General features: G+C 37.5%; 1 protein-coding gene across 2 annotated transcripts; it reads right to left on the reverse strand.

Moving 5' to 3' along the window:
- Window positions 1-9401: 9401 nt before the first annotated feature.
- LOC129232361 (alpha-(1,3)-fucosyltransferase C-like) lies at window positions 9402-55237 on the reverse strand. 2 transcript variants are annotated; one of them, XM_054866512.1, is made up of 5 exons: window positions 55146-55237; window positions 28462-28907; window positions 22932-23157; window positions 16556-16755; window positions 9402-12889 (listed from the first exon to the last, which is right to left on the reverse strand). In XM_054866512.1, exons 2-5 carry the CDS (start codon window positions 28860-28862, stop codon window positions 12475-12477), a joined length of 1242 nt encoding a protein of 413 aa, XP_054722487.1. In that variant the 5' UTR covers window positions 28863-28907; window positions 55146-55237; the 3' UTR covers window positions 9402-12474. The 2 variants fall into 2 exon arrangements, with proteins under 2 accessions (XP_054722487.1, XP_054722488.1); XM_054866513.1 differs by lacking the exon at window positions 55146-55237 and adding an exon at window positions 46697-46766.
- Between the last annotated feature and the right edge of the window lie 16852 nt (window positions 55238-72089).

Below are 72089 nucleotides of genomic sequence, written 5' to 3' on the forward strand. Positions count from 1 at the left end.
TTCTTATTACAAAAATAGACCTCCAAATTTTTTATTAAAATGTGTTGCTGCTGTAAATATGGTACATACTGTACAGAAATGAGCAAATTAGTATTCATGAATATTAAGACAGAAAGTGAATCTAATTATTTAAAGAATTATTCAATTTAAAATATTCATGATAAAAAGAATCAGTTTTATCAACAGAAAGGTCTCAATCAAAATACAGTGAAATCCCGTTACAACGAACTTCAAGGGACCGCAAACTTTGTTCGTTGTAACGGAAATTTCGTTGTAATGAATTAAAATAATGTAGTGGCAGTTATATAGGGACTGAAAGTGTAGTTCGTTGAAATGGAAATTTCGTTGTAATGAATTAAAATAATGTAGTGGCAGTTATATAGGGACTGAAACTGTAGTTCGTTGTAACGGGAATTTCGTTGTAATGAATTAAAATAATGTAGTGGCAGTTATATAGGGACTGAAAGTGTAGTTCGTTGTAACGGGAATTTCGTTGTAATGAATTAAAATAATGTAGTGGCAGTTATATAGGGACTGAAAGTGTAGTTCGTTGTAACGGGAATTTCGTTGTAATGAATTAAAATAATGTAGTGGCAGTTATATAGGGACTGAAACTGTAGTTCGTTGTAACGGGAATTTCGTTGTAATGAATTAAAATAATGTAGTGGCAGTTATATAGGGACTGAAAGTGTAGTTCGTTGTAACGGGAATTTCGTTGTAATGAATTAAAATAATGTAGTGGCAGTTATATAGGGACTGAAAGTGTAGTTCGTTGAAATGGAAATTTCGTTGTAATGAATTAAAATAATGTAGTGGCAGTTATATAGGGACTGAAAGTGTAGTTCGTTGAAACGGAAATTTCGTTGTATTGGTATTCGTTGTAACGGAGTTTCACTGTAGTACCTAAAAAAATTTATTGCGTTGAAAATAATCAAGCTTATGAAAACAAAACTCGTTGTACAAACACATTCAATTTGTTCTATTCTAAAGCAACATTTCCTGTAGTTAAAGATATTCTGTCTGACTATGCTTTGTTTTTTCTTCTTTTTTTTATTCATCAGCAACTTGAAATAAAATGTTAGTTTATGTTTTCGGTATTTAGAAATAGAATGCGTATTGCTTGTTTATTCTATCCCAGCAAAACAAAATGGCGAGCTGCTACCAGCTGTTGATTGCCATCACCTGGTGCTTGAAGGTTTGCTGCGTTTAATATTCCCGCGCAGATGTAACAAAGAAAATAGACTGGCAAAAATCAACTCATTGAATTGAAAACGGATGGGGAAAGAAAAATAATATTAAATGGAAGCGTTGTCTTAAGGAGTTAAAAATATCTCCCGGTGTTTTTTGTACTAAGAAAAATATTCGTCCTGTAACGAATTGTTTGAACACAGATTTTTTTTTTTGAGCAATCACGATTGCTTATTGTTCTCACTTGACTGTTTTGATGTCCTTTGATTTTATTTTCCCACCCTCTGCAGCATCACCGTCGACCGGGTCCTCACGATGCTGCTTCTATAGCGAAAGCCCTCTCCAGGTTGCATCCATGTCCTACACACACGCGCATACATACACAACTACACACACACGCACACGCACGCCCACACAAACACATACACACAAATACACCTACACACACACGCACGCACACACATATACACACATACACCTACACACACACACGCACGCACACACATATACACACATACACCTACACACACACGCATGCACACACATATACACACATACACCTACACACATACACACAAACACCTACACACACACGCACGCACGCACACACATATACACACAAACACATACACATACACCTACACACATACACAAACACATACACACATACACCTACACACACACGCACGCACGCACACACATATACACACAAACACATACACATACACCTACACACATACACAAACACATAGACACACAAATACATACAGACACCTACAAATGCACACACACACAAACACATACACACACACATACAAACAACTACTCACACATTCATGCCTGCACACAGACACAAACACATATGCCTACACACTCATACACAGACCCCCCCCCCACACACACATTCATACACACAACTACTCACACAATCATGCCTGCACACAGACACAAACACGCATGTCTATACACACATACACACACATAAACACGTACACACACATACAAGCAACTACCCACACATTCATGCCTGCGCACAGACACAAACACATATGCCTACACACTCATAGCCCCCCCCCACACACACATTCATACACACAACTACTCACACACTCATGCCTGCACATAGACACAAACACACATGCCTACCCACACATACACATACCCCCTACACATATCCCCCACACACAAACAAACGCGCCTACATACACACACTCGTAATTGCGAAAAACATATAATTTGAATTCAAGATGTCAAAGTTCAAATTAATTTTTTTTTAGTCTTATTTCGAGTTTTAGATTCGGCTTTTTAATCTTTAATGTCTCTTTGACGAAAAAAACCAGCCTTGCTCTTGCATCAATCGGCATACTATAAGTGGAATTAAATTGTATTAAATTATGAGTAGAGTATGTTTTGTGTCATTTTTAAATAGGATCGAATTTATGTCGAATCAAGGGGCAAAAAAATTCTCAACCTGACCTTTTCATATTTTCATGAAACTTTCAAAAAATTTCTCTTCCGCTTCTTAAATTTGTAAATAATTTTGAAAAAATAAAAAATCAATCATTCATAACTTATGATTTTGAAATTCGTTAAAAAGCATTTGTTTTGCTGGTCGGCAGCGCTTTCAAATGTTCAACTGCACTTCTATGAGAACTTCAGTCTTGTAAAATAGTAACTCCTTTTGAAATACAATTACGTGCTCTTTAATTCGATGTGTAATTTGAAAACCTTTTGAAGATATGTTTCTCACGAAATTTCAAAAATATTTGAGATAGTGTCTTTCATCTCAAAAAATGAGTGCTAATTAGGGGTGTTTGTGATCCCAAATTTCCGAAAATTTTGGGCTGACTCAACTAAAACTAAAAAAGTATTTTAAAAAAACTTTTAAAGTGGTACTTTTCAAATGTAAAGGGGGCAACTTCCATAAATTCCACTGTCTATGGCAAAAATTACTTGAGTTCACCATCATCCCTGATGCTATACCTTAATGGTTCCACTCTGATAGTATTTTTTTTTTTTTCAAAAAGACAATATCTCAAAAAATTGAGAAATTTTTTTTATAAATATTGAATTATGTGGAAAAAAAAATCGAAGAGTATTTAAGTTACTGATCAAAGTGCATGTAATTTTCAGCTATTACACAATGGGGGTTTGATTTATGGGGTTCGACCCGTCCCCCTTCTAAGTAAGGGTATGTAGTGATTTTTCCAACCTCCCCTCTCCCTCGGGACCCTTACGTAATTAATGAATGGCCCCTTGGGCCAAACTTGTCAGGCACGCGTGCCGCTACTAGTCTCGTCCCGATTAGTTGAGGCAACTTTTTGGCTGCTTCGACTCATCGGGACATAGCGAGCGTTCGCTGCACTTGATTCAACTCGATTCAGTTTTGGGGTTACAGTACCTCAAAAAAGGTCAAGCGATCAAAAAAAAAAAAAAAAAATAATTTGAATTTTGACATCTTGAATTCAAAATATGTTTTTCGCAATCACGAGTGTGTGTATGTAGGCGTGTGTGTTTGTGTGTGGGGGCATGTGTATGTGTATGTAGGCATATGCGTTTGTGTCTGTGTGCAAGCATGAATGTGTGGGTAGCTGTGTGTATGTTTTTGTGTGTGTGTATGTGTACGTGTCTGTATGTATTCGTGTGTGTATGTGTTTGTGTGTGTATGTGTTTGTGTGTGTGAATGTGTGGGTAGCTGTGTGTATGTTTTTGTGTGTGTGTATGTGTACGTGTCTGTATGTATTCGTGTGTGTATGTGTTTGTGTGTGTGTATGTATTTGTGTGTGTGTATGTGTTTGTGTATGTGTGTAGGTGTATGTATATATGTGTATGTGTGTAGGTGTATGTGTGTATAGGTGTATGTATGTGTGTGTGCAGGTGTGTGTATGTATGTGTGTTTGCAGGTGTGTGTATGCAAGCGCGTGTGTGTAGGACATGGACGCAACCTGGAGACGGCTTTCGCTAGAGGAGCAGCATCGTGAGGAGCCGGTCGACGGGGATGCTGCGGGGGGTGGCGGTGGGAAAATGAAATCAAAGGACATCAAAACAGTCAAATGAGAACAATAAGCAATCGTGATTGCTCAAAAAAAAAATTTCAAAACTAAAATTTATTACAAACGCAGGGGAAAAGTTTCATTGCCTTAGTTCTAAAAAAAGTTATGAGTGGTTTTAGGTCATGCTCGCTTTGTGTTTTCATGCAAAATAAAAACTTAAAATAGCTTTTTCTCGCTGATCGTTTATTTTTTTTGCGTTTTCGCTTCATTAGAATCCCTAAGGATTTTTTACTTCCTTTTACAAAAAAGGAAGTATTGTATTCGCGAAAAAATTTTCACCCAAAAATCGGCCTTCATTTCCATTTTGCTCACCCCCGAATGAATGTCGAGTTTTTCTTTCGACTCGACCGCACGTGGATAAGTGCCTAAGAACGTATAGACACGCGAAATATCCATTTTGACGATTCCCGAGTTAATTACAACGAGTTTTCTCGTGACGTCTGTATGTAGGTATGTATGTATGACGCATAACTAAAGAATGGTATGTCCTAGAAAGTGGAAATTTTGGTACGTAGACTCCTAGTAGGGTCTAGTTGTGCATCTCCCCTTTTGGTTGCATTCGGATGTTTTTAAGGGGGTCTTTTGCCCCTTTTTGGGGGAAAATCATCGTTAATTTCGATGTAAACTCAAGTGGTGTTATAATTTGGCGGACACTTGGCGATATATCGCCAGTCTTTTGGTCGCCAAGTTTTGTCGCCAACTTGGCGACAAATGTGGCAATTTTTTTAAAAAATCTGGTTTCAACTGGCCACTGTTGGTGATATTTAGAGAGTAAACAATTGAATCACATTAAAATTGCCAATAATGGGGAAATGACATTAAATTGGAGTCAAAGGAAGTCATGTGACGCACACATCAGCTCGTTTCTATTAAAGATGCAGCTTCAAAGAAACACTTTTTGCAGTCATTATAATATATTTAACAAAAATGTGCATTGGATAAGCATTTTATACATGACTCAAATTTTTAGAGCATATTATACCTTTAAAAACAAAGTAAAAAAAAATTACGATTTTTTTTATTTAATTACAGAAAATTTTCTAATCAATAAGTAAACAAATGAAAGCACAGATTTTTAGAGATGATCATTGTAACCGTTTAACAAAAAAGTTTTTTTTTAAATAAGTGGAAAAAAAAATACTATAAAATAAATTTTTTGAATTAAAAAAAAAAGAAACTGGCAATATTTTGTAAATAAATTATTGATTACGAAATAAATATGCATGTTATGGTTTCAAAGAAAAACAAAAAAAAATTAATTTGAATTTTGACATCTTGACTTCAAATTATGTTTTTCGCAATCACGTGTTTTTTTGCGTGTGTGGGTGGGTGGGTGGGGGGTGTATGCGGACGTGTGTGTTTGTGTCTGTGTGCAAGCATGTGTGTGTGGGTATGTGTGTATGTAGACGTGTTTGTGTCTGTGTGCAGGCATGTGTGTGTATGTGGGTATGTGTGTATATACGTGTCTGTGCGTAGGCATTAGTGTGTGGGTATGTGTATACATGAGTGTATGTGTGTGTGAGTGTAGGATATGGATGCAACCTGGAGAAGGTTTCGCTGTAAAAGCAGCATCGTGAGGAGCCGGTCGACGGTGATGGTGCGGAGGGTGGCGGTGGGAAAATAAATTGATAGGACGCCAAAAACAGTCAAATGAAAGCAATAAGCAATCGTAACTGCTCAAAAAAAAGAAAAAAAAATTAACTTATATTTAAAAAAAAATGTTTTGAAGGTATTGTGGCCCCTTAACTGCGCCAGTGGAGCAGGTGCTCTAATAAACTCGGCTTATTAACAGAAAAGTGGATTCAATATTAAGTTGCCTCGGATGAAGACAACGAAAAACGCTAGTCAACGGGTTGACGGGCAACTTTTTTTCGAAGGGTTGATTCAACCAACCGCCCCGTGTCTAATAGAAGGCCTTAGAGGCTTCAAGAGAAGGGCCGTGGTAGCCCGATCGGTAGAGCGTCGGATTCGGGGCCGGAGGGTCCTGAGTTCGAACCTTGATTGTCGAAGATCCACCGTCTTTAAAGGGGACTGGGCGATGTTAAATAGGCTCGTGGTCTCAATGTCCTCCAAGTGATACGATACCTCTGGGGTGCTAGCACCAGATAGCTATCAGCTCCTGAACTAGTTCTAAATTCTCATTAACAGTTCGATCCCGTGATGGTGCTGCCATCTATCGGTATACAAAACAATAGAGGCAAGGCACTTAGTATGCAGTCCTCGACATAAATACCTTTGTAGTCAGTTGTGACTCTGAATAGGAATAGGCTTCAAGAGAAAGAAATACACGATTGTAACAAAAAATAATTTAATAACAAGACATTGTGAATTTCATGACATACATCAGTAGACGGGCTTTTAGCCCACCCCAGTCCATTCGCCAAACAGGTACATTTTTCGATTGAAAATGTTTTCCACATAAAACTTCTTCGAAGGCTCGGATTATAATTTCGAAACAATGCCGTAGTTGCTCTAGGACATGCTTGAAGGAAAGGTTTCCGTTTTGATCCAACCACTAAAACACTAGGATGAAAAGAACAACAGATGTAGAATTTTTGTAAATTACTGCTCGGGCCAGGGGTGATTGTGAGTTCATCAAAAAATACCTGAAAGTTTCAAAGCGAGAGCAGGGGGGGGGGTAAACTTTGGCCCCTATTACTTAAGTGCACCTATGTCATAGTATTAAATAGTTCAATAGTCAGAGTCAAAATCGCGTGTGTACATTTGATTTAAAACTTTAATGGGTTACAAAGTTACTTTTGAGCTGGTGTTATACAAAATTATCTTGCCATTTGTCCATCTTAAGGGAAAGGTGTCCATCATAAGGCTCTTGCAGGTATATTTGATGAGTATTATATAATTTTTAAAAAAATGCGGAGGTAGGGAGATAAAAGCACAAAAATATATAATATATATATATATATATGATTCCGGTATTTTCGGACATAAAAATACCATAAATACGTCCGAAAATACCGGAAATTCGGTAAAATACCGGAACACAATCACCCCTGCGTGCTCGGGATTGTTGGCGCTCGAACGAGTTCTAATCAAAACCGCCTGAAAACCAGACAAGCATGGGTTATTATATTCAGTAAATTACCTCTTACTAGCCAGGGCTCAAGCAGAAATACATGAAATACACCGCCAGCTCAGTCATTTCCAGCCGAGGACTGCAGTTTCGTGCTTATTAGCACTCATCAGCCCGGAATAGGAAAGTGACTGAGCTGGAGATGGAAAACCTCTAAAGGAAGCCAAGAGTGCCAAACAAACTGGTAGCTAATATAGAACTAGCACTGACCAGACGAGTAACCGAAACTATGGTTCGGTTCAACTCGAAAATTGAAGGCAAGGCATGGTATATTCAGTAAGTTACCGCCCTATAGCCAGGGTTAAGGCAAAAATACATGAAATACTAATGTGATGAGTGCTAATAAGCACGAAACTGCAGTCCTCGGCTGGAAATGACTGAGCTGGCGGTGTATTTCATGGGTTATTATGATCAAGCGTCGGCGAAACGAGTTTTTTCTTTTTCCTTTTTGTTGAACCGGAGTGGTTTGTTCACACCAAAAAATAAATTTCAACCGAACACTGGCGCCTAGCTCCTCAATAAAAGGCACATAGCAGAAGCTTTGATCTACTAATCCCGTTGACAGCCCTCTGCATTTCTGCCGAACACTATGTTTTTGACTCTTTCCCCGAATGCCAACAACGCTAAGCTACACTTTACATGTTGTAAAACGCCACGTAGTAACAAGGACAAAATTTATACAAACCGAAGAAGGTGTTTGGAATCTTTGCCTTTAGGATGACACGTGTTCTGAAACGTCACATTCCTTTTATTACTTTCAGCTTTAGTGGGCATCGAGCATGACTGTGCAATGGGAGGCACTGGTTTGAGGTTCTTTTTGTGATAAGCCACGATCAAAAATAAATTTCAGAGACAAATATTCACAACAATAAACTAAATGGTACATGAGTTACATGGTTGTACATTAGGGTAGTTCAAATATACATGCAAAATAAAAGTATCTCTTAGATAACGGGACACCTCTCAATATCTTTAGACTTGTGGCTCAATATCTTTAGTTTCGTATTTCAACTGAAAGAGGGTGCTCCAACCCCTCCCCCAAACTTCATAAATATGGGAATGGGTTACTGTTTGACCGCGGATTGTATGTAATTTGGCAATCTGCCAAGTAAAGACTATTCCATCTGAATGAATCTAGCAGGGGAGAAGGGAAAATAACGATGGGAGTTTTATGCACGCGTTTTATAATGTCACTAGTGCCTTATTCATTTATCGCATTCTCAAAAACAAAATAAGGGAGAAGAAAAATAGTTACCATGGAAACAACAAAAAGAAAAGAAAATATTCTCATTTCGTTCAGGAACGTAAAAGCAAAATGGTAAGCTCAAAACTATGTTGTGAATAAATAAATCAATTCATTTTTGTAGTAAGAATACAGATCGAATAGACTTTAGATTAAAAAAATGTTGCTGAGGGAGGAATGTTACACAGGTTTTTACATTATACAGATCATTTCACAAATTTTGAAACTAATATTCACAATATATCTATATATTAGCACTTCAGAATGAGTTTTTTCTACAATGAGTATTAAAATCCTAACAGTAAAATTAGTTATTCACAAATAAATGTTTTTCACAATCAAAAGAAAGTGAATTATCCTGCACTTCTGCTAGCTTCATGGTTTGCATAACAGCTGTCTTTTCAAGAGCCATCTGGTATTTTCTGTTTTCTGTGAACACTACTTTTCATTTAAAAGCTTTGAATTAAAATGGAAAGATGAAAAACTGTTTCAAAATTTAATTTGCCTCACAATTTTTATGTTTGCAAGACAAACCAGAGGGAGTTTAACTTCAAAACCTATGGTTTACTTCTGGAAAGTTGTGCGCTTTATAGAGAATTGGGTTATATAGGTTGGCGTTATAACGGTCTTCTACTGTATTAGTAAGTCTAAAAAAAGGTAGAGGGTGTTCTGGACTCTTGCTGAAGAAAAGTTTGTTTGAACCACGCTACTGTGCAATGTGCATCTACACTACAGGATTTACATTCCTTAAACTTTCCCTCTTAACTCCCCCCCCCCCTTCTTAAACTTTATCCATTTACAAGGATTCTTTAAATGAAGCCTCAAATATTATTGCCCCGTGTACGATTTAAAAAAAGGGACAGCTGCAAACACACCTAAATGTTACTCTTTATGTGGACGGACGTAACTTTTATGAACAACAAGGGCGGATCCAGAAATTGTTGAAGGAGAGGGCGATTGTTTTTTTACTCTTTGGAACTTCAATTTCTTAAAACGTGTTCAAGGAGAATTGTTCAAGGAGAGGGGGATTGTTTTTTTTACTCTTTACTCTTTGGAGCTTCAATTTCTTTAAACTTTCGAAGGAGTGAACTGAACCCCATCGCTTACCCTTATGTAAGGAAAGATGCCTTACGGTTGTGTTTCTTTCGATAATTATCCAGGGTTAACCTTTGGGCCTATCCCTAATATCATCTAAGGTCGTCGACAATTGAGACTTTCAAACTTCCTTTTCGTAAAAAATAATTCCTATCCCCAGAGCAATAAGAGATGGTTTAAGTTTGCATTTTCAAGACTTCAATTCCGGAAGAACTCTGGAAAAAAACTTGCTTTCTTCTAACACCATAATTGCGTTTTTGGAACTTTAATATCAAAAATAAACTTGAAAAAAGGTCCTAGAATGGCGATCCCCCCCCATCACCTCTCCATTGTATCCGTCCTTGATAGAAAAATTATTTTATGGGCGTATAATAGATGATGGATGTCACTTGAAATAAACTACATCTCAAATAATGGTTTATGTTGGATTAGAAAAATGTGATAGTAGCAAATAGGCACTATGTCTAGCTCTCTATGTGAACGTAACTTTAATGGACAAACTGTTCTATGGACGTAAAATTGATGGATGTCAACTGGACTTCCGTGGCTCGAAATATACTTCACCTCAAATATTGCTTTATGTAGGATTAGAAAAAGGCGATAGCAGCAAATAAACACAAATCTAGCTCTTTATGTGGACGTAACTTTAATGGACAAACTCTTCTATGGACGTAAAATTGATGGATGTCAACTAGACTGCCGTGGCTCGAAATTAACAACTCCTCAAATATTGCTTTATGTAGGATTAGAAGAAGGTGATAGTAGCAAATAAACATATATCTAGCTCTCTATGTGGACGTAACTTTAACGGACAAACTCTTCTATGGACGTAAAATTGATGGATGTCAACTGGACTTCCGTGGCTCGAAATATACTTCACCTCAAATATTGCTCTATGTAGGATTAGAAAAATATGATAGTATAAAATAGACACAAATCTAGTTCTCTATGTGGACGTAACTTTAATGGACAAACTGTTCTATGGACGTAAAATTGATGGATGTCAACTAGACATCCGTGGCTCGAAATATACTTCACCTCAAATATTGCTCTATGTAGGATTAGAAAAAGGTGATAGCAACAAATAAACACACAACAAACCACTAGCTCTCTATGTGGACGTAACTTTAACGGTCAAACTCTTCTATGGACGTAAAATTGATAGGTGTCAATTGGACTTCCATGTCTTGCAATCAACTTCACAACAAATATTGTCCTATTTGGACGTAAAAAGAAGGCACCAAGTGGCCTTTCATGTCTTGAAATAAACGAATATTCTGGCTTGTGCGGACGTGAAGTAGATGATTGTGTCAACCGAACGTCTATGAAGGGAAATGAACGAAATATCAAATGTTTTCCGACGTGGACGTGAAAAGATGATGGATCCAACTTTCAAGTCTTGAAATATACGACAAAGCTGTCTTATGCGTACATAAAGTAGGTGGTAGTCTAACACATTCGTGGATGTAAAATAAATGATGGTATGATCTGTACTTCAATGTCAAAACAAATTATATCTTAAATACTGGACGTAAAAACTTTCATGTCTGGTAATAAACGACAATAGCGTCTTATGTGGACGTAAGTAATGACCGCATTATGTGGACTTGGGACCTTGCAACAAAACTACACCTCAAATATCACTGATGTGAAATTTCGAAATTGTTGTTTCTTTGCTGTTGCTCGTCTTGACCGCATATAGCTGCCTTCACTTGAAATAGCTCTTGAAGTACTATACTGAAATCAGCCAAAAATGAGTTCTGAACAGGTCTACAAACAACTGCTGTTACCGACGATGTGTATTTCGCACTTATTACTGTTACTCGTCTTGACCGCGTGTAGCAGCCTGCACTTGAGGTAGCTGCAGTAGAGCTTGACTTTCTCGCTAAAGTGTACAAGATCAGGCGACGACAACAGTTGTGGATGATTTCACAAACAACTGTTAAGAGTTGTAGTGTTGTACTCTTGGGCTGTTGCTCATCTTGGCCGCGTATCGCTCGCTGCCTGCACTTGAGGTAGCTGGTGCAGATCTTGACTTTCTCGCTAAAGTGTACAAGATCAGGCGACGACAACAGTTGTGGATGATTTCACAAACAACTGTTGAGAGTTGTAGCATTGTACTCTTGGGCTGTTGCTCATCTTGGTCGCGTATCGCTCGCTGCCTGAACTTGAAGTAGCTGCAGTAGAGCGTGACGTTTTTCATTAAAATGTCAAAACCTGTCGAAAACAACAGTTCTATATAGAGTTTTCGGTAAAGATAGACTTGATGTTAACAAAGAAATACGCCATTTGGCCGTATCAGCCACGTATTTGGTGTGTATAATAACAAATCAGAGCCAAGCGGGCGGCGAATATCCGTTCACATTCCTCACGCAGAGAAAATCGCAGAAATGACAAACCTTCTGGAAATCCATTTGTCTGGCTTGTCTTTTCGTTCAACCGAGTATAGGAGCTTCTACCAATAACTGCTACAGAGGATGTGACATTGCGTGCTGTTTGCTGTTTCCCATCTTGGACGCACATCATCGCCTGCTCTTCGAGTAGCTCTTGCAGTTCCTGACGTTCTCACTAAAATGTAAAAGGTCAGGCGACGACAACAGTTATGGACGATTCTAGAAACTACTGCTAAGAGTTGTAGTATTGTACTCTCGGGCTGTTGCTTATCTTGACCGCGTATCGCTTGCTGCCTGCACTTGAAGTAGCTGCTATAGAGCTTGACGTTTATATTGAAATGTCCAAACCTCTCGACTGATCTGGCCGATTTTGCTGAAAACTGTTGTAGGCGATGCTAAATTACCACGAAGTCATCGTTTGGGCTTCCACGTCTTACAGTGCGCCTCGTCCACCCACCACTTCCTGAGGTCTCCGTAGGACGAGGGGCGTTCGGAGCCCCGGTGCAGCCTGGCGCACAGGGCGCACTGTTTGCTGTTGCTCGCGCTGACCGCGTAGCTGCGCCTCCACTCGAAGTAGCTGCTGTAGAGCTTGAAATCCTTGGCGAGCCCGCGCAGGAAGAAGGCCAGGTGCTTGGGGCTCTTGAACGCCAGCGCGTCCACGAAGGAGCCAGGGGGCGCCACCCTCCGGTAGTCGGCCCCTCCGAACACGACCGGGACGATGTCGTACTGCAGGGTACGGTAGAACTTCTCCGTGACGTAGTCCCGGCAGATGGCGTTCTCAAACGACAAGAAGAAGTGGTACTTGGCGGCGAAGTCCAGCAGGCACCTAGCGGAGAGATGGAACCGTTTGAGAGACCATTTCACTCTATTTTGCAGAACAGTTATGAGGGGGAAAAGGACAAAATAGGGCAAGGCCGTAACCAGACTTTTGTTTCGGATGGGGTTTTACCAAACACATTTTTAAAAACATTTACTCCGTTTTTAAAGCATTTTGAATCTGTATAAATAAAGCAAAGAATATATGCTTGCGTTCAACGAACCTCACCGGTCGACCGGTAAGTAACCGGTTACAAACCGCAGCGTTGTACCATCTATCGGTTACCTCACCGGTTACCATTTTAAGCTGTTGATTAGAGCACGTGATCATTAGCTGTCACGTGATTCACTAACCGGTCGCTAGGGGTCGAGCTCGTCGAACGTAAGCCATATGTTATATGTTCCCTATACAAATTCAGTTTACTTCGGATCTCGATCCAATTCGGCAGGGAGGTACTCGGCAACTTGGATAAAACACTAGATGACTCACTCGCATTAGAGTGCAGTACATTAAACTGCTCAGGTAAGTGGTAAAATTAGCGTAGTTTTTCAAAATCTTTTACTACTAAAACTGCAATTCAATCAGCGTTCACTCCCTTCTTTAATAAATCAAATGCACTGATGCAATGACCAATGCTAATGAAGCAAACAAGGCAAGTTAAATTGGATACAGAAACATACAAATCAAACGGACATCGTTTTTCTCCGACATTTGAAGATGAGCAAAAACCCTGAACATGACCCCCGAAAGAAAAGAAAAACCTATTTCAGAAGGTGGTACAGTTTATGGGGATCTTCTGCTACATTAAAACCAACTGCAGTAGAGCCACATAAACCGTTTTTATCAAACCCATTATTTTTGGGCAAAAATCACTTCCCATCCCATAGAGCGATGCTTTCTTAACACGCATTGTGAACTTTTTTTAAAGCACTATTTTACATACCAAACGATACTTTTAGTACTCTACAATTGGTGTAGGGAATTCGAGATATCTTATTTCTGTAACAAAAGCAGTTCTTCCTGATAAAAGCGCAACCTTTTCTATTTGACATAAAATTTTAACTTTTAGGAGAATAAAGTCAACCCCGTGGGATATCGGGATCCCGCGAGAATGACTCTTTACAATCCCGAATTCTGGCGCGGGATTAAAAACCTTGACGAATATAGAAAAATAACATTTAAGTTGTTTGAGATCCTTTTTATGAATAACATAAAATGGTTTTAATGCTTAATGATGGCACAATATATTTATTTAATTGATTAAGTAGCATTTTAACGTGCTCTTAATATTTTATTTATCAAACGGATTATTGTAATAAAACTTTTCACGTTATTTAATGACTTTATTTTCTCATTTGGCATATTCATTTTAATGGCCCTATTTAAATATATTTAGCGGAATTGAATTTCAAAATTTCGTCGCAAATTTTAGTCATGTCTCAAAGCACATGTTTTGTTACAAAAAAAATCATTTAAAAGAAAAATTAGCCTATAGTATGGCCAAACAAGTACGTTCTTTGAAACTTTGACCAATCATGACGCGGTAAGGATTAAAATCTGCACCTAAGGATCGGACTAACACAAGTAGAAAAACGGTGGTTTTCAGAATATTACTGCACTGAATAATAGACTCTCATTCCGTATTGAGCCATAACCCCCAACGTAATTCTATGTAACAAAAAAAAATCTTCATAATTATTTAAGTGTCCGAGTCCGAATCTTTGTATGCGCCATACAAACGTTCTCCTTCAGAGTAGTGATAGTGTGACTTATACGTGAGTCTGGCTTTGGGGAGCAAAAAATGACACCAAGATCAGAAATGCGAATTGTGCAATAACGGGAAAATTTTTTTAATAAGCTGCAATTGAAAATAAAAGCATCAATTACATAGGGGAACAGTGATTTTGGTGCAAGAGTTTTTGGAACGGATTTTGAATGAATTTGCATACCTGCCAACCTCCGAGAAAAAAAAATCCGGAAGATTTTTTTATTTTTATCCACAAGATTTTAACGCAAAATAAAATCAAACAGGACACCTACCCTCTTTACATTTAACAATATATTAGTTATGAATTTCATATCAATTGAAATTACTTTCGTTTAGTAAATATTACTTTTATTGCTTTCTTTAAAAGTTTGGAAATAACATTTGTTACTCATCTTAAAAAAAGAACGAAGCAAAAACAGCTCGAATTGAGAGAAAGAGAAGATAATTGGCGCCGTAATTGTGCCCCTAGTTGCCCGCCGCGACGCTTGCTTTGATTAGATCCCGATGAAGTCATGCGCTGTATCACTCAGTGACGTCATAATCTTGCCCCGCTTCTTCTCGTGCCATTCTCTTACGGCAACCTTTCCTTGGCTACTTGGCCTAAAACGCGGTGCCGCGTTCCACAAAAGTATCGTTAGCGCCAAAATTGGCGAGATAATTATTTTTCCTACAAAACGTGAAAAATCCGGAAGATTTTGCTCATAACCGGAAAAACGGAAAAGGACATAAAAATCCGTAAAACTTCCGGGAAATCCGGAAGGGTTGGCAGGTATGAATTTGGTACCCTCAGTTCAAATATGACATCAGTTTTTGCCCAGTAGTTCAAATTTCTAAGATGTAACATTTAAATATACATAAAACGGGTTTAAGTTACACCTATAGATCAAATTAAACACAAAACGTGGATTTTTTATTCATACTGTTTTGTATAAATAATCAGAGCCTGATTACCAAACATGTCAATCAGGCTCCAGGATATCTAATTTTTTAGGGCCTCAAAATGATTAAAATTGTAGTAGTCTTACTTAATAAAACTCAGCTGAAGGAAATAAAGGTATTCTCCTTCATTTATTTACCTTTTTTTAGGTGTGCTTAAGTGTACATCCCAACAAATATTTTGAACGAGTAGATGAACCCTAAAATTGCCGCTCTTGGTTGTGCGTTAATGTTTATGTTCATAAGGTTTGACTTCAGAGGACCCCACAAAAAATGCCAATTTTGGGTCACCCACTTTTTTTTATCTGAAAATTTTTGACCTTAACTTGTTGGAGCGTTATTACTAAACTTGTCAAATGTTGACTAATCTGGGGAATTTTCCTTTAAGATACTAAACTGCAGGCTGCCTATACTTGCTTTAAATACGAAAAATGGAGATAAAACTGCACATCTTGGTTAAAACTGCAGCACTTATCTGAAAAAGTAAAGCAGCTATAGACAAAAACTAATTTTATATTTCGATTCAAAGCCGTTTACAAACTCTGGGCAGCAAAGAAAAAACAACATTTTTTTCGTTCCCCCGTGTTATTTGACCTCGTGTACCGATTATCAAAATAAGTCTGCCGAAATTTTAAGAAAAATCGTCAAATTTAGCAAGTACACGTGAGTCAAGGAATTCGTACATGATACGGTGTTGCAGATGGATATCCTGCCAGCATCCGACGGTAAAATCGCGTTATACCTATCACTTATCGCCAAGTGTTTAAATTTGCGTTTTTCTTATTAGGCACTCTTTTAAACCTTCTATTTCGATAATGGGGGCACGAAGGCAAATAATTCAAAAACAATGTCTCAATATGCCAATATGCTTTTCCGATTGCCGACTATTTGAATGTTTTTCCTTATTACACTAACTATTCGTTTCATCTATTCTTAGTATCGGGAGGGTAGGGAGTCGGGGAGAAACTCACTTGTGCGTCTGTCCCTGCGGACACTGAAGCCAGCCGCACTTCCCGTAGACGTCGACGTCGATGTGCCGCCTCAGTTCCCTGACGTAGGCGTCTCTGCCTCCGTCGGTGCGGCAGTTGCTGGTCAGCCAGGCCGCGGAGCGCGTCTTGTTGGACCACGCCCACTTCAGGGACTCCCTGTCCAGGGGGCGGGGCGGACGGACCTGAAAAGGGACCGTATACAAAGTCACGTCTGCTGCAGATCGGAAAAGGTTAACAAGAGAGAGGAATAGAACAACACACACTCACGAGCGCATGCCAGGGTTGCCAGCTTGGGGGGTTTTCCCCCTAAATTTAGGGGGAAAATTTCAGAATGGGATTTTTTTAGGGGGATAAAATTTTTAGGGGCAAATTTAGGGGTTTTAATATTAGGGCTTTATCAGGTAAAAATGCTTTTCTTTTACCTTTGGAAACGTAATTTTTCGATTGTTTCATTCATTTTTTTACTTACATAGTCTTTTTTTTTGAGCATTTATAGTCCATGCTCTTGATCAGAAATGTCATTACTCACTTAGCAGCGAAACATAGCAATGGTCACGTGACCTTTTAACTCCATGTGTGACGGCACATTCAAAGGATCACGTGACTTTCTGACGTCATTTAGGGATTTTTAGGGGTATTATGAGTTGAGTTTAGGGGGAAACATTTTTAGGAGTTGGCAACCCTGGCGCATGCTCATATAAAGAGCCCGATCATCCTGACATTGGACATGGGGCACGTTTCTACTTTTAGCCCCCCCCCCCCCCAAGGGTCCGACTAAGATTTTTGAAGACACCGGGTACGAAATTCATTTTGTGGTCCCTTCCCCATTCCCGCTGTTTTCATATGTTGAAGCAATAAAATATTTCGATACTTGCGTTTTTACACAACCATACTAAATTTGGTTGTACCTCATATCACAATATCAGTGGCGCACACAAGGGAGGGGTCCAGGGGGTACCCGATTGATTACGATTCTGTGTATTTTGTACGTAAAATAAATTCAAACAAAGGTAATATTAATTTCAGTTCTAATAAGTGAAAAAAAGAATCCTCATGATGAAAGATTTTTTAAAAATATTGTGCACTTTTCCTATAACAAATTGCCTAAAACAAGCAGAATGGTGATTATAAATGAATACACTAAAAAACCATGTTTTAGTTTTGTAATTACAGATTACACCAAATGAGATTCTATGAACTTCTATAATCATATGGTGCTTCTGCAACGATGAATTTGATTTGTTGAATCCATTTTTTAATTATGAGAAAAGTTAATGCGTATATTATTTTGCTTTCTGGTAATTTGTTTAAGTATGTTTCATTACGAAATGCTAATTATTTATTCAATAGTTTATTTTTTACTGTTTTTCGTTCTCGCGAATCGACAAAATCAAGTCAATATGTTTGACGGCGTATTGGGGATATGATATGAGACTGAGGCTTTCGATCTTAGACCCTCCCCTTGCAAAATTCCTGTGTGCGCCAGTGCACAATATAATATATACATTTAAAAAGTAGAAGAGATATAGTAGTACACGATAAATATATAAAATGTGGTTAAACTTTGCCCGTTGCAGTAAACCGTAAATACTAGAGACGTACCGAGTACTCGGTAACTACTCGGTACTCGGCCTACTCGGCCAATTTGCCGAGTACTCGGTACTCGGCCAAATTCTGATCAGATACTCGGCCAATACCGAGTAGTTGCAAAAAATTGAATATTGTCCAAGACAGATACTAAAATTTATAAAAAAAAGAGCAAGCATTATATTCTGCAATCATTTACAATTAAAATTTATAAGTCAAATTTAAATTTTGAGAATAATGAAGTTTGTAATGCTTCAATGGAATAAATCTTTATTTTAATGTCCCCAAAGTTAATAAAACTTATTTATTAAAAATTATGCCAAAAAGGTATGTATAGAAAATATGGAATTTTTATATTAAAAATTGATTTTTGCTACAAACAAAAATTAGTTATAAGGATTATAAAAATACCTTTGCTTAAAAAATAAAAGGAAATAAAACAACGTTAAAAGCACACTGCAGGAACACTGCAGACACGTGTTTTGGCATTACAAGGAATTTCTTTTTCAATGCACAAAATGGGAGCTCGTGGTTTTAAAGGATTCCGACAAAAGTCGGATTTTTTTGTCGTATGTCTTTACATTCTTTAGCTCACATGTTATGCACTGAAAAAGACGTTCCTTGTGGCGTCCTATTAATTTATGGGGGTCAGAAACACGTGTCTGCAGTGTTCCTGCACATTTGTTTTATCTGCTTTTAAAAATTATTTATGTTTGGCGGACTAGAACTATAATTGATTGGTATACAGTGAAGCCCCTCCTAACGGGCACCCCTCAAAGGCGGACACACCTCTTATGCCGACAATTTTTAATTCCCCAGTTCCAATGCGAATAACATTATTAAACCCCTGTCCTGCGGACACCTCTCTATTGCAGACAAAAAAAAATTGTCCTGTTAGTGTCTGCATTAGAGGGATTTCACTGTAATTTGTTTTAATTCCTACTTGATTAATCATACCTTTTATTTATTTATTTTGAATTTTAAAAATAATTTTTTTGTAAAATTTTTGACACAAACAAAATTGTTTATATAATGCGTAATTAAATTTCAGCAGGAATTTAGTTTTAAAAACTATTATATGGACAAGGAGGTCTATACTACTATTCCATTAAGTTCAAAATTCATCACATACGTGTAGATGGTTCTTCTTAAAACATAATTGGTACTTGGTAACTCGGCCGAGTAGTGAAAGGCCGAGTACTCGGTAACTCGGTACTTGGCCGAGTAGTGAAAGGCCGAGTACTCGGTACTCGGCTACTCGGCCAAAGTGCTACTCGGTACGTCTCTAGTAAATACCAAAATTGTCTATGATATAACTTCTAATACAGATTAAATTTGGAGTGGTTTTCTGATTTGCAAAGAGATCACATTTTGAAGGGGAATTTTTATCAACAAATAGATTCTTTCCTTGTTTTGGCATTTGCAAAACTATCAATGATATCATTGTACTCTAGATTCTGAGTGAAATCATTATTTAATTTTTAATTAGCATGATAAATTAAGGGAATTTTGGGCCCCCCTGAAATTTAAGAGGAGGAGTCTGTGCCCCACATGCCCCTGCGGTAATCAGGCTCCATAGGGTGGTTCAAAAACTCATGTAAAAAAAAGTTTCTCCCGGATAAAAGGACACCCCTCAATATTTTTAGACCTGTGGATGGTAATAAACTGGAAGAATTTTAGCTTCCTATTTCAAATGAAAGAGGGTGCTCTTCCCCTCCTACAAACTTCATCAGTATGGGGGGGGGGGAGGTTAAAAAAATTCATTGAACTGAAAAAGCAATGCTACCTATTTCAATATACACAAGTAATATACTTATGATAAGTTGTAATAAAATAATTTACAAAAAAGAAAGAAAAATTAATTTGAATTTTGACATCTTGAATTCAAATTATGTTTTTCGCAATCACCAGTGTATGTATGTAGGCGCGTGTGTTTGTGTGTGGGGGGTATGTGTTTGTGTGTAGGCATATGTGTTTGTGTCTGTGTGCAGGCATGAATGTGTGGGTAGTTGTGTGTGTATGTATGTTTTTGTGTGTGTGTGTATGTGTAGGTGTCTGTATGTATGCGTGTGTATATGTGTATGTGTGTGTGTGCGCGTAGTTGTGTATGTATGTGCGTGTGTGTAGGACATGGATGCAACCTGGAGACGGCTTTCGCTAGAGGAGCAGCATCGTGAGGAGCCGGTCGACGGTGGTGGTGCGGAGGGTGGCGGTGGGAAAATAAAATGATAGAACGCCAAAAACAGTCAAATGAAAGCAATAAGCAATCGTGATTGCTCAAAAAAAAAAAAAAAAAAAAAAAACAGCTGGGGAAATGAAATGTTTCTAAATGTGTGGCATTTTCCATGCTACGGACAATGTTAAATGGAGGGGTCATTAAGCACCCTCTTAAAATTTGAGTCAGAAGCTAAAACTTTTACAGCAGAATACTATTAATAAGTCTAAAAAAAATAAGGGGTGTCCTGGTGTAAGCAGTGGCGTCACTACGGGGGACTGGGGGGTGGAGCGGTCCGCCCGGGTGTCACCCTTCTGGAGAAGAGGGGGTGATACTCAAAATGGAATCGCATGTTTTTGAGATATATGAAGCTGAAATTCATTTTTAGGACTACAAATTTGAAATTTTTCCGGGGGGGGCGGGCACCATTTTTATTTGTTTTTTTGTACATTAGCCCGCTTACAGTTTTGTTCTAACACAAATGTAGTTGTTTCCTGAAAATTTCATGCTTTCAAATATATATATATATTTTCTTTTGCTTTGTAAGGGGGGGGGATGACACCAAAAAATACCACCACGGGTGTCACCCATGCTAGGTATACCACTGTTTAAAGCTATGTGTAAAATATCTTCTGTCCAGGGCCTGATTGAATGGACAGCCAATTAGGCAGCGGCCTAGCTCCCCCGGTATTTAGGGTCAAAGGATGAAATTGGAAATTCGAGAACAGGGTAGGGGGGCGAAAATTGTTTTGGTGTAGCTCCCCTCCCTCCTCTCTTTTGAAAATGCAGTCTTGTTTAAAAAGAAAAAAAAATTAAAGCCTATTGAAAAGAAAATGAAAGAGATTATTATATTAGCTCAATAACCCAATTTTTTTTATGTATGGGTATATTAAACTGTATGATGTTTCGAAAACATTTTTTTAGCAATGAGTTGAAGTTATTGTAAAAAATTATTGTAAAATTAGCAATGAGTTGAAGGTTTTTTTTTTGTCGTTCGGTCTTCATTGTGTGGAGTTTTCGTTCTTCTTTTATGCACTGATGAAGGGGATTGCATATGACAGCCCCGAAACAGCTGTTTGCTGAGTTTTAAACTCTATTTTATTACTTTATTTGTACTTTATGCACGTTGTCATTTTTACCCAGTTGAAGTTATTGTTTGTTAGAATACAGAAGAGTGAGTATATTATGAGTTCGTGAAGCCCTTGCTTCTTTTTTGACATCATGACAATTTTGAGCTTTTATCTGTTGTGCCTCGTTCTAGTAAAATAATGTCTGACCAATAAATTGAGGAGGATTTTTTTTTTTTTTTTTGTAAGAGTACATAACAGAATGTAAGTCCAACAAACTTCGATCATGGGGTGGCACAGGGCATATTTTAAGGAAATTTGACTGTGTGGGCAACTCCAACTTCCTCGGAAGGGGGGGGGAGGGACTGTAAATGTGCAGTTTATGTTAGTTGAATAATCGTCAAAAAAGAGTTGGAGTCTGAAAATTGGAATTGGGGAAATTATTGCTAATGTTCGTTCTGTTGGTTAGGAAAAGAGTGTAAAGAACATAAACGCTGTGACTCAGCGTTTAAAATAGTTCAAACAGTTACTGAGTTTTTGAATTTTTTTAAATTCATTATTCATTATAATACAATCATTAGAACCATTTGAATCTAGTTTCTTTTTCTTAGGTTCAACAAAAAATGCATCTTTGATAGAAATTTGCTGCTGTGACTTACTTTCAGCACTCATACTCGCATACTCGATCGAATGCAACTGCAACACAGAATATAACAGAGAGCGTAAAAACAATTTTTTTATTTAAAAAACTTTTGCTTGTGGGAACGATTAGGGGTCACGCTTCCATTTTTTTTACAGAAAATAAAAAATATATAGAAACACATAACCGATGGAAAAATTTAGGAAAATGTAGGTTGGCAATTTTATTTGACTGTGGGGACATTTTTATTTGACTGTGTGGGCAATTGCCCAAAAAAAAACCCCATTAAAATATGCCCTGGGGTGGCATGTAACTGTAAATTTATCATTTTTTGCAATTTTGTCATCTATTGTACATTACCAGGGTTGAGTCAAAAGCTTTTCGTATTTTACCCGTCCTAGCCGGCCTGAATGTAACATATCCAAATTACAGTTCCTGCGGAACAAATGGTAGAGCAGAGTTTGACCTTGGTAATCCTCATCAGTTGCTGCAATTTCTCGAAGACGTTGCAACCTCATGAAATGGCGGATGATAAGCTAGAAATTCCTTTTACAATAAAGACACCTCCGAATAAGGGACACCTCTATGTAAGGGACATTTTTTCTGGTCTCAGACCCTTTGAATAGGGACTTCCATGTATTTCCCTTTAATTAAGGGACACCCTGTATAAGGGACAATCACAAAACCAAAAAATTATGTATAAGAGCATAAGAAATAGAGAATTTACTGGAATAATGAATTTAACGCAAATTACCTGCGGGGTCGAAACTGTCCCTATAAACGCGGCTAATGCCCCCTCGACAACAAACGGGAGCGGGAAGAGTTGTCGGTGCGGAAAGTGGAACTCACCTTGCTTACCGTCCCGTATGGCGCGGCGATGTCGGAGTCTGCGCGGTAGGTCATGGTGTCGTTGAACAGGTGTCGGGCGTGGCCGAGGGCGGGGAAGTCGGAGTAGGCGGGAGACTCGAGGCAGTAGAACACCCAGCGCTGGCGGGGGAGGCGGGAGGGGGGCAGGTCGGCCAGGCTCATGTCCCGGCAGTGGAAGACGACGGCGTCGCTCTCGAGCAGGCGATTCCTGGCGGGAAAAGGGATGACGGTGATTAAAAGTAAACAAAAAGAAAGGAGCAGATGTGTGCATCACATGACTTCTTTTTACTCCAATTTAATGTCATTTTTCCATTATTGGAAATTTTAATGTGAATCCATTGTTTACTCTCTAAATATCACCAACAGTAGACAAATTGAAACCAAATTTAAAAAAAAAAGAAAAAAATCGCCAAATTTGTCGCCAAGTTGGCGACCAAAAGACTGCGATACATCGCCTAGTATCAAACAAAATGTAACAACTTGAGTTTACATCGAAATTAACAATGATTTGCCCCCAAAAATAGGAAAAAGACCCCCATAGAAACATCCGAATGCAACCAAAAGGGAAGGTGCACAACTAGACCCCACTAGGAATCTACGTGCCAAATTTCAACTTTCTGGGACATACCGTTTCTGAGTTATGCGAGATACACACACACATAAGCACATACATACGTACGTCACGAGAAAATTCATGGTAATTAACTCGGGGGTCGTCAAAATGGATATTTCGGGTGTCTGTACGTTCCTAGGCATATATCCACGTGTGGTCGGGTCGAAAAAAAAACTCAACATTCATTCGGGGGTGAGCAAAATGGAAATGAAGGCTGATTTTTGAGTGAAATTTTTTTCGCGAATACAATACTTCCTTTTTTGTAAAAGGAAGTAAAAATAGGCGCTAAGACTTTTTGATTTGCCCTCGTACACTGTAAAAAAAATTCGGAAACGTTTCTGAGTTTATCGTGCAGCTGCGGTTCATGAAATTTTCAAAAACGTTTCTGAGTATTTCGGAATTCTCGTTCTGTAATGTCCGGAAACGTGTCTGAGTATTTCGGAATCCTCTTTCTGTAATGTCCAGAAACGTGTCTGAGTATTTCGGAATCTTCTTTCTATAATTTCCAGAAATGTTTCTGAGTATTTTGGAATCCTCTTTCTGTAATTTTCAGAAACGTTTCTGATTATTTCGGAATCCTCTTTCCGTAATTTCCAGAAATGTTTCTGAGTATTCTGTGCAGCTGTGGTTCATGAAAGTTTCGAAAACGTTTCCGAGTATTTCGGAATTCTCCAAACAATTTTCAAAAACGTTTCTGAGAATTTCGGAATCCTTTTTCTGTGATTTTTTCTAAAAAATAATTCTTTACTATAGTATTGCATACCATATCAGTTTCAATTCTTTCATATCTAAGAGCAATGAAACAAGCAATTTTAGAATCATTCGTGGATTTTTTTTTTTTTTTTTCTGAATTTCTAATGACAAATAGCATGGTTAACAGCATAACATATGCACAGTTATAAATTTTTGAAAATTTATGAAATAATATAGTAGTTTCATTCATAATCACAAAATCGTCGGGGGAGGGAAGGGGAGTACTTTCTCGAAAGTGGGATTGTTTGTTAAACAATATTAAACTTCAGTTTTTCTCTCCATATTTTCAAGACAAAATTATCAACATATTGTATTTTTAATGCAGAACTTAAAACATATCTTGTATCAAACTTGATAGCTTTTATTTTCGGATAAAATTTGACAGAACTTACCTACACTTTGCGTTCCGAAATTTGTTCACGTCAAGTCAATTTCTTTGACGAACAAAGTGTACCGAAAAGTACCAACAGAGAAATTGATGAATTTAAATATAACACCAAAGTCCCCCTGCTGGAACCATTCGGGTTTATTCTTCTGTTCTTGCCCTTTTCCAGTTTATCACAAATATAGATACTTAATCAAAATAGGTTACTGATTTTATTTTTAGAGTGTGCGCAAAATGCATTATATATTTTATTTATTAAAACATTGAACTCTATTACATGATTATTCCATTTCATATATACGAGTCTCCCCCCCCCCCACACCATAAGAGTGATGGTGCACCCATAAAATGATATAAAGCGCCCCCCACCTTAAAAAAAGCAACCCCTTGAAAATGTCAATGGCACAGTCTCTCACCATATGTGCATTGCATATTAATAACATAGTATTTAAAAACTGATCACTTTTAAAACGATGACATGAAATAATATTACTTTTTATTTCAGCATGTAAATGCAGCTGTTCCATTTTTGCCACTGACTCATTCCTCCTGACTGTCCTACATTAAACTAGTATATCCACGAAGGAAATGTTATTTTGGGAACTAATGTCATGGAATTTTTTTATTGTTAACCACATTTAACAAAATGAATAAGCAGATGAATTAATTTCATAACTATGTTCTTACTAATAGATAACATGGTCATTTTCTAATGGTATAAATATTTTTAAATGAATGAATAAATTATAATAAAAAAAGATAAATTATACCGGCACATTTTTTGTGAAGCATATTACAATACTAGAAAATATTTGCATTACCATATTTCTAATGAATTAAACAATTGATTTTTTTTTCTTTTTGAACCAAAATGTATGTACATCCAAGTATTTTGAAATAACTTTTCTGTGATTGCTTCTCAAATATAAATCTTACTTCTTTTGCGTAATTAATCAGTTTCAGTTAGTTACAACAAATAGTACACCGCGCACATAGGTATATGTAGGCTAACTTTAAATTAATTCGATAAACCCAAAAACAGTTACAATTGGAGCCTCATCAAATGCAAATCAACAAAAATATAAATGTATATAACAACATGTTTTAAAATATTCATTAATACTTACAAGTGAACATGAGCGGAAGAAAATCTAAGTACCTCCATTACAACTGAATAAGTAATCCAAAGGGTTTCGTTTCATTAAGTATAAACACGGGTGTTGAAACTATTCACGCTTGAACACACAATATATATCTAATTATGGTCGCATTGGAAATTGTAAAGAAGCAAATGGTTATTAACTAATTTAATAGCTGCGTACATCGTCTAAAAAATCAAGGGCAGTCCAAAATGCAAAGGCGTAAAATTAGTTTCGACACATTTTACTACTCTCTAGACATGAAATAACAAGCAATCCAATGCTAAACAGTTACTGACTGCAGCAACCATAGATAAGAAAAAAAGAAGTTCTCGTTATTTCCGACTCATTGGCGCCTGATTGGAAGGATGAAATAGGTTTCGAAGCGTTGCGTCATCACTTCCGCTTCTAGATATCTTGAAATAACAAAAAGCTTTCTGAATATTGAGGAGTTCGCTATTGGATGAAGGATTCCTACTATTTCGGAAACGTTTCCGATATATCCAGAAACGTTTCCGAAATTTGTTACAGTGTATGAATAAAATGTCCTCCAAGTTTGAACATATTCGGATTATTCCTTCCTTGTGGTGGTGACAATGAAAACCGTTTGGCTTGGCAGAGAGCTTTTTGCCTAGCTAACTTTCCGCACCCTTAAGTGCATCGTGTTGCCATTTGGCTACATACCCAATTTAGTTTTATAAAATACGGGGAGAATTAATTGGAACTCTGCACAATGATGAAAATACTCATTTGAAGATGCTATTAAAACCATTAAGGTCTTCTTACAAGTTTTATCAAAATTTTGGGAATTTCAGATGGCAAATTATTTGTTGCTTTTTCCGGCTTGTCTTTATCAAAAGAGTTGTTTCTTATTTTGGTTTATATTTTAAAAGCATATATTTTTCGCGACTCCAAAAATGTTTGACTTTCGTTTTTACGGCAATAAAAAAGGAAGTTAGAGCTAATTAAGTACCTCAAAAATGTTGTCCTAAGAACCAGAAGATGATCTTAAAAACTCAGACCCCAAAACCCGGAAAAAGGAAAAGCTTTATAAAAAGTGCACTTATTGACAAGTATAGTTAAAGTATGTATAAGCTACTTGCAAGAAAATAAAAATAGAGCTAAAAAAATAAAAAAGGGTTTCGAAAAATATTGTGGAGGGAGGGGTATTTGCGCCATTTAACTTCGGGGGGGGGGGCACCCTGTCTGGATTTGCTCTATGTGTAGGGGAAGCTGCTTTACCCACGGACAAAATTTACTTTTCAATTTTTGCTGGTCTCTGGGAATGGATAATCGATCGGAAAAAATTTCTGGCAGAATATACAACTTATCATCTAATTTGGCAATTTTTGTCAGGTGAAAATCTCAAAGCTTTCAACCTCAAAAATTTTTTCTTAAAAACCATCTTTTTTTTGTCCGTGGGTACAACAACCCGTTCACCCCGCGGACAGGTGCCTTTGTACCCATGGATATATAAAACAATAAGATATAAATAGGTCTGAGGAACTAATTTATACTCAATGCATTTTCATAAGCAAATTTATATTGAAATACTTCAAACATCCACTGAAAATAACATTAAATAACATATTCAACAGAAATTAAAGTTTGAAAATTAATCAAAGGTTTTTTTTTATTTTTCAATTTTTTTTAAATTTTCCTTAATTTTTAACGTTAGTGAACCCTTTAAAAAAGTTGCAAGTCTTAAGAGAGTTAATGATGTTATGAATAATAAATATGTTTTTAAACAAAAAAATAATTAGATTCATGATAGTATGGCTCTCTGTGTACCTACACATAATAACCTCAATTTATATGCAAATTGAAAACTTTAACCAAAATTAACCCATTACAAAAAAAAAAAAAAAACCTCAGTTTAGATTAAACCAACAAAAATCTGGAAAAGTTGACTTCAAATAAAAATAGGTGGGATTGACGGTCTGTAGATCCTACAACAGGTGTGGGAGTTACACTTCAACACTATATTTTCAAGTCGTACTTCAAATTCATCATCATTGTTAAAAGTAAATTTTGGACGTTGATGACAAGGCACCATTTTGAGGTACTTCACATTGTAAGAAGACTCAGGTGTGAGCCAAGGACACTAAAAATTGCTGTCCGTGGGTACACATGGTTGTGTGTCCTTGGGTACAAAGGTATGCCATTTTGGTTTTGCAAGGCAGTTACATCGAGAAGATCACAGTTTTACAACATTAAAAATCAGAAATAAAACCTTTAAAATATAGGGAATCATGATACCTACAATAAAAATGAATAATACAATCTACGACGAAGATAAAAAAGAAATTGCTCATGTTTTTTTTAAACTTAGACCTTACTAAAACCGAAAAAATGTGATAGAATCTTAAATGTACGTTTGATGGCGTTGAAACTTTCTGGGGTATTGGAGAGGGTTATGACACACACGTTGAACCCCAATTAGGATCCCTCTCGACGATACCTGGAATTTCCCGACCTATTCATATTTTGTGCCAGTCTTTCAATAAATGGAGAAGCCGACTACTTCCTGGTTAGAACCGGGTGGCTAACAGTAACATATTAGAGTTTCTTCAACGTTAACTGTGACAAATCAATACGAGTATGAAATAAACGATACAACACCTGTCCCTGGTGATCCGGCAGTTCCGGCAATTCCGGCAGCGCTCGAAGTTGCCCAAGTACTCCCAAGACCCGAAGAAGGGAGTCCACAGCAGGACGAGCTTGGGGGGACCCGTCCGGCAGCCGTCCGAAGGGGGCGGACCGGGAGTGGTCGGGCCAGAGGCGGTGGCGTTCTCGGAAGACGACTTGGTGACGGCGGACTTTGCTTCGGCAGCCGTCGTAGAGGGCGGTTGGACGGAAGACGGGCTGTTGATCGGATTGGGAATGTTGTCTTCCAGCAAGTGGACGGAAGTGTAGGATTCGCTCACGTAGAACACGTAGAAGGCACAGGCGAGGAACATGGCGCAGAAGAGGTAGAGAAGGGTCTTCCTGGGGGGACACTTCAGGGCGGGAATTCTTTCCATGTCGAAGGGCGGGCTCGATCACTCATCGCTGGTTCCGGTCCAACCCTGATGGGAGATAACAGGATATATATTTAGTTTTCAAGTATAAATTCCCAAACATTCATGTCCTCCGACATTGGTCATCCGCAGTAGTGATGTTCCGGATATCCGAGGGAAAATAAAGATCTGTATCTGTATCCATTATTGTTTGACGGATCTTAAACGGATCTTTTCTATTCTAAAAATTCTTAAATATTTGAATAAAAGACTCTTAAATTCCGTTTCAATTAGGTTTTATTCCCTATTTAAATTATAAGGTATCATTTCCGAGGCCGATTTATACCCCCCGTCGCAAAAAGGAAAGGATAATAAGTTTTAAAATGTGTATATGTGTGTCTATTTGTGGCATTGTAGCTCCTAAACAGATAAACCGATTTTGATAGTTATTTTTTTCGTTCAAAAGCTGACTTGATCGAAAGTGCTTTGATTAGCCTCGTTTTTGTAGAACTTTAATTACCGGAGAGTTGGAGACATTAATTAAAAGCCGGCTCAACGTTTTTCACAATTATGGTAGTAAAAACTTACCCGCAACGATAAAAATATTGGAGCTAATTGAAAGAACGAAGTTTTCTACGTTTTATATTTAACTGGAACTTCCAAATTATATACAGTAGGAGCTACAATCCTGTTAAGTATATTCTAAATGCAATTCTAAGCCTTTATACGCGTGATTAGTAGCGATTTTACAGTCGGAAAACAAGACGAAAAAGCTCAATGATTTAAAATTTCTATCTGCTGTCAGTTCATATGTCATGTTAACAATGTGTGTTTTGATACGCGAAATTCATCTTCATATGAGATCGGCCCTCGGCGATTTTTTTTTTAAATTTTAAATTTATAATTTAATATTGGTTTTTGTTATGTATTTGGGGTTTGTGTTATTCTTCATTTTGGTTTTTCTCGGCATCCTTAAAAAAAAGTGACACTAACATCTTTATTTACTGATTGTAAAGGTGTTCCCGGCTCTGTTATTTCGTCGGTCGAGGTAAGTTGGTTGGAAGGGGTCAGCGCTGCATTTATGCTAAAATAATATGCGAAAAATTATTTCTAGCATGTCCAGAAGCAGTTTTACGCTCTTGCTCCTGTATCCTACATCTAACGAGCAAGCTAAAAATAATTTTTCATATTCTATCTAAGCATTAATGCAAAGCTGACCCATTCCTTCCAACTCTCCTTCAGTTTTAACGGAGATTTCTTTAAAGAGTAAATCAGAGTCTTTATTATATTTTCGACGTAGATGACATTTTGTGAAGAAACTGCCATTACCCTGACGGGAATACCTCCCCTAGCAAATTTTACGCTTGGGAACACATTTCGAAAGTTCGATGTGGTTCTTTTTCTATTCCAATTTTAAGAACAAAATTACCATAAGATGGACGAGTAAATTACGAAATTATCATAACGTGGAACCGTAACATGGACATAAGCCAATTGGCGAGAAAATTCACCATAAATTATTTGTAAATAAACAGGCGAACCAAAAGATCTTTTCATTTTCTATTACGGGCAAAGCCGTGCGGGTACCACTAGTAAATAAATAAAACAAAAACAACTGCGTTTCAATTTGCAAAATTTCGACGAAAATACAGCCATTGGTGTGTGCTTTTCACTGCGAAAATACATTCTCCTGATTGTTGATTCATTCGATTGTTGATAATCCGAAATTTACTGTACAGATCATTTTCGATCGTGACAAAAGCAAGTGACAATTCGATCAACATTCCTTTGTGTTGACGCCTATCTATACGCATAAATGGCTACTTCTGTACGTAAGTATGCGCGGGGTATACTTCAAAACTACTGGACCGATTTTAACCATTTTTTCACCACAGATAGCTACATTATCAGGTAGCAACATAGGCTATGATTTATTTCTAAAAAACTTAGTTTAAAAAAGTTATGATGGAAAACGGTTAATTTCATGTCATTTCCCCATTAAATGATTATATACAAAACCCATTGTTACGAAAATTCGTTGCCTTACAACAGCAATATTAAAAGTAATCATTATATAATTTTTGAATCAAGGCTTCTCCGGAATAAACATGAATTTAAAATCATTTGAATATTTAGAAACACTACTTTTTACACACTTTAGGGAAACATAGTAGACAGTTTTTTTGTGTGTGTGTGTGTATTATTTAATTAAATAAAGCACGCGGTTTTTTTTTTAGTGTTCTTTGTTTTTGTTAGTTCCTACTTTGGAAATTCTTCAAATTTTGATGTGCTTAAAATGTCGTGCTTTCGTTTCTAACTAAATACTAGTTTGTTCTTTATACTTATTGCTCTTTTTTTTATTGGTAAGGAAGAAGCTCGATTTTTAATCACGTCAAAGCGGTGTGTTTTGCAGTGTTGCCAGGATGGGGGGGGGGGGGGGTCACACACACACACACACACAAATCCAGATTTCCCCACTTCCCTTCCAATTTTCCCCCCAAAAAGCGATGTTTTCTATCAAAATCCCCCAAATTCAAAAATTATTTTTCCAGGAATATTTTCATTTAATGAATCGACTTCCTATGATATTTTTTTCTCTTGATCCCCCCCCCCCCAAATAACCAAATTTTCTTCTAAAATTACCCCCCTTTTTTTCATTTTCGATTTTTTTTAAACCTCTTTTTTGAGCAATCACGATTGCTTATTGTTCTCACTTGACCGTCCTTGATGTTACAGTTCCTTTTTCAGCTTGAACCAGGGGCCTCTGCAGCACCACCGCCCGCCGTCCTCTGCAGGCGCAGCTGCTCCGGTCCTGAGCTATGCGCTTCTCCTGGTCGGAGGCGTCCATGTCCTAAACACACGCACGCTCACACACACACAATCACACGACTTCACACACTCCTGCACACACAAACACACATGCCTACATACACACACACACACGAACGCCTACAAGCACACGAGCGTACACAATACTCACTCACACACATGCATACATACACTTACACACACACGCACCCACACACATGCGCCTACACAAACACACACGCGCATACACACGCTCGTGATTGCGAAAAACATAATTTGAATTCAAGATGCAAAAATTCAAATTAATATATATATATATATATATATATATATATATATATATATATATATATATATATATATATATATATATATATATATATATATATATATATATATATATATATATATATTGTCTTCATAGAGATCTTCGAATGTGGGGATCAGATCTGGGATTTTGTGGTCCTTTTACCTTGTTGTCCAATGAGGAGAGAGATAATTATTTGACTAATTTAAATAAGTTAAAAAACTTGAAATTAATCAAAATGTGATTTAATCGCTAGAGACTAGCCTTTGAAGAGAAAAAAACATGCCTCAATTTTAAAATTCTTAAAAAATTAAAACAGTGCTGAATTTAAGATCAAGAAACCACTTTTACTCATATTGGATTTGATTGGATGGCCCTGGCCGACCGAGAGATAAGAAAAAAAAAAGCCTCCTCTGGGTCCAACCATCGTAACACAAGCTTCAGGGCCATCAATTAGAATTTGTCCGGGACGGGGGGGGGGGAGGGAATATACTCAATGCAAATTTGATCAGAAAACGACAAAAATCACGCCAGTTTCTATGTAAAAGCATTCATTTTTCAAATCCAGAGGGAGTACAATAGCCCCCCCTCCTAAAGGTCAAAATTTACGGCCGCCACTCGCCACGTGGCGACTTAGTTTTCAAAATTGACGACCCCAAAAAATTTCTACAGTCGCCAACTTTTTTGGGGAGTTATTTTTATTTTAGATCCCAAGAAAAGAATTCCACACCACTCCACAGATGCATCAGTACAATAAGGATTCACCGATAGAGACCGTACTCCGACTGAATGTTGTTTATTTTACAAAGCTTGCATGTTCTTTCTCACTGCCTGCCTGTATGTTGGTTATTTTACGTTGCTTGAATGATCCTCTTACGCGATTCAGGATATGTAAAGTAAGCAAGAATACAGTGAATTAGGAAACCATTTGCACAAGATCAGAGCGTTTGCTCCTTTGTCTTGACTCTTTGTTTTTCAAGTAATTAGCGTACTATAATCATGATTTCAAGAAGAAATCATTATATTTTAGATTATATTTCAGATTAATTTTGATTATGCCTTCAAAGTAATTACCTTTCACGTTTTTAGTTTAGTTGCTCAAATGTATATTAAATTCAAACTTTGTTTTTTTATTTTTTTTTGCATTGTATTTTACAAAGGTTTTTCCTTCTTCAAGCCCATTTTAGAACCTGCGGATTATAGGCCGCCCGCGGATAATACGCAGGAAAATATGGTTATTAAATATACTGGGTTCGTACGCTCCGGGGAAGCCTGGAATTGTCAGGGAAAATGACATAGTTAAAAATGTCAGGGAAATTTCAAATTTTGCCCCCCCCCCCCCCCCCCAAATTTTTTTTCCCCAATTTTTTCCCAATGAATTTTGTACTTTGAGTTCTAATCTTCGTTTTTATCGATGTTTCCTGAAAAAAAAAAGTGTAAAAGTTTTGAGGCAAAATGACGCTGGCAATAAAATAAAAAAGCCGACCCCCAAAAAAAAAAAAAACTTCCGCGGACGCCATTTTTGCCCCTTAACAGTTCCAAAGAAAAAAAATCCTAGGGTGAACAGGAATTATGCACAAATTTAACAGGAGAAGAACATTTTCCTGCTTCTAAAGCACAAGCCTGCGGATGGTAGTTTCAATTGGGAAAATCGTTTTTTAATCGAAAAGTCTTTTCAGCTACGAATGAATCGTAGTGGCCATTTTTGGTCATTCATAAGATGAAAGTAGACACGATGCTTCAATGCCTAAGTTTCCAAAAACAAACAGAATTGGATGTTTTCTTTAACTGCAAACTATTGAAAACAACGCAAAATGTGCTGCAACTTGTTTTTTTTTTTTTTTAAATATGTACGCAAATGTGCTAAAAACTTTTCAACTGAATTGTTGTTTCATGAAGATTTATTATTTTTAAATTGTTTTCATGCTACAAATTCAAAAAATTATTCCTTAATTTTCGTCGTAGCCGCCATATTTGGTCATTCCCAGGATGGCAGTACAAGACTTTTTAAGTGCCTAAGTTTCCGAAAATAGCATTGGATATTTATTGCAATGCAAAGTATTGATAACAACACAAAATGTGCCCTTTTTTCCCGTGTAATTCGTAATTATTTTCTGGAAAAATGCGAAATTTTATCTCCAGAACATTTTTTTTTATTCTAATTGATTTAGACTTATGAGCTAAAAAATGACTATTTTGTCTTAATTGTAGTTTTTTAAGGATAAATTATTATTTATGACTACTTTTATGCTACAAATTTAAAAATCTACTCATTATCTTAAATTTTTTACTTAGTCGCCATATTTGGTCGTTTGTGAGATGGAAGAAGACAAAAATTTACAAGAATATAATTAGATGTTTATCTCAATGCCTATTGAAAGTCTTTTGAAAGCAATGTCTATTGAAAGTAAATGTACAAAAAGGAAAATTTTTAATTTTAATGCAAGCATCCTTTATATGCAAAAGGGAAACAAACTGATTATTGGCATTGGCCTAATGATCGACGGATGTTGACTTTTGTTAAAATGCATTATATGGTACGCCCATCGGTGCAACAAGTTAATCATATTTATACTGAAAAATAGCTTTGTACTTTGCTCAATGTGTTTTGTGTTACATACTAATAAAAAAATTAAAAAAAAGAATCTTAAACCAAAAGTGGAGAAAGATTGCTGCCGATTACAGCAAAACGCTAATATGCATGACATGTGGCATCAAAGAAGAGTTAAAATAAGTTGAAAGTACTTTGTTTTTAACAAATAGTAAACAAATAAAAACAATTTTAAACAAAATAAAAAAAAAACTTGTGATAGAAATTTATTTTTAAAAATCCAGGGTTTTTTTTATTGTTATTTTACAAGTGGAAAAGTTTTAGTTCTTACGCATTGCTACTTTGAACAATTTTGACTATTTTGAAAATATTGTTACTTAAACTTAATTTTGAATGAAGCGAGTAACCTGGAATTATCTAAAAAATAATCTGGAAAACCCGGAAAAGTCAGGGAATTTTTTTTTACCAAAATGTATGAACCCTGTACTTTTTTCAAATTTTTTTTCTAAAACAGTTTTATGTTTTGCTTTAAATCTTGTTCTGAAAGTATGACAATATTATGCAACTTTTGGCTCTTTAAAAAAATACACCATAATGTATGTTTTTTTACATAAACCCTCGAAGGTCGTTCTGATCCTATTTGATTCCCAATTAACTCAAACAACCCTTATTCTGAAAATTGTCAAAATAGGAAAACAAATTAATTTAAAACTTGAAAAGGCAACTTGTTTTTAACCCCGCACAAAGCCCCTCCCCCCATTTTACCATTCCTTTGTCATAATCATTGTTCCATGTTGTCTCATAAATCCCGTATTTCATTAAAAATCCATTACATCATTAAAAATAGAAAGAAAAAAAACATATTTCTATAAACTATATCTTATAAGCATCACTTTCATAATATTTGTTTCAAAAAATACAAATTGAAATCCCCCCCCCCCCCCCCATTCTCATACTAGAGCGCTGTTTTCGAAACCCGGTAAAACTGGTGGCCACCAAGTTTTTTGAGTCTAGTGGCCATTGGCCACTTGAAAATTTTCTGAATCTTGAGGTCTACCCCCTCCCCGTCCCCCCAAAAGACGGGTTGCTTGGAAATGCCCCGAGTTAGAAGTAGTGACATCGAAAATTGAAAGTACAGCGTAACCTCGATTTTACGATTGTCAAGGGACTAGAAAAAGTTATCGTTAAATTGAGGATATCGCTAAATTAAGGAGCATATTTTCATTTAATGCAGTTGAATCCGGACCAGTGAAACGTATCCTTAAATGGAGGAAATCGTTAAATTTAGGATATCGCTGAATTAAGGAGCCTATTTTCATTTAATGCAGTTGAATCCGGGGCAGAGAAACGTATCCTTAAATTGAGGAAATCGTTAGATTTAGGATATCGCTGAATTAAGGAGCCTATTTTCATTTAATGCAGTTGAATCCGGGGCAGAGAAACGTATCCTTAAATTGAGGAAATCGTTAGATTTAGGATATCGCTAAATTAAGGAGCCTATTTTCATTTAATGCAGTTGAATCCGGAGCAGTGAAACGTATCCTCAAATTGAGGAAATCGTTAAATCCGGTATCGTTAAATCTAAGTTACGCTGCATGAGGAGGGGAAAACAAGTTAAAGTCGACACCAAAAGCTTCGAAAGGGGATAGAACGCGATTTCGAATCCGATTCGCCCGGCGTTCATGGAATTCTCCCGCCATCAAAGTTTGCACACGTCTTTAATCAAAACATTAAAATCCAAAAAGCGGTCATAAATTCGTAATTTGAAAGATTTACGACACTCACCTTCATATTTGGCCCTCGTAAAAGGCTCCACAAATAGGCGCGTGCTCACTCACAGTTTCCTCGCTTATCAGCGCCATTGCCGCCAGATTAGTGCAAATGTTATCTGCCCGGTCTGACTGATTAGCAGCACAATAGGGGTGCTTTCGGAAACAAGGATCGGTCGCCGCACAATGACTTCCCATCGGGGTGCCCATGTCATCACTTGAAGATACTACCTCGCGCTCGTTTTAAAAATACAGTAGGCGCCGCTTAGTGTGATCACGGTTAATGTTATCATTCGCTTAATGTTATCAGAATCACGAAGTCCCGGAACACTTGTAGGTTAACACACGTTAAAAACGTCGGATATTGTAGTCAGCGCACTGTTAAAAATTTTCCGGAAAATTTACGGTAATTGTTACTGGCATCCATGTTGCCAGTAAGTATTACCGTAAAAATCAAATGTTACTGTAAAATTTTACGGTTTCCTCGGTAGGCCACAGCAACCAATTGGCGCTGGGATCGCTTATTTCTCCGGTATAAATTACCGTAAAAATCAACGATGCGTTAGCGATGCTATTTTACAGTAAAAATTACCAGAAAATCTTCCTGAATTTTTCGTCTTCGTTTATTGTTATCATTTTTTCATAAACTTTCAATTTTTTCCCCCGTTATTGTTCCCCAATTAACAGAAATACGTAGGCAAACCCTGACGAGACTCACTTTCTGTGTAGCATTTTGTGGTTTTCAATAGCAGTTCAAAATTTTTCTAGGAATGAAGCTACAAAAAGTTCGCCCCCCAGTGACCATATTCCCCACAAGAAAACTTTCTTTTGCACCTAAAAACAATCAGTCGCTGGACTTGTTGCAGGCATTGATGTAGGACCTCCATTGTTGCCATTACTTTGTAAACTATTAAAGAATTGTGTCGAAATTGAAAACAAAGCGAAGTCAAATTAAAATTTAAACAACAAGCAAAACCATGCTGGAAAAGATAGAAAAGCTGAATGTGCTTTGAAACTGGTTTACGAATGTCAGGGAAAACGGTCCTATTTTACTTCACCTATTACTGTGTGATTAAAAATTGCATAATTTAGCTTTAACTTTTTATAATTCAGATATTTCCATTCTGTTAATTTAATAATTTAAAACTGCGTTCAGTTGAGTCAATGTGATTTTAATTTGAGGTTTCCAAAATAAATGCACCTTAATTGGAAAAAAATCATTATTTTGTATCTCCTGGATTCTTTCCGGTTATTGTTATCAGTCGGTTATTGTTATCAAATTGTATTTGTCCCAAAGTGATCACATTAAGCGGCGCCTACTGTAATTTCGTCAATTGAATCCAAATCAGATTGAAATTTCAATGCACCGCACAAAAAAAAATCGCATCAAATTAGACCGCATAAAATCAGCTTTTGGTGTACAGCAAACTCTCCTTGCAGCGAATACCAAAACAACGAACTATCCATTGTCAGCGAAATAACTGTTCAGCCCCGTGTTAACTGCCGTTTCATTGCTTGAATGGTCAGAGGACTTAAGTCAGACTTAAGGGGAGTCAGTTCCCTAAATACTTTCAAAAATTTGATTTCTTGATTTTTATATGTTTTGAAACTCCATTTCAATACCTTTTTAATGATACAAATTTCTTGGATGGTGCTCATATTGGAAGTAAGTTAAAATAAGCTTTAAAAAAATTTAAACGCATGTTGATAAGGTATGATTTTCCCCCTTAAATTGCAATATCTCGAAATGGTATTTTTGAAACTAAATGTTCCTTTCTCTCAGAAACTAAATTGTCTTAGGCTCTGAAATTTTTACCACCTATTCCATACATATAATTGCATATACTGAAGTAAAATCTTTCTCAAATTCCAAAAATATTTTTTTACAGAGCTGATTTCGTGTTACAAAATGGCATTTTTTGAAAAAAAAACAGTGACTTACGCATTAGAATTTTTTTAAAAAAAACTAAGCTTCCTTTCTGTAAAATGTTACTTCAGTATAGAGAAAACAGTTTACTTAAGGTACAGAAAAAATGTCATAAATGTATCTTAAACAGATTTTCAGAAAAAGGTACATGAACCTGTGCAAATTAACATTGACGGTATAGAGGGTACTGACTCCCCTTAAGATGGGGAGGTCCCGGGTTCGAATCCCGGCTCGGGCATGGATGTACTTTCTCTCTCCTGTCCTTTCTTTGCGTGAATGTGTCTGTGAATGGTTGCCTACCCTATAAATGAGTCTTTGTGCCATGGGTCCACTGTGGAAGTACGACTTCACACCAAATTGTGGTAAAGTTTAAAAAGTGAAGCAGCACACCACAAATTGTCGGCCTAGAGCTGGCACTAGGCAACAACATTGCTTGAATAGGGAAGTTGCAACCTATTAAATGTTCATATTTTGACTATTGGATATTGTTCATTGACCCTCAAAACTAAAAAATTCACCATCGCCGAATTTTAAAACACCGTGGTTGATTTTTCATGAATTTTTAAAAATCCACGCGCAAAAGTGCGCTCTTCTGAAACGTCACGAGCCTACGTCACGGGGCCTTCCGCCGAAGATCCCTTGTTTTCGCTACGGACATTTCGAGCGCGCTGATATTTTTATTTTTTAGAAATTCAATAATCCTTTTGAACACACTATGGAGGTCGGATTCGTTAAAGCACAATCTAAATAATCTTCCTCATGTAACATCAATGATGATATTCGAATACTTCCGAGAGGAATGAAAGGTTTAATGTTCCAGAAACGCGAGGAGTTAAATGCGAGGAGGTAAGCCTTTTACGTTTCGTCTTCGAAGTCAACTGCACGTCCTTCGGCTTCTCCCGTATCGGAAGAGCGCATGACGTCACTTCCTATGCCATTTGACGTCACAAGCGCTTGAACTTTAAAAATTAATTAAAAAAAAAACTACTTATCGTATCGCAAAACTTTTTTCACCTATGATGTTCATACATGTTACTCTATCATATAAAAATAAAATTGAAAACTTCCCTACTCCATTGCAATGAAATTCTCTCACAGCGAACAACATTGGCAATCCCTTGATATTTGTTGCAACGGAATTTGACTGTGTATCTTGAATCAAGGGCACTGGGGAAGATTTTGACTCGCAAAATCTCCCTCGATGGGACAATGGATGTTTAAAACGTAGTGTTTGTCTCTGTGTGTGCACTCGTTTCGGTCATCTTTAGCAAATCAGGCGGTCATTCCAAGCTCACCAGCTTGCGAGATCGAGATTTTCGCTCACGTCATCGGTTGTGACGTAGAAATGTAGCAAAGTAGCATTTTAATCTACTCGAACCTAGCCGCAAGCTAAGTTCGAGTACATTAGAATACTACTTTGCGACATTTCTACGTCACAGCCGATCACGTGAGCGAAAATCTCGATCTTTCAAGCTGACGAGCTTGGAATGACCGCCCAGGCTGTTCGGAAATGGGAGATTTTGGTTACAGATAGCGTGGATGTGGTCCTAAATGCAATTTGCAGCGGTTTTTCAAAACTTCAATATTTTGATCGTTTTAAATTCTAGTTTTAAACAGAATATTTTGTAATGAGAAATAGGTTTTCTTTTTCAGACCTTACAGCATTGTAAAAAAACACTCACTAGGGGAGTCCTCCGATTCACAAGAATTTACTTTCGAAGTCGACAAGGGCTCGTTTTCGAAGTCGCGGTTTTTGTATACGGTTCGTTTTCGCAATGAGGTTTCACTATTGGTTGCTTTTAGTCGGAATTCATTACGATAAGGCTTTTCTGTTCTTTTCTTTTGGATTATAACACTTTTACTTTCGAAGTCGGCACTATAACATTACTTTAATTTACTTTCGAAGTCGACAAGGGCTCGTTTTCGAAAGTCGCGGTTTTTGTATACGGTTCGTTTTCGCAATGAGGTTTCACTATTGGTTGCTTTTAGTCGGAATTCATTACGATAAGGCTTTTCTGTTCTTTTCTTTTGGATTATAACACTTTTACTTTCGAAGTCGACACTATAACATTACTTTAATTTACTTTCGAAGTCGACAAGGGCTCGTTTTCGAAAGTCGCGGTTTTTGTATACGGTTCGTTTTCGCAATGAGGTTTCACTATTGGTTGCTTTTAGTCGGAATTCATTACGATAAGGCTTTTCTGTTCTTTTCTTTTGGATTATAACACTTTTACTTTCCAAGTCGACACTATAACATTACTTTAATTTACTTTCGAAGTCGACAAGGGCTCGTTTTCGAAAGTCGCGGTTTTTGTATACGGTTCGTTTTCGCAATGAGAAGTTTCACTATTGGTTGCTTTTAGTCGGAATTCATTACGATAAGGCTTTTTTGTTCTTTTATTTTGGATTATAACATTCATTTGATAAAAGTGAGCACGATTATATTAACTCAAATATCTGTGTGGAAAGCTCACGAATCTGATATTCGGTGGTCCCCACGTTTTTCAGAGTTAATTGAACCTTCAGATGGGATGAAATTCCATCAGAGTATTTAGTAATGCCCTTTTTTAGCATCTGGTCAACAGCTTTTGAAAATATATACCTCTGGAAAGGGGGGGGGGGTAGGCCCGACGAGAGGCCACGTCAGCCGCCTAGTCGGAAACTAGGGGACTGGGCCTCGGAGGGGGGGGGGGCGGCGACAGACAAAAAAAAAAAAGAAAGGAGAAAAAGGGTAAAAACTCAACTCCGAAAAAGCAGAAAAGTAAAGATGAAGTAAAATTTACCCTTTCGGTATTTACTGTTATGGAACTTTCAATGGAGTTAATTAATTTCTAATAAACAGTTTTCTTTTCTTTTTTTTTCTTTTTTGGAGAGCGGGGAAGGGGAGGGGGGCGGTGACAAATCTGACAAGGGGCCCGCCTTGGTTTTCTGCGGCCCTGGGGCTCAGACAACTGAGCCCCTCTATTTAGAGCCTATTGTATGCTCTGAAGCAGGAGTAAAGGCGACAACTTTAATGACCCTGGGGAAAAGATCAAATAATTTCGCCACAGGTGTACCAGGTGACTGAGAACTTTGGGATTCCGGCGTTTTCTTCCTCTGTCGCTATTTTACGAGAACGCAACTGGTAGAACCATTTTTAAATCGGCATAACTCAACAACTCACTGTAGAAATTGAAGAAAAAAAAAAACACTTATTTATGAACCCGTAAACTATGCGCTTGCGGGTGACAGAAAAAAAAATAAAAAAAAAATTGAATTTTGACATCTTGAATTCAAATTATGTTTTTCGCAATCACGAGTGTGTGTATGTAGGCGTGTGTGTTTGTGTGTGGGAGGTATGTGCGTATCTGTGTAGGGGGTATGTGTATGTGTGTTTGTGTCTGTGGGCTGGCATAAGTGTGTGGGTAGTTGTGTGTATGAATGTGTGAGGGGGGGGAATGTGTATGTGTGTGTAGGCATATGTGTTTGTGTCTGTGTGCAGGCATGAATGCGTGGGTAGTTGTGTGTATGTGTGTGTATGTTTTTGTGTGTGTATGTGTAGGTGTCTGTATGTATGCGTGTGTGTATGTGTTTGTGTATTTGGATGTGTTTGTGTATGTGTGTGTAGGTGTATGCGTTTGTGTGTGTGTATGTGTACGTGTAGTTGTGTATGTATGCGCGTGTGTGTAGGACATGGATGCAACCTGGAGACGGCTTTCGCTAGAGGAGCAGCATTGTGAGGAGTCGGTCGACGGTGATGGTGCGGAGGGTGGCGGTGGGAAAATAAAATGATAGCAGGCCAAAAACAGTCAAAGGAAAGCAATAAGCAATCGTGATTACTCAAAAAAAATGTGCCAAAACTTTTCAGGCGGAATCTCCCCCCCCCCCCCGCGTCTCTTGCGTCAACAACCACACCCACTTGCCGTATCTATGTGTTTAATGATCTAAGCCCTGGGGGGGGGGATTGTTTGATTAGGGATCATTCCCCTCGTAGTCTGGATCAAAAAACAATCAAGTCTTTGGCGCACCAACGAACCGGTTAAACTGCGTGTGGTGCGTGTAGTGTAGTTCAAGGATTTCCTCAACTCGGTTCATTTATCTTTACTAATCATAAAGCTGAATGTCCCTCTGTCTGTCAGGATGTCTGTGACGCGCATAGCGCCTAGACCGTTCGGCCGATTTTCATGGAATTTGGCACAAAGTTAGTTTGTACCATGGGGGTGTGCACCTCGAAGCGATTTTTCGAAAATTCGATGTGGTTCTTTTTCTAGTCCAATTTTAAGAACAAAAATATCATAAGATGGACGAGTAAATTACGAAATTATCATAACGTGGAACTGTAGCATGGGCACAAGCCAATTGGCGAGAAAATTCACCATTCATTATTTGTAAATATACAGGCGAACCAAAAGACCTTTTCATTTTCTATTACGGGCAAAGCCCTGCAGGTACCACTAGTTACTAATGATAAAGCTGAATGTCCGGATGTCTGTGATGCGCATAGCGCCTAAACCGTTCTGCCGATTTTCACGAAATTTGGCACAGAATTAGTTGGTAGTATGGGGGTTTGTACCTTGAAGCGATGTTTCGAAAATTCAGTTTTGTTCTTTTTCTATTACATTTAAGAGCATTTTACCGAGCAAGTTATCATAATGTGGAGGAGCAAATTACCGTAACATGGGCAAGCAAATGGGCGAGAAATTCATCATCCATTATTTGTTAGTATACAGGCGAACCGAATGACCTTTTAATTTTTCTACTACGGGCAAAGCCGTACGGGTACCGCTAGTACAGGATAAAAAAAAATGACGCAGGTTATAAGTAAAGAAATAACTATTTCGAAATCATTTCGCAAAATAGCTTCTGTCTTTTCGTTTCCCGCCGTCCCTCGACTCTCATACGCAGTGCATAAATTAGCATGTAGCATGCAGCCGGTGTTAGCACATAAATAACACATTTCGTTAGCAAGAAGATAAACCACATGCATTAAACAAACAAGCCTCAACGAGGAGACTCGAAACTCGACATCATTTCTCGGAGTCCGCAACCGAATGACTTTTATCGATTTATTAGGGAGTTTTTCCATCGACGCCCGCATAAAACTGAGAAGGGAACAGGTGCGCTCGCACCACCTGCCCCCCGGGATCACCTGCCCGCTCGGAAAGCAGACGATCATCGAGGTCGGAGTCATTACTTTCCGTCCGACACTGCGCAAACACATACCACCCCACTCTCAAGGACTTATGTAGAATAGATGCACAAGACACGCACAAGGGCACTGTGGTGCGGCTGAATAAAATTTATAACTATAAACTGGGGGTCCACCCCCCCCCTTCCCAAGCTCAATGGCGCGATTCCCCCCCCCCCTCCGTTTTTCTTAACCCTCTTTTCCTCTTTTATTTTTTTGCTCTTTTTTTCTACTTATTTATTTTTAAAATATTTTTTATTCATTTATTTTTTCTTAATATATTTTTATTTATTTTTTTAAACTATTTTTTTTTTATTTTTTATTTATTTTTAAATTTTTTATTTATTGATTTATTTTTAATTATTATTTTTTTTTCTTTCTGAAAAGCTTTTGTGCTACGCCAGTTACATACACACATACTACACACACACACAAACTGAATAAATGAAATAAAATATAAACAAATTAAAATGAAATAAAACAAATAACTTAAATTAAAAATAAATCGATAAATAAATTGAAATAAATATAAAAAAAATTATCCCTTCCCCCATTTTGATGGAGCAACTCCCTCCCCCCCCCCTGTAGGCACCCCTGACTATAAAGCACCGAACAGCAACTTTCTTTCTGAAAAAATTCTATATCTGTATGTCTCTACCTTTATACACTCTTTAAACCTGTGCGCATCTATCCGTGTGTGTGTGTGTATCTTCAAGAAAACTATTAATTCAAGCAACAAGTCCTTCCTAAAAGAAGCACAGCCTATTCTATTTGACATTAAAATTAAATTTTTCGAAAAATTAATGTCAATCCCGCGGGATTGACTCCTTGAAATCCCGCGATACTGGATTCAGCACTGGATTGGAAACCCTAGGTACTATGCGTGCAACAGACATAAAGATCCACGCAGGGCCTGATTACTTTCTTTTCTTTCTTTCTTTAGGTGCTTAATTGCACAGGTTTTGTTTTTACTTTCTTCTATATCTAATATATAGAAGAAAGTATTGGATTCGTTCAAATTTTCGAATTTCGAATTTTGACGGATTCGAACGTTTTGAGGTGTGCTGAGTCCATTTCGACTATTTTTGGAAAATGTCTGTCTGTGTGTATGTGTGTGTGTCACGTCTGTGTGTGTGTGGTATGTGTGTGTGTGTGTGTGTGTGTGTGTGTGTGTGTGTGTGTGTCACGTCTGTGTGTGACCAGTTTTTTGGCTGCTCTACAGCAAAAACTACCGCATGAAATCGAACGAAATTTGGTACACATATGTGCCCTATGTGAACTTGTGCCCATTGGTTTTTGGCGCGAATTCCTCCAAGGGGGGTGGAGCAATGGGACGTTTTTTGAGTTACGCGTGCTTGCTATTCCTCAGAAGTAACTGGCGGAATCAAACAAAATTTGGTCCATATGTTGCCCCTAACAGGAGCAGGTGTTGATTCAATTTTGGTGTCAATAGCTCAAACGGGGGTTGAGTTATAGAACGTTTTTTGTCGTCAATTGTGACTGCTGTATCTCAAGAAATAATGAACGGAATGAAAGAAAAATTTATCGGCAAGTAGCCCTTAGTGGGTATAAGAGCTGATTTTATTTTGGTGTCAACAGCTAAAAAGGGGGTAGCGCAATCGCCCGTTCTTTTTTTCCATTGTGAGTGCCCTATCTCAAGAAGTAATGCTACGTTCTGGTTGAAATTTGGAATATATGTGAATCCATACGTAAACAGGCTTTGGTTCAATTTTGACGCCAATCGCTCCAAGAGGTGTTGATTTTTTTTTTTTTTTGCGAATAAAAATAGCTTTATTAATGCAACAATAAGAAAGATAAATCGTAATAGATTGTCGTCTGCGTATTTCTCGTGATTTTAATTGTATGGAAATGATCGGAAATATTATCTCAATGATTTAAAAATTTTAACTGTTACCATCTTATGTTTGTTAACAAATAAAATATTTGTAATTAATTCAAGCAAGGCTTTTAAAATAACTTTCAATTTTCGCTCTTTGCTTTGCTTTTGCGATAATTCAGACAATGGGCTAGTGGTCAAGTTTTTGCATGTGTAATTTCGTTTTTGTTGGGAATATTGCTTCCTCGTCAAGCATGGGGAGGGATCAGAAAAAGGAAAAACATAGAAGAAAGTTTCGTGATGGCCACAACATACTAGTTTTGATGAGGACTACAATCTGAGTGCTTTGCCTCCCTTAGGCATGATATATTTTTTATTAGACATATAAACAACACATGAAGGAGTTTACATCACAAAGAAGGGAAAGTACAACCGGAGCGAGGGTGGGAGTCGAACCCACCGCCTCAAGTGTGCCAATGTCAAGCAGTCACTTAGACCGCTCGGCCACTGAGGCCCCGCCTGATTACTTAATAGGCTAACTAGGTCGTGGCCTAGGGCCCCCAAATGGCTGAAAGTATTTTAGTCTATGCCTAAACCTGTTTCAGTCAATGGCTATAGGTATAAGTTTGAATACAAGGGGCCCCAAAAAAGTGTTAGGGCCCCTCGATATCTTAATCGGGCCCTGATATCCAGATATCCAAAGATCCAGACATACAGACTTTCAGCTTTATTATTAGTAAAGAAACTACACTACTAAATAGGGTTTGACTACAGGGGGTCAGAAAAAATGTTTTTTGGCCTAGGGAGCCCGAATATCTTCATCGAGCCTCGGTCATCGTTCCCCATCGTTCGGGACAATTTTTACTTCCTTTTTCCAAAAAAAGGAAGTATTGTATTCGCGAAAAAATTTTCACTCAAAAATCGGCCTTCATTTCCATTTTGCTCACCCACGGATGAATGTTGAGTTTTTTTTCGACCCAACCGCACGTGGATACATGCCTAGAAACGTACAGACACACGAAATATCCATTTTGACGACCTCCGTGTTAATGACAACGAATTTTCTCGTGACGTCCGTATGTACGTGTGTATGTATCTCGCATAACTCAAAAACGGTACGTCCTAGAAAGGTGAAATTTGGTACGTAGATTCCTAGTGGAGCCTAGTTGTGCACCTTCCCTTCTGGTTGCATTCGGATGTTCCTCAGGGGGTCTTTTGCCCCTTTTTTGGGGGGAAATCATTGTTAATTTCGATGTAAGTGGTGTTATAATTTGTCGGACACTTGGCGATATATCGCCAGTCTTTTGCCGTTTTGTCGCCAACTTGGCGACAAATTTGGCGATTTTTTTCCCTTTTTTTTAAATTTGGTTTCACTTTGGCCACTGTTGGTGATATTTAGAGAGTAAACAATTGAATCACATTAAAATTGCCAATAATGTGGAAGTGACATTAAATTTTAGTAAAAGGAAGTCATGTGATGCATAGTACTCACCTGTCGGGCACCAGGCGTACGATTCTAAAAGTCGTCTGCGTCTCCCACCCTGACAGGGGGGCTCTAGCGGAACGAAGAACATCCGCCCAAGACGAAGACTCGTTCCGTTCTATTGAGTGATTACGCCTTCTTCTGTTTTCTCAAGAAAAGCTCTCCGGCGAACCGACGCGAGGGCTGTGGCCGGCTGGAAGGGGGGGGAGGGGGAAATATGCATAAAGGGCTCCCCTCCTTGAGCCGAGGTACGGGAACTTTCTTCAGGTATATTTTCGATGTTACAGCTCCAAACAGGGGTGATTGTGTTCCGGTATTTTACCGAATTTCCGGTATTTTCGGACGTATTTCCGGTATTTTTATGTCCGAAAATACCGGAATTGTGTTTTTTTTGTTATGCTTTTATCTCCCTACCTCCGCAATTTTTTAAAAATTATATAATACTCATTAAATATACCTGTAAGAGCCTTAAGATGGACACCTATCCCTTAAGATGGACAAATGTCAAGATAATTTTGTATAACACCAGCTCAAAGTAACTTTGTAACCCATTAAAATTTTAATCAAATGTGCACACACTATTTCGACTCTGACTATTGAACTATTTAATACTATGGCATAGTATAAAATTCTAGTATTGAATTCTAGGAAATAGTGGGTAATAGGGGCCAAAGATTACCCCCCCCTCCCCTCCCCCCCCCCCGTTCTCGCTTTGAAACTTTCAGGTATTTTTTGATGAACTCACAATCACCCCTGTCCAAAACCGCCACTGCACATAATCTTCGACAGTTTTAGGAGCAAGGGAGCTCTTCCTCTGAATAGGGAAGTTTTCGATATTTCAATTTTATTTTTATATGATGGAGTAACATGTATGAACATCATAGGAGAAAAATTTTTTGCGATACGATAAGTAGTTTTTTTTAAATTATTTTTTAAAGTTCAATCGCTTGTGACGTCAAATGGCATAGGAAGTGACGTCATGCGCTCTTCCGTGCGGGAGAAGCCGAAAGACGTGCAGTTGGCTTCGAAGACAAAACGTAAAAGGCTTACCTCCTCGCATTTGACTCCTCGCGTTTCTGGAATATTATACCTCTCATCCTCTCGGAAATATTCGATATCATCATTGATGTTACTTGAGGAAGATTATTTAGATTGTGCTATAACGAATCCGGTCTCCATAGTGTGTTCAAAAGGATCATTGAATTTCTAAAAAATAAAAATGTCAGCGCGCTCAAAATGTCCCTAGCGAAAACAAGGGATCTTCGGCGGAAGGCTGCCCATTCGCGCCCCGTGACGCAGGCTCGTGACGTTTTAGAAGAGCGCACTTTTGCGCGTGGACTTTTAAAAATTCATTAAAAATCAATCTCGGTGTTTTAAAATTCGGCGATGGTGAATTTTTTAGTTTTGAGGGTATATTAACAGTATCCAATAGTCAGAATATGAATATTTAATAGGTTGCAACTTCCCTATTCTTCCGGAATTGAAGTCTGAAAACGTAATCGTAACCCACTTCTTATTACTCTGGAATAGGGCCCGGAACTTTCCATGGGGACCTTTCAAAACCTTTACACGATCTTAGGTGATATTGGAGATAGGTTCAAGGATATTTTTTCGAAAGAAACACAAGTGTAGGACGCCTTTGATTATATTTAAGGGGAAGTAATGGGGTTTATAACAATCCTTTGAAATTTTTTTCGAAATTGAAGTTCTAAAGAGTAGAGTAAAATACAATCGCCCCTCCTTGAACATTTTCTGGATCCGCCCTTGCAAACGCATAGTGAAAACAGAAATCCGTTAACGAAGGTGTAAACGTACTTCAGAGGTGCTCCACCCCTAAGGGAAAATGCGCACCCTTCTCAATATAGCAGAGACCCCCCCCCCCCCAAAGCAAGAGCTTCTCCAAAAATGAGAAAAATACTCCTCAACCCCCCCTCCCCCAACTGGGCCCCTCTGCGTACTTTCTGTGTATATAGTAGAACTCGCTTATGGCGAGTGAAAAGGTACCACGATATTTGTTCGTTATAACCGAGTGCTCGTAAAAACGAGTACCTGAAAAAATCATAAAATTCAACACAGTTGCTTTTTTCTTCTTCCTCTTCTTAATCACTGTTTCAAATCAGTTGGTTATTTCGCTTTGAACTGTCTGAATGTCTCTATCTCATGCGACAGATATGCAGAAAATGATGACAAAAAAAAGTTAGCATTTATTCTCTGTGGCGATTAAAATGGAAATGGATGCGGAAATCTGTGTTAAAATGTTTCTGTTAATCCTTCAGACGAGACCTATCTTTTGGAAGGAATGGAGACATGTTTGAAAGAACGGGAAATGTGGCTGATTATGATTTCTTTTCACAGAGTAAATGATTGACAATGGGCGAGCTGACATCGCTGAATCAGGCATAAAAGAGAACTAACAATCGGCGGCGACAGATTTTCCGCTTGCCACCGGACGTGACCTATCTGCTATTCAATCTCTATTACTTTCTTTCAACACTTATTTTTTGATGAGCCGCCACACGTCACACGTGCTAGAGGCGTAGTAAAAAAATCATCAAGAGGAGTGTCATTCAAATTTAGAATATGAAGTCATCTTTTCTTAACTAATAAAGCTGAAAGTCTATGTCTGGATCTCTATGTGTTACGTGCATAGCGCCTAGACAGTTGGGCCGATTTTTATGAAGTATGGCACAAAATTAGTAGGGGTGCCCAACCCTTCCCTCAATATCACGAAGAGCCCCCGAAGACCCCCCCCCCCCGCCCAAAAGCAAGAACCGTCCCCTCCCCCAAAAAATGAGAAAAATATCCGTCAAAACCCCCTCCCTAAAAATATTCTAGGGCGGCAGATTTCAGGGGTGGCAAATTTCGAAGTTGAAACACTTTTTTTTTTTTAAGTTTCAGCGCCATAAGATTCACTGCTTCAATGCTTAAAAAATAGAAAAAAATAATAATAATTTAGGGAGTGTACCAGTGCATGGGCGCCCATATGCAAAATTGTAAAGGGGGGGGGGCTCAGATATTTTCCCCATGGAAACTGATTTTAGTGCAGAGTAGAGTTATTAAAATTTGATGTTTTTAATAACTTGTTCAATGATGGCCGGAGAAGAAATGTTTTCACATTTTTACAAAGAAAACAGTACTAAAAGAAAGAAAGTTCTAATTTCAAAGGGGGGTTTGAGCCCCCCCTTGCCCCCCTATATGGGCGCAATTGTACCAGTGCTTGGACATGCGAAGCAGAGTTCGGAAATTTTCAAAAAAATCAATTTTTAATTTTAGAGGCGGCAAATTGCGTGATTTAAAAATCTTTTGAAGATATTAATTTGTTTCTGCGCCAAAAGATGCACTACCTTAATGTTTAATAAGATATTTTAAAGTGTATACCAGTCCTTGGATATGCAAAACCCAGTTTGGAATTTAACAAGAAACTCACTTTAATTTTCAGCACTCTGCTACAATAAAGCTTAATATATTATTTTATAATACAGTGCAGAACCGTTTATCCGGGAACCAAAAAACCGGGAAGCCGGCAATTTTTCCCGATTTTCCAGCCATTTTTTAAAAATAAGCATTTTTGGCAATTTTTGAAAAATTAACCTTTTGAGCAATCATGATTGCTTATTGCTTTCATTTGACTGTTTTGATGTCCTATCATTTTATTTTCCCACCGCACCCTCTGCAGCATCACCGCGACCGGCTCTCACGATGCTGCTCCTCTAGCGAAAGCCGTCTCCAGGTTGCATCCATGTCCTACACACACGCGCGCACATACACATACACACACATACACACATACACACACACATACACACATACACCTACACACACAAACACATACACACACGCATACATATACACACAACTACCCACACATTCATGCCTGCACACAAACACATATGCCTACACACACATACACATACACACACACATTCATACACACAACTACCCGCACACTTATACATACACACACACACAAACACACATACCCCCACACACAAACACACATACCCCCACACACAAACACACTCGTGATTGCGAAAAGTATAATTTGAATTCAAGGTGTCAAAATTCAAATTTTTTTTTTTTTTTTTGAAATACCAAAAAGAATATTGAACGATTTCTTAATAAACACCATATTTCTTACGTATAACTCGGGAAAATGTTCGCAAACACCAACTTCAAATGGTTATCCTTTATGCGTAGCAAAATTTCCGAAATATTTTCTTGATAAAAAAGTACATTCGTATGTCCGAAATTTTCGTCTTTTATTTTAACTGAAAACTAAGAAAATGAACATTGTCGCATTCTAATTCAATATTTTATTGAATCTCTACATAGTATAAAATAAAGTCCTCAAAAAGCGTCTGTGTGTTTGAACTCGCAAAACTCGAGAACTACCCGGCCGATTGCGCTGAAATTTTCACCGTTTGTTCCTTTAAGTCCTGAGAAGGTTTGCAGGCCAGTTCGAATAAAATTCGACGAGTAGTTCTTTTTTAATTCCAATTTACGTCCAATTTTCACATAAGTTCTCAAATATGGGGGTGAAAAATTACTTGCACATATTAATATTACATATCGTTTGAAAGGGTAGAATTTTCCGCGTTTTACGCAATTTGTTTCAATGCTCTAACTTTATTACGGCGGGAGTTATTTGCATTTTTACCTCGAATTTTTTTAGGCGTAGCTGAAATTTAGGCACTTCTTTCTTCATTAAACAAATCAATAAAAAGTGAAGGAATTGTCCCACAGCTTTCTTTTTGACGCCATTGGAAAAAGCGACCTTTTTTACTCCAGAATGGACTCAACCTATGGTCGAAAAAATAAGCTTTTGTCTCGAAAGGAAAAAAAGTTACAAGCCTTTTTAAATCAAGTTTAAGAAATCTCGATTTCCATTCAAATTGTGAACCATTTTCTTTCGCATTTTGATTCCTTAAACTTATTTTGTGTTTCCATGGTTACGCATTTTAAATCCATCTTCCTCGATTTAATTTCTTAAAAGTATTTTAATATCTGTCGTTATTGTTTGGAAGAGAAATCGTGAAGTTTTTTTTTATTTATTTTTTACGCCTGATTGTTGAATATACGTCACTTGACACAATTTTTATTTTTATGGTGGACCGGGCAAAGCCGGGCAACGCAGCTAGTAGCCTATAATTAAAGGCGTTTAGCGAAAGTGCGGGAAACGCCGAAAACCAGATTCGCCAATTTTCCGGATAGTTAGTTGATCGTGAATTCTAGAAATCTATTAAACGCAAGAGTAATAAGGCTGCAAGAACTCATAAATCAAATTTATGTTGATATTAACGAAATGCAAAAGCATTATTTATCAATAGCTACCGTAATCGCAAACACAAAACCTTTACAGAAAATTTGAAAAAGAAAAAAACACGATCATGAAAGCGAATTCTTCCATACACCATTAGTAGAAAAATCGCACATTTAGGTTCGAATACTTATTTTTTGCCCTTCCCTTCATTTTCTTTCGTTTTAAAACATCGAAAAGCGGTGGATTTTTTTTTTCTTTTCCAAACAGAATGTGAGGCAGGCTCGTGTCTAGATTTTCATTAAGGGAGGGCTTTAAAATTTCATCTCTACTATAGGGGGTCAAACACTCACAACAGTTTTACTTTAAATTGCTTATCCCAGTACAGCTTATTTTTAACTATTAACTTTATTTTTAACAGAAGATTTTAATCAAATCTGTTCAAAAATGGTGTATTACATCTATTCAATAAGTATTAAAAATTTTCACGAATTCTTTTACAATGTAGTATGTATATCAGATTTTTATGATATGAAAAAATGCTGAATAAATTTAACAAGAAAGGACTTACTGCAGATGCAAATGAAATTACCAAACACAACCATCCAATGCATCTTCATAGCTGCGACATATTCATCATAAACTTCTGAAGTAATTATTAACGCAGTTAATGCTTTGTATTGATAAATGAACCAGCGGTTCTTCCATCCTATTTTTTTCCAAAATATCATTCCAGTTGGTAAAGCTCTAACAGTTGTAAATTGCAGAACAACTTCAGAGAAAAAGGTTTTTAATTTTTTTTTTTTCATTAATTTTATTTTTTAAAGCGCTGTACACAGACTTTCACAAAAAATAACAGTCAAATACGCATTTTTTTTTTTCATTTGGCTTAATTTTTCCCACCCAATGGGAGGGGTTTAACCCCTAAAACCCTCCCCTTCGACACGGCTCTGATGTGAGGGTCTCAGGTATTATGAATAACTTAAGTTTTTTGGTGTTTAAATTATTCTCTCACCTTTAGTTTTTAATATTTCGATATTTATAAGCATTTCTGAACTGTTTTCTTCTTATTTTAATATGCATAACTATTTATTATAGTAATTTAAGTTTTACAAACAATCGGCCAATAGCGTTTTTTAGCGATCCAGAAAACCGGGAAATTCAGATATCCGGGATAGCGATGGTCCCGAACTTCCCGGATAATTGGTTCTCTGCATTATTATTGTTCTTTGATATAGGCACCGGCACTTGCCACACATGATTATTTTAGGTCATGCTCGCTATGTGTTCTTATGCAAAAGAAAAACTTTAAATTGCTTTTTCTCGATGATGGTTTTTTTGTGTTTTCATGTCATTAGAATCCCTAAGGATTTTTTTCTATTAAAGATACAGCTTTAAAGTAATACTTTTTGCAATTGGGATAACATATTTGACAAAACTGTGCATTGGATAAGCATTTTATAAATACTCAAATGTTTAGAGCATGTTAAACCTTTAAAAACCAAATTAAAAAAAAAAAAACTTTGATTTTTTACATAATTAATCACAGAAAATTTTCTAATCTCTAAAATAAGGGCACTTGTCAATATCAGCTGCTAGAGCCAGCCCTGTCCTGAGCCGTGCCCCAGCCAGGGCTGTGGAGTCGGAAGGAAAATGGCCGACTCCGACCCCGACTCCTGGATTTTGAAACGCCCGACTCCGACTGCGGATTTTTTTTATTTTTCTAAATTGTATTTTTTCAACTCCCTCTCTCCCTTCAAGGGAACGGGGAAAACCTCTAAACAGAGATTGAAATACTAATTCCTTTTTATGAAAATGTCGCATTTTGTTTTTTATTGTATACCCGAGACGCATACAACGTTAGAAATTCAATTTAAAAATTAATTTTTCCAACAGTTACGAGTTAAAAAGTGAGACGACTTAAAAATCCCTCTAAAAAAATTTGAAAAGGATTATCTGTAATTTGCCCCCTTATTAATGTTTAACAAATAGATATTGATCAAATCGTGTGCTTTCAATTTTTGAAAGCTGTAACTTGAGAGAAAAAAAGCTTTTTTTTTCTAAATTCAAGTTTTTTAGAGGGGGTGGTTTGCCCCGGGTGACACCCATCTGGTAGATGACACCCCAAGTTAATTTCAGAGTTTATAAAAAATATAAATATTTTAATTCTGAAAATTTTCGCGAATATATTTTAAATTATATTTAATCAATAAAAGTTCAACGAAAATAGGGCACATATACGTCACGAGCTAATTTTACACAAAATGCGGCGGTATACAAATTTGTACGAATAGCTTTTACTATACTTATATTTCTTCATCGCTAAATTTTTAATTTCAATTTTATTGGCTGTTTTAGAATTAACCTTAATATGAAGATTTTAAGATTAACTGCAATTATTGAGTATTGTAATCAAGAAATCATTTACACTTATTTTGTTCCATACTTTTTAGTGAGAACAAAGCTTATAGAAATAGTCTTAATAATAAAAAAAAAAAAACATTAGATTATTTCATCGAATCTTTTGGATTCGTGCTTTCGCGGCAGAACTTATTTGAATTGGCCGATCACCCTTAAACGTTTCAATCTTAGCTACGAGCCTCGACTTACTAATAACTGAGATCGAACAAAACACTATATTTCTATTTTTATTTGAAAGTGATTACTTGAAAATGTTAGGCAACAAAACCGTTTGCTGACAGTAGCTATTAGTTGAGTTAAAAGGCAAGCAAACTAGGGGACCGCTACAGGAAGTTCGGTAATCACTCAAACTAGCTGATTGCCATAATGGCAGTTATTTTCTCATTAGTATCTCTTGATACAGGTAATCGAACCAATTGGTAGTTAGTTTTTAAAAAATGCAAGGAGAGTCAGTGAAAAGGAAAGAAAAAAGAAGCCCGGAGTCGGCATGTTTTCTAACAACTCCGACTCCTTTGCCTCAAAATCAGTCCGACTCCGACTCTTCGACTCCACAGCCCTGACCCCAGCTATCCCGTAACTTCTAGGTTCAGGATCCTTCAGTCAGCCAACGGAAGATTCGATGTTTTTATTCATAGACTCCCTTTTCTGTTTTTAATCGTTTCGATGTTTCGCTTTCGTCACACAGCCCCGACTCCCGGTCGCATCCCTCGAAGAAAGCGTTCCATTCGAAAGGGGGGGGGGGGAGCGTTTCGAACAAAAAAAAAAAGAATGTTCACTTACTTCCACGGCCGCTCTCCTACCGTCGGTTATCCATTCCAGCGCGCTGAAGAGGTCTGCTCGAAACGCCCCGTGTCTGTGCGAGTGTGTTCGACCTTGGGGGGGAGTGGGGGAAGGGGGGGGGGAGCGGTCACGCGGGTTCTTGGAGCGAAACCGGCTCTCTCTTTACCCTGCGGAGGGAGAGAGAGGAGAGGGCGGGGTGGGGGTAGGATTTTTTTTTTAATCAAGTATCCGATTATAATTGAGATGCACGTTTTGCCGACAGCGGATGTTTCAGTGTTTCGATTTATTACAGGGGGGTTGCCAAGTTAGGGGTTTTCCCCCTAAATTTAGGGGGGAAATTTTAGAATGGGATTTTTTTAGGGGGATAAAACTTCTGGGGTAAACTTAGGGGTTTAAATTTTAGGGTTTTATTAGGTAAAAATGTTCTTCTTTTACCTATGAAAATGCTATTTTTCGATTGTTTCATACATTTTTTTACTTACATATACTTTTTGAGCCTTTGTAACCATTGGTTTAGATCAGAAATGACATAAAAATGATTTTATTCCACTCAGCAACGAATAATAGCAATGAACACGTGATCTTTTATCCCATGTGTGACGTCACAGTTAAAGGATCACGTGACTTTCTGACGTCATTTAGGGGTTTTATGAGTTGAGTTTAGGGGGGAAACATTTTTAGGAGTTGGCAACCATGGATTTATATGACAAGCCTCGCGGTGCACTCTGTCCGGAAATGACCCATGGGCGGCCATGTAGGGGGGCACTGGGGGCTAAAGCCCCCCAACCCCCTAGAAATTATAACTTCCTTGCTTCTAGTACTTTTATCTTTACAAAAATGTAAAAACATTTCTCCTCCACCCATTAAAGAATAAGTTATTAAGGAGTTACAGTACCTCAAAAATGATGAAACGATCAAAAAAAAAAAATTTTATTGCTTATTTCAAAACTAAAAACTGTTCTGAACACAGGGAAAAAGTTTCATTGCTTTAGTTCAAATATTTAAAAAGTTATGCGTGGTTTTAGGCCATGCTCGCTATGTGTTCTTATGCAAAAGGAAAACTTTTAACTGCTTTTTCTCGATGATGGTATTTTTGTGTTTTCATGTCATTAGAATCCAAGATCCAATTGATTGATCCATTTGGATCAATTTTCAAATTTAACTTACCTGAAGAGCTGGTACAGGAACAAGCATGGAAGAGCTGGTGCGAAAACAGTTGAGGTTGATTAATGGCAATATTTCTCTGAAAACTGAACACCATTACGAGACCGTAACTCTGCCAACTTAAGAAATATTGTGGTTCAAACGTGATTGAGGGATCCATTCGGATCCAATGATTGAAGGATCTATTGATGGATCCATTTGAAGATCCAATTGAGGGATTCATTTGGATCAATTTTCAAATTTAACTTACCTGAAGAGCAGGTACAGAAACAAGCATGGAAGAGCTGGTGTGAAAACAGTTGAGGTTGATTAATGGCATATTTCTCTGAAAATTGAACACCATTACGATAACGTAACTCTGCCAATTTAAGAAATATTGTGGTTCAAACGTGATTGAGGGATCCATTTGGATCCAATAAATCGAATTGCTTAGGGCATCGAATTAAGAACCAGAATGGGTTTTACGACTTTCGTTGCTTGTATATTATTTATATCATTATTATTAGTTCATGTGGGTTACAGGGCGTAGCGGTAGCTTTATTGATCGATGTGAATTGCTTCCCCACATGAAAAACAACTGATTAGTATAAAATACCCTCGCTACGTCAGAAACATACGTCTAAACACCCATGTTCGATCGTGTTCCTTTGTATAACATTAAACATGAATAGAAAATTGGAAAATGTAAACTACGAGATAAACAACTGACTACAATTCTCGTTTGCTTTGATTTGTCAAAAACGAATTCAAGCTTATTATTATTATTTTAAATTCATCATGCAAACTAGCAAAGTGAAATAGAATGTTTCCCCGAAATGGTTCGAAATAATTGATAGAAGAAAAGAAAGATTGATAGAAAGTCGAATTGAAAAACTACGTTCGATTCATATAATGGCTGTGTCTTTTATGACTTGTTATTGTATGTAATCAGTATTGATTCTGGCAGGAACTGTGTACCGTAATCGTTGCCTCGTTTGCATTTGTATTGTCGTATTGTCATTGAACCTCTGAAATTTGTTTCCTTTTTTACTTCCTTTAACAAACTAGTCTGTTGTGGCCATCACGAAACTTTCTTCTATATATATATTTTTTTTTTCTGATCCCTCCCCATGCTTGACGAGGAAGCAATATTCCCAACAAAAACAAAATGACACATGCAAAAACTTGACGACCATCCCGATGTCTGAATTATCGCAAAAGCAAAGCAAAGAGCGAAAATTGAAAGTTATTTTAAAAGAGCGATCGGCGTCAAAATTGAACCAAAGCCTGTTTACATATGGATTCACATGTATTCCAAATTTCAACCAGAACGTAGCACTACTTCTTGAGATAGGGCACTCACAATGGAAAAAAAGAACGGGCGATTGCGCTACCCCCTTTTTAGCTGTTGACACAAAAATAAAATCAGTTCTTATACCCACACCGTGCGGGGGGCCCGCTACGCGGACCCCCCGGGCGGTGGAACCTAAGGCCTACGGCTAAGAGGTGGGGTGCGTGCGGAGAAAAGTTCTTATACCCACTAAGGGCTACTTGCCGATAAATTTTTCTTTCATTCCGTTCATTATTTCTTGAGATACAGCAGTCACAATTGACGACAAAAAACGTTCTATAGCTCAACCCTGTTTGAGTTATTGACACCAAAATTGAATCAGCACCTGTTCCTGTCAATGGCAACATTTGGACCAAATTTTGTTTGATTCCGCCAGTTACTTCCTGAGGAATAGCAAACACGCGTAACTCAAAAAACGTCCCATTGTCGCGCCAAAAACCAATGGGCACAAGTTTACATAGGGGCACATATGTGTACCAAACTTCGTTCGATTTCATTCGGTAGTTTTTGCTGTAGAGCGGCCACAAAAAACCGGTCACACACAGACGTGACACACACACACACACGGACACACACACACAGACAGACATTTTCCAAAAATAGTCGAAATGGACTAAGTACACCTCAAAACGTTCAAATCCGTCAAAATTCGAAATTTGCACGAATCCAATACTTTCTTCCATATATTAGATATAGAAGAAAGTAAAAAGGAAGTATTGTATTTGAGAAAAAAATTTTACTCAAAAATCGGCCTTCATTTCCATTTTGCTCACCCCCGAATGAATGTTGAGTTTTTTTTTTTTTTTTTTTTTTGACTCGACCACACGTGGATAAGTGCCTAAGAACGTATAGACACCCGAAATATCCATTTTCACCATCTCCGAGGTAATTACAACGCGTTTTCTTGTGACGTCCGTATGTACGTATGTATGTATGAGTGCGTATGTATGTCGAATAACTCAAGAACGGTATGTCCTAGACAGTTTAAATTTGGTACGCGTAGACTCCTAGTGGGATCCAGTTGTGCTCGTCCCTTTTTGGTAGCATTCGAATGTTTCAAAGGGGGGTCTTTTACACTTTTTTGGGGAGGGGGGGATCATTGTTAATTTCAATGAAAACTCAAGTGTGTTATAATTTGGCAAACACTTGGCGATACATCGGCAAGCTTTTGGTCGCCGAGGTTTGTCGCCAACTTTGCGACATTTTTTTTCTAATCTGGTTCCTTTTTGGCTATTATTGGCAATATTTAGAGAGTTGACCATGGAATCACATTAGAATGTCTAATAGTATGAAAATTAATCTGTACAAACGTTTTTTTGCTTCGGTTCGCAACAAACTGGGGGTAAAAATATTTAAGGTGTTTCTTTGCTAATTCCAAGGAACTACTATCATTAAATTGACAGCTTATTGTTCTCATTTGACTGTTTTTGGCGTGCTATTCTTTTATTTTACCACCGCCATCCTCCGCAGCATCACCGTCGACCGGCTCCTCACGATGGTTGCATCCATATCCTACACACACGCGCATACATACACGCACGTACAAACAAACACATACACATACATACACCTATACACATACACAAACACACACAAACACATACACACACATACACCTACACACATACACCTACACACATACACATACGCACACATACAGACACCTACACATACACACACACAAACACATACACACATACACCCATACACATACACAAACACATACACATACATACACCCATACACATACACAAACACACACAAACACATACACACACATACGCCTACACACATACACCTACACACATACACATACGCACACATACAGACACCAACACATACACACACACAAACACATACACACATATACACACCTACCCACATATTCATGCCTGCACACAGACACAAACACATATGCCTATACACACATACACATACCCTGCCCCCACGCACACAAACATTCATACACACAACTACCAACACTCATGCCTGCACACAGACACAAACACACATGTCTACACACAAACATAACCCCTACACACAAACACACATACCCCCCACACACAAACTTACATACCCCCCACACACAAACACACATATCCCACCACACACAAACACACACGCGTACATACACACACACACACTCGTGATTGCGAAAAACATAATTTGAATTCAAGATGTCAAATTAAAATTTTTTTTTTCAAGCGGACTATAACTGATATCTGAAAAAGAAATTTCAGAACGGTCGCTTACGTTGGAAACGACGTGGAGAAACATCATGGGCGGAGTTAGAATTTTGCATCCGAGGGGGGAGGGGGGCTAAGCCCTAGGGTCGTCATTTAGACAATCGGGGGCAGCTAGTTCACGCTCCCATCATCGCTCATAAACATATTGTTGTTATACATTTGTTTGCATATTTTTTTGTTTTCTTCCAAAATATGTGTTTAGTACGTATCATCCCCCCCCCCCATGGAAACCTTTGAGATGACAGGTCTGCTAAGCCCCCCAGCCAAAAATATCGCTAAAATTAAAAGATGAAAACAATGTTTGCTTGTGCGGCAAGTTCAATACGACGATTAAAAACCTTTTTTCAAAAAATTAAAATTCATTTTGTGTAAAGTTTTTTTGCAGAAAAAAATAAAAAACACAAAAATAGGGTGAAGTTAAGCGTTACATAATTTAAATAAGGACTTTTTTTTTCGCTAAATAGATTTAAGGCAGGGATATCCTTAGGGACGTCAGGGGAAGGACGGAGGGGGAGTTGGCTCGATCAATGCTTCTTTTAAATTTTCCAAAATTGAAGTCCCAAAAACGCAGTTTTAGTCAATCCTTGGTGATTTTACAAGAGAAGAGCGGAGTTTCCCTCTGTGTGTGTAGGGAAAGGGGGATTCAGGGCGGGAAAGGGGATTTAACGTCAGAAATCACATTTTGAGGCAACTTTTGGTTATACATTCAGACCTCGATCTAAGGTCACTCGCTTAGAAGGTCACCTCGCATATAAGGTCACTTTTCTAAAGTCGCGGCTCATTGAACAGGAGTTCTATGTTATGTCTTATCGGATATATGGTCAGGACATAATACATTAATTGCTTATAAGGTCACTTCTGTCTGATTTCTTTAAATGATTGCAGTGCTTAATATGTAGAGTTACTTCCAAGAATTGTCGGCGATATACGATCCTTAAGGGGACCGTGGACCTTCCAAATAGCTCAAATCGGTCATTAAAAACCTCTTGTTGATCTGATGTTTTATCGCGAAGTTATATGCGTTTAAAGAAAAAGTAAACAGAGCGTGTTTTCGATTAAAATGGCTGTAAAACATGTAAACAAAGTCGAAAAACTGAGTAAAGCTAAGTGTCAAACATGCAAACTAAGTTTCAATAAATTCCTACGTTGGTATTAATGTGAAATATTTAGTCATCGTGAAAATATCTTTCGGGAGGTATTAAAATACGAAGGTAATGAAATGTAGGTGAAATTAGACTTGAACGTCATTTATCTCGGACTGGAAAATTCGATGCTGACACTGATTGAAAAAAGCTCCATGCGACTTAATTTTAGTTCGATATGTTTCAAATTTCAGAATATGCTACTTTGGTAGTAGTTTGATAAAACTGGGTATGCATTAAGGTTTAAGAGAATTTTATGTTGCTTAAAAATATTAAAGTTTTGATTTTTATGTAATATTCGCAACAAAAATTATTGCTTTACGCGAAAAAAAGTACTGTGCAGTTAATAATGGACCAATCCTTAAATAGATACCCAAAATTCTTGGCAATGTTCTGTTCTCTGATAAAATGCAAGTTGTTTGAGAAAAAAGCAAAAATGGAGTCGCGTGGAGCATTTAAAAATTTTTATTTTAAATTTCAAAATTTTTAATTTTAATTAAATTTTTATTTTTTTGCATTTTTTTTTGCTTGACATTTTGCATGCTAATAAACTTACTGACGTTTATGCCCAGTTTCATATTTCAAAATTAATAAACAAAAGAAAAAGCTTTCAAGGTCCACCGTGCCCTTAAAAAGTGAAAAGTCGTTTTTCCTACTAACGTTGCATGTATTGCATCGAATGCAGAAGAAAGTGAGTAATACGACAATGACACTAAAGTATAAAGTAATAACGAAGGCACTCAAAGTGTACTTTTTTACCAATTATGAGAAGCCGAAGTTGCAAATTTTCAGAGAACATTTAGAAAACCATTGTGCTTGAATTAAAAAAAAAAAAAAAAATCTATCAGTTCAATATTAATGATAATTTTTAAGTTAGATAACTTGCACATCAGTTCTCTGCTTAGGCATATTTGTTAGCAGTTTTACTCTACATGAAAGTTCCAAAAAATCATTTTAAAATTTCTTATCGATTCCAAAAGTTTTTATTGGTTCAAATCTATTAAACTATTATAACCTAATTACTGATAATTTTGAACGTTTTAAATTTTGAAAAGAATTAATGTATATGCATGTTTACTCCTCAAACACATGGTATAAAATCTATATTGTTCGGTTATAAGGTCACCCCGCTTATAAGGTCAGTTTCGTGAAGTCCCGAATGGTGACCTTATATCGAGGTTCGACTGTATTAGGGGAATGGTGGCCTTACAAATTGCTTTTTTCAAGATTGAAGTCATTTTTAAGCTATCTTTGGTGACGTTAGAAAAGGTTATTTTAATTATCTTAAGCTCTCTCTGGTTTGGTCTTTTATTGGGGGGTCAGTTTTCCAGCCTCAGACGGTATCTGGGATAGGAGTCCCTAGATAAAGCACCGTAAACTCAGCGAGCAAATTGAAGGGGGGATGAGATAAGAGAACATCTCGTAGAATGTTATAGGGTAACAAACATATTTTTAATTGTTAGGAGAGTATTAGTTTTTGAAGAACAAAAAAGTAATTGTAGAAAGAACCTCTTTGTAGAGAGGGGGATAATAAACGGTCTAGGGGATGGGGATTGCCCCTCAACCCCTCCCCCCTCGCTTAGCTCCCCTTCCAAATGTGTCCATTGTTCCCAAATGTGCTCCATATCCCTCCCATGATAACCATATGAATTAAAAATCTGGTCAAGGAAAATTTATTTATTTATACGGAAGCTAAACGGCTTTCGTACAAAGCTTCCGTACTTCACATACAAAGTGCGTAGCCTCCGGACAAGAGAAGAAATTAACAACCAAGGCACTGGCGGGAATCGCACCCGCGATCTCAATCGACACGTATACAATTGATACATGTACAAACTGTTTGTTGCTATTTTGTTAATATTTGCTGTGCATGCATCCTTTTTTTGCCAGTTTGTTAGGGTACGTTCGAAAACAGGCACCGGTCGCACCGGTGCCACCGCAAGCGGTCGAAACGGTTGAGTCCCTAGGAGGGAAGTTGCAACCTATTAAATGTTCATATTTTGACTATTGGATATTGTTAATGGACCCTCAAAACTAAAAAATTCACCATCGCCGAATTTTAAAACGCCATGATTGATTTTTAATGAATTTTTAAAAATCCACGCGCAAAAGTGCGCTCTTTTGAAACGTTACGAACTTACGTCACAGGGCAGCCTTCCGCCGAAGATCCCTTGTTTTCGCTACGGACATTTTGAGCGCGCTGATATTTTTATTTTTTAGAAATTCAATAATCCTTTTGAACACACTATGGAGGCCGGATTCGTTAAAGCACAATCTAATAATCTTCTTCAAGTAACATCAATGATGTTATTCGAATATTTCCGAGAGGATGAGAGGTTTAATGTTCCGGAAACGCGAGGAGTCGAATGCGAGGAGGTAAGCCTTACGTTTCGTCTTCGAAGCTAACTGCACGTCCTTCGGCTTCTCCCGCGGCGGAAGAGCGCATGACGTCACTTCCTGTGCCATTTGACGTCACATCGCTTGAACTTTAAATATTAATTTTAAAAAAACTACTTATCGTATCGCAAAAATTTTTTCACCTATGATGTTCATACATGTTACTCTATCATATAAAAATAAAAATGAAAAATCGAAAACTTCCCTATTGAAAACGTATTGCGAATCGATCGTTTCCGAACGGCTAGCGGTGAGACCGGTGTCTGTTTCCGAATGCACCCTTACTGTCAACAGTGTTTAATATTTCCTTACATTATTTCTCTTCTTCTCTTTTGGTGCTTAATTGCACAGGTTTGTTTTTGATGAGGACTACAGTCTGAGTGTTTTGCCTCCCTTACGCATGATATATTTTTTATTAGACATATAAACAACACATGAAAGAATTTACATCACAAAGAAGGGAAAGTACAACCGGAGCGAGGGTGGGAGTCGAACCCACCGCCTCAAGTGTGCCAATGTCGAGCAGTCACTTAGACTTACATTATTTAATTTGATTATCGTCTGCGCTGTTTATTGTTTTTTCTTAACGGCAACGTTGGAATATTTTGATGGCGTGTGCGATGTTGTTTTTTCTCGAGCTGTTAGCGAAGAATACCACTGTGTATTTTGTATGAGTGTCGCTGTACTGCTCCCTTTATGAAAATCGAAGAATTCGATTGTGATTTCAAGGAAAAGGAAAAATATTTTAACATCCCAAAGAAGTAGAAGATATAAGAAGCGAAGTTGTAAAGATTTTTATGATGCGATTCGTTTTTGGTGACTCTTGGACAGTGTACAACACGATGTAAGAGTATCTACCGGGTGAAGCACGGAGGTAAGTTTTTTACGTAAATATTTTTCAAGTAACAATAATAAATAAACAAACAAATTAACATAAAATCAAAATGATATTTAGTTAACAACTAGTTTGTCATCTGGCTCTAGAGATAACGATCTAGCAGTTTTTACTTCCTTTTACAAAAAAGGAAGTATTGTATTCGCGAAAAAATTTTCACTCAAAAATCGGCCTTCATTTCCATTTTGCTCACCTCCGAATGAATGCTGAGTTTTTTTTTCGACTCGACCACACGTGGATATATGCCTAGGAACGTACAGACACCCGAAATATCCATTTTGATGACCCTCGAGTTAATTACAACGAATTTTCTCGTGACGTCCGTATGTATGTGTGTATGTATCTCGTATAACTCAAAAACGGTATGTCCTAGAAAGTTGAAATTCGGTACGTAGACTCCTAGTGGGGCCTAGTTGTGCACTTCGCCTTTTGGTTGCATTCGGGCGTTTCTAAAGGGGTCTTTTGCCCCTTTTTGGGGGGAAATCATTGTTAATTTCGATGTAAACTCAAGTGGTGTTATAATTTGGCGGACACTTGGCGATGTATCGCCAGTCTTTTGGTCGCCAAGTTTTTTCGCCAAGTTGGCGACAAATTTGGCGATTTTTTTTTAATTCTTTTTTAATCTGTGTCAATTTGGCCAGTGTTGGTGATATTTAGAGAGTAAACTATTAAATCCCATTAAAATTGCCAGTAATGGGAAAATGACATTAAATTGGAGTCAAAGGAAGTCATGTGATGCACACACACATCAGCTCGTTAAATTTTGGAAACGACCCTATTGACCCATGCGTTAATCGAGGGTTGTGCGTACTAAATGCCAGCGCGATTTCACCTCGAAACCAATTTGGGAGCTTCTGACAGCACGACGGCGATAGAATGTTACTAAAAAAAAGTATTCGACTTATACCCGTGACAGTCCCGATTTTCGCAGAAGTCGTAATAGGCCTCACAGTGCCTCATAAAACTGGGTTACGACGCTTTATAACCTCATAACGGCTCGATTCGGTTCCTTAAAGTGCCGTGTTAAGCTCCTCAACTCAATAGACCGTGCAGAACGAAAGGATTCAAAAAGAAAATCTGTATACATAGAACTACCTTTGGATTGCGCAGTAGCGTTCGGGTCAAAGTCTCGACACTTAAGGGGTTACAGTAGATCAAAAATGATGAAACGATCAAAAAAAATTATTGCTTATTTCAAAACTAAAAACTATTCTGAACACAGGGGAGGAGTTTCAGTGCTTTAGTTCAAATACAGTCGAACCTGTTTATCACGAACCTGCCTATCTCGAAAACCTCTCTATGTCGAACTTTATCATTTTCCCTACACATAAAGTATTAATTCAATGTTTTCCCCCCTGTTTGTCTCGAATGAAATTTTCTGAAAACCTGTATATCTCGAATTTCGACTAAAGTGTCTTTCTTGAATTCGATCCCCGACGGTCTTTATTAACTTGAATTTGGAGACAAAAAGCATTTTTCTTAATATTAGCAGTCACTTAATCCTCCAGAATTAAAACTTTATGTACAAGAAGTGAGTTTTCCAGCAATTATATCCATTCTGAAACTGAGAGGAAGGGGACATTGTTGATTAGTAAAATTGCTTCCAAAGTTTTACTTTCGAGTCATTGCTCCAACTACTTGTATTTAGAAGTTTTTTCAAAACCTCTGTATCTCGAAACCTCCATATCTCGAATTTTTCTTTTCTCCCGTAAAATTTGAAATAGACAGGTTCGACTGTATTTAAAAAGTTATGCGTGGTTTTAGGCCATGCTCGCTATGTGTTCTTATGCAAAAGAAAAACTTTAATCTGCTTTTTCTCGATGGTGGTATTTTTGTGTTTTCATGCCATTAGAAACCCTAAGGATTTTTTTTCTATTAAAGATACAGCTTTAAAGTAATACTTTTTGCAATTGGGACAACATATTTGACAAAACTGTGCATTGGATAAGCATTTTATAAATGAGTCAAATGTTTAGAGCATGTTAAACTTTTAAAAACCAAATTAAAAAAAAAAAAAACTTTGATTTTTTTACATAATTGATCACAGAAATTTTTCGAATGAACTCATAAGCAAATGAATGCACAGATTTTTAGAGATGATTATAGTGATCGTTTTGCAAAAAAGTTTTTTGAATTAGTGCAAAAATAAAAAAGTCTTAGGAATTTTAAAAAGTTAAAATTTTCCTCAATTTTTTGAGTTTTCAAAAAAAAGTAGGCAATGTTTTTTAATTTTGAAAATAAATGATTGATTACGAAATAAGTATGCATGTTATGGTTTCAAAGAAATATAAAATTTACTTAAATTTAAAAAAAATTGCTTGAAAGGTACTGTGACACCTTAAAAATAAACAAAATTAAAAGCACTAGGAAATCTCTTCTAAAATGGGGTTTTATAAAAAATTGCTAGTAACCGATACTAGCAACTTTTTAGCTTCTTCCTAGGTTATGGCCACGGGTGTTTGTGTTCCGACATTTCCAACAATTCTGAAAATTTTGAGTTGCCCTGAAAATTTAGGTCTGGAGACATTTTGGAACTGAAAAATTTTATTTAAAAAAAAACACCTTTTAAAATGTTTTTTTTTTTCAATGATTTTTGTATGCGGATTTGATGGGTTTTTAAGGGGTATGAGGGGGCGGTGGGATGGTCAACCTTTCGAAATTTCGCTGTCTTCAGAAAATGTAACTTGAGTGCCCTTACACCCCTGGTTATGGCATCACCAAGGGTGATTGTGAGTTCATCAAAAAATACCTGAAAGTTTCAAAGCTAGAACGGGGGGGGGGGGGGGTGTAACATTTGGCCCTTATTACATAAGTGCACCTTTGCCATAGTATTAAATAGTTCTGAGTAAAAATATTGTGTGGAAATTTAATTAAATTTTTAATGGGTTACAAAGTTACTTTTGAGTGGTGTTATAGAAATTATCCTGACATTTGTCCATCTTAAGGGATAGGTGTCCATCTTAAGGCTCTCGCAGGTATACTTGATGAGTATTATATAATTTACAAAAATTGCGGAGGTAGGGAGATAAAAGCATAACAAAAAAACATAATTCCGGTATTTTCGGACATAAAAATACCGGAAATACGTCCGAAAATACCGGAAATTCGGCATAATACCGGAACACAATCACCCCTGGGCATCACTTAGAAGGAGCTGTATCAGTTACTCGAAAACTGAATATGGTGTGGCATAGTACGCTTTCTATCAACGAATGCTACTGTTTCCCACACTTTTTACTCATTCCCACGCTTTGAAGCCAGCTGCATCGAATTCTTTCAAATCCATAAAACACTAGGTTCCGCCCCCAAGCTGACCTTTGGCCGTTTTGGCTCAAGTTTAACATTCCGTTCCCAGGATGGCCACCTGCATCCATGGACCAGCTGCATCCTTGGGAAAGGAGAGAGAGAATCCCCGTTTATTTTCCAAGAAAAAGGGGAGATGAATTTTGCGGGGGCTGGGGCGCGGCCGACTCTGAAAACGAGGAGAACGATCAAAAACTTTGGAGAGGTCAGTCATGTTTTTCTGACTCTCCAGAAATCTATCTAACCACGAATCAATTGTGTACTTCAGAATCTTGTAAATAGCTGTGTAAATAAACAATGTTAAGTTTACCCCTGGTAACTACTTGCTTTCCACTCAGCCACACATACTACCATTACGCCACAGCTATATAAATTTTGGTGCCAGCGGTGGAGATTGAAAGTTAGATAGAAAATGAGAGTTTTTCGTCCTCCCTTCTCTGTTTTGAAGAAAGGCAATCTTTCTTTGAGAAGTTGTGTTGCTGCAGCCTAGCTGCGAAAAAAGAAAGATCGACCCCCGATCTTATTTTATGGTCAGTTTTTATGACTTCGCTCCTGCTTCCTTGCTCCGGCGTGAAGGACCTCCTGCTGGTTTCTTCTGTTGAATGGAGAAGATCGACCCCGATCTTGATATGAGAAGTCGAAAGTGAGTGAAAAGATCGCCCTGCGGATCTGTTGAGAAAAACGGAACTTCGTAGTCGTCTCGCGATTATCCTGATCTCTGAGATATATTTTTCGAAAGATTCGAAATTTTTCTCTGTCCAACCTGGCAGATGTGTATGTGCGAAGTGTTCCAGTGGCGATCCTTGCCTGTTGCGTTGTTCTTACGGCTACCCTAGCCGATTGTGTTGTTCCTGGGCTATTCCTGTCGACTGTGTGACGCTGTGACATGCGTTAAGGAGACACCCTGTTCTCCGGGGAAATTTGTGAACAAATTTATTTGTGAATTGTGAGGCCAACTTGGTCTGATTCTGGTCGGAACGTCCGCTCCTGAACTGTGTGTTTAACCGCGCATTTAGTTCTGTCCAAGAAATGTGATATTTAGAACAAAGTGACTCATTTTTCGCGAGTGCTATGTGATGTGAACATTTAAATTGCATTGGATTACTTTGAAGCAGTGCCAGGGTGCAGCCAGCGTAAGTTTTTTTTTCTTATTGTTGGTTGTGAATAGCTTCTTGGTAAAAATTCGAAACAGTGCATTTGCTTATTTACATCAGATTGAATTGTTTATTTTTTTTGTGCTTTTGTTGTTTGATCTAATGCTTTTCAAATAACTTAATTTTTGTGCCGCTTAAACACTCTTGTGTGTGTGTTCTTTTAAATTACTGAAAGAGTTTTGTTCATTGTAAATTGCATTTTTCTTTAACATGGCATTTTTGATAAAAGTTAAGAAGGTGGACCTTGAAGAACTCGCAACGGAGTTCGGGGTACAATTTACTTCCAAAGTACGGAAGCTAGATTTGATTAAACAAATTACTGAATGTACTGATTATGAGGAAGATGTAGCTCAGATTCTTTTAGAGGAAATTGTTGAAACTAGGGATAAGAAAGAGAAAGATGAAAGGGATAGAATTGAGAGAGAGGAAAAGGATAAGCAACGTGCTTTTGAACTTGCTATGAGCACGAGCACGAATGGGGGGACAGCAAATTCTTCCACTAGAGTAATTCAATCCAGTATTCACAATTTAATACCTAAATTTGATTCTTCCCAAAGTGATATTTGTCTCTACTTAGTCATGTTTGAACGGCAAGTTAGACGCGCGGGCATTGAGGAAAGTAATTGGGTATCACATTTGATTCCATTATTGCCCTTAGAAATAGCCCAGCTAATAGCGCGTGAATCAGATGAGGACGCCGAAAATTATTCTTTTGTTAAAAATTTGCTCTTAAAGCGATTTAAGTTAAGTGCCGAAAGCTTCCGAAAAAAATTCGTTCAGCACCAAAAACGGGACAACAGTACCTGGAAAGACTTTGTTTTTGAGCTTAGAAACTATCTAAATGAATGGATTGACAGTCTAGAGGTTAAGGATTTTGAAAATTTAAAAGACCTTATGATTACGGATCAGATGAAAAAAAGAGCCCCATCGGAAGCAAAAGAACACTTCCTAGATGACTGGTCAACAATAAAAAGCTCATCGAAGTTAGCAGACATGCTTGATAACTACGATGAAGTGAGGAAATTCAAAAATCCTAATTCGGAAAAAAAGAAGGACAGGAATAATTTGTCTGAAAAGACGGAGCTAATAAAGAACGAAAGCAATAAACCCCAAAACAGATCCCTTTCCGATAGGGTAAACAACAGTTTTGAGAGGCGAAGACCCCTGCGGTGCTTTGGGTGTAGCAGCGAGACACATTTGTGGCCGACTTGTCCTAAGAATAAAAAGAATAGTGGATTCCCCGTGGCGGACGAGGTAGTCAATTGCGTGAAAAATCTCGCTGGAGAAGAGCTATTAGCTCCATTCATTACTGAGGGAACTGTGAATTCTTTTCCCATTCGTATTCTTCGGGACAGTGGTAGCTCGATTGACTTGGTTTGTAGAAAATATGTAAACCATAACGATTTTACCGGGGAAAATGTTTGGTTACAGACGCCTTTAGACAAAAATAAAGTTTGTTTACCCCTTGCCAGTGTTTACTTAGAAGGTAAATTTGGGAAAGTGAAAACTAAGGTAGCAGTCATAAGTGACGAATTAGATCAAGGGAGATATTTATTAGGAAATAGAACTGCGCTTTTGTTAGGGGACAGTTTCGAAAATTATTGCTCGAACGGAGATGCTTTAGATGCTGTAACAACGCGTGCTCAGGCTCGCGAAAAACAAAAAAGTTTAGAAGGAAAAAATCCTTCTGAGAAGTGTAAGGTTTCTTTGGACAATACTCCAACTTTTCCCGCAACGCCTTTGGAAAACGTAGAAATTCCAGAAGTCGACATAAATGCGCCAGAAGTTTCGTTAGCCAGGATAAGTCCTGAGGAATTCAAGTCAGCGCAGATAGAGTGCCCCACTCTTAAGCCCCTCTTTGAGTTAACGGGGAAAAATACGGGTCTAAAGGAAAAGGACTATTATTGTCTTGAAAATGGAATACTGTTTAGGTTTCAGGAGGATCATATGGGTAACACTAGAAAATTAGCGGTTGTCCCGGAAAGTTTGAGAAGTAAAATACTTACTCTTTGTCAGGAGGGTACCTCTGCAGATGAGGGAATGACTAAGTCTAGGAAAAATTTGAGTCGAAATTTTTTCTGGCCTGGTTGCCATAAGCAAATGGAGAAGTTGATCCAATCTAGACATAAACGTCAGATAGCTGGGAAGTCAACTGATAAGAAGAAAGCCCTTTTGAAACTAGTTTCAATTATTCAAGAGGTATTTTTTGGAATCAATTTTGATGCAAGGCGATGGCGCCGATTTCTTTATTTTTGTTCTTACTTTTGAGGAGCAAAAAGAAAAAAAGAAAGAAAATTCGACTTAAAGAGTTTCCCTAGCATGGAAAACTTTGATGACAGTCATAAAATAATGTTCCACTTACTAAAGTTTCAATGTAATTGCAAAATTTTTAAAATTTTTGGTTTTGTGTATGTACAAGTATTACTGAATGTATTAAGTATGTTATCATTTGTGATTGAATCTGTTCATCATTTGACAAATGATTGATTAATGATTTTTCAGGGTTTTTTGAATTTTAAATTGGTTGAAAATTATTTTAGTGACGTTACTAAAAATCTGAAAATGTGTTAACTGTGCATTTTTAAAGCAACTGCACTGGTCAGGTTATTATGCTATACATCTTAAATGTTTTGAAATTTTAATTTACACTAAAATTTTGAAATTTTATATGAGTTAAGACCAGACAAGCTGTTTATTTTTGTATCACAACCAACTTATAGGAAAGAAATACTTGATATTTTGATATGAATTTGCATTATATATTATTATTGTTTAATTTCTTAATGGATTTGAAAGTTCTAAAGGGGGGAGGAGTTGTGGCATAGTACGCTTTCTATCAACGAATGCTACTGTTTCCCACACTTTTTACTCATTCCCACGCTTTGAAGCCAGCTGCATCGAATTCTTTCAAATCCATAAAACACTAGGTTCCGCCCCCAAGCTGACCTTTGGCCGTTTTGGCTCAAGTTTAACATTCCGTTCCCAGGATGGCCACCTGCATCCATGGACCAGCTGCATCCTTGGGAAAGGAGAGAGAGAATCCCCGTTTATTTTCCAAGAAAAAGGGGAGATGAATTTTGCGGGGGCTGGGGCGCGGCCGACTCTGAAAACGAGGAGAACGATCAAAAACTTTGGAGAGGTCAGTCATGTTTTTCTGACTCTCCAGAAATCTATCTAACCACGAATCAATTGTGTACTTCAGAATCTTGTAAATAGCTGTGTAAATAAACAATGTTAAGTTTACCCCTGGTAACTACTTGCTTTCCACTCAGCCACACATACTACCATTACGCCACAATGGGAATTGAACGGA

This window comes from Uloborus diversus, unplaced genomic scaffold (assembly GCF_026930045.1).
Source record: "Uloborus diversus isolate 005 unplaced genomic scaffold, Udiv.v.3.1 scaffold_12, whole genome shotgun sequence".
Classification (NCBI taxonomy): domain Eukaryota; kingdom Metazoa; phylum Arthropoda; class Arachnida; order Araneae; family Uloboridae; genus Uloborus; species Uloborus diversus.

Bases quoted from the DNA above. Each gene is read 5' to 3' on its own strand.
- LOC129232361 (XM_054866512.1), bottom strand. From the start codon at position 28,862: ATGGAAAGAATTCCCGCCCTGAAGTGTCCCCCCAGGAAGACCCTTCTC. The intron at 16,756-22,931 runs GTGAGTTCCACT...GTCCCTTTTCAG, and splicing joins CATACGGGACGGTAAGCAAG to GTCCGTCCGCCCCGCCCCCT. The intron at 12,890-16,555 runs GTGAGTTTCTCC...TCTCTCCGCTAG, and splicing joins CCGCAGGGACAGACGCACAA to GTGCCTGCTGGACTTCGCCG.